The sequence below is a fragment of the Amblyomma mixtum genome, chromosome 3, assembly GCF_055824585.1.
Source record: "Amblyomma mixtum isolate Tamu chromosome 3, ASM5582458v1, whole genome shotgun sequence".
NCBI classification, from domain to species: Eukaryota; Metazoa; Arthropoda; class Arachnida; order Ixodida; family Ixodidae; genus Amblyomma; species Amblyomma mixtum.
In genome coordinates, this window is record NC_143014.1 from 377,819,679 (window position 1) to 377,891,767 (window position 72,089).

The 72,089-nt window shown below is 47.0% G+C and overlaps 2 long non-coding RNA genes across 2 annotated transcripts; one reads left to right on the forward strand and one right to left on the reverse strand.

The window, feature by feature from the left end:
* Positions 1-19,340: 19,340 nt before the first annotated feature.
* Positions 19,341-21,279, reverse strand: LOC149356902 (uncharacterized). The gene is made up of 2 exons (XR_016289846.1): positions 20,737-21,279; positions 19,341-19,641 (listed from the first exon to the last, which is right to left on the reverse strand). It is a non-coding gene; the product is annotated as an uncharacterized LOC149356902 (long non-coding RNA).
* Positions 21,280-49,476: 28,197 nt separating this feature from the next.
* Positions 49,477-51,660, forward strand: LOC149356903 (uncharacterized). The gene is made up of 2 exons (XR_016291711.1): positions 49,477-49,650; positions 50,429-51,660. It is a non-coding gene; the product is annotated as an uncharacterized LOC149356903 (long non-coding RNA).
* The last annotated feature ends 20,429 nt before the right edge of the window (positions 51,661-72,089 follow it).

Genomic DNA, 72,089 nt, shown 5'->3' on the forward strand with positions numbered 1-72,089 from the left:
ACGCGGGCGGCGTGTCCTTGGAACGCAGCTGAGAATGGGGGCTGTCGTTCCCTCAGTCAGCGGAAAAAAGAGAGAGAGGGGAAGCGTAGCGCGCGACCGAAAAAAAAAAGCAACGCGCGAAGCATTTTTTTAATACATTTTGTAGTTTTCCCTTCGTCCTTTAGGTCACGTGCCTATCTATTTGGATTGGCTGCTCACCGAGAGTCGAAGACGAAGCCGCTGTTTACCACGCCTGTCGTAGTTGTAGCGCGGGTGTGGTGCGTGCGTGTCACGGCGTGCGTTTTTGTGTTGTACGGACCAGTGTGCTCTTCAAGTTCGGTTGTGCTTCATCGTGCACGCTTCATCGATGTGCGACGCTGCAGTGAGCGACATCTTCGCGAAAGAGTCAGCGTCTGAAAGAGTGCACGCCAGATCGTCGCGGCGCAGCTCATCGAACGGATTCTTCGCGCCAAATTTCAACCGTACATGTAAGTGAACTTTTCGTTTTGTCATACGTGCTTTTTGCCTGTCATCAAATTATAGTGTATTCAGTAACGATGCTTTATCATGGATTGTATGCGCGAGCCGCCACTTGTTGCTATTTCTTCTTTCGAGCCGGTCGCGTAGGGGCCGGAGGGAGCCTATTCGTGTACAACGCACGACCGCAGCCGCGCAATGTGCAAGCATCTTTCGCGCGCTTTCTTCACCTGCCGGCTCTGATCCTTCGTCTCCTGTGCGAAAGAACATTGCCTGTAGTCATTTCAACGCAACTTATTTGTCCCTGCTCACGACCATTTAGTAAGGTTTCTCCAAAGCACAGCTTCCGTTCAGAAAGGGGCGAATAAATTAGTGTGCGCGCTTCTGTGGCACGTACTGCGCGGAGTGCTCACATCTACCTCAGCAGTGTGTCTGAATCTCATTGGACTGTAATCCTGTTATACAGGCTCTAATTTTGGCTCTAAAAGACGACTCCTCCTGCCAGGTCGCTTTTTTTTCCTTCTCTCTTGTGGTTGACTGGACAGCGTTAATTTTTTTTACCACGAAGTGGAAAGAAAATGATAAAGCCGTAAACGCGAAACGTGGATAGGCAATAAATTCCCAGCTCATCTATGCTCTTCGTCGGCCAAAATGCTCCGCGCATGTCTACATCGACGAGAAGCAAACGATTCCGCTGCAGCAGCCGCAGCACTTGCAAACGCCAGTAGGCGATTTGAGAATCGCTACGCGACTGTTTGGGCCGCAGAATGGTTGCGTTGTCTAGACACTGATATCTGTAACCGCTCGCCATTCCTGGCTATTCTTAAGGCAGCAGACGTAATGATGTTCTATTGGTAACAAAGCCTGCGCGAACTTAAACACGCCTAACAACACTCTTTCCTTGTAGTTACAACGACCCGCAGATAGCCAGACCAAATGATTATGCTCAGGTAGCTACAGACCACCTGCGAAAAATTAATTCTACAACACCAGGCGCTCCTCCTTTCACAGTGCAGGCAGAAGAGAGAACACAAACGTTCAAGGCGTTGTAAATATTATGAAAAAATACAGTAAGTGCAACGTATCCGGCGAAACGTGAAGAAAGCGAAAGACAGCAGCAGAAACTAGCGCAGAAGCGGTTCAACGTGGAAATCTAGCGATTTGGCTTCCAACGCGCGGCGAAAGGCAGCGCGGCGTCCATAAATGTCGCCAGAAAAAAGTGTTCTTGATGTGAGCCCGTTGAAGTGGGCTTCCTGTGCAGCCGTAACTGCCGGGCATGCGAGGGAGCAGATATCAGAGCATGTGCTCACGAAACCTTGCCGCTGGCAGCGGCAGTCTCAAGTGTCCGGCTTCAGCTGTGGGACGTTTCTCGGCGGCCAGTCAACCATAGGTCGGCACACTCACTCATGAGTGTACTCATATCGCCTCGCTCATACTCACGTCTGTGAGTGTGATGGTTTGGTTTATTGGTTGGTTTAACGTCCCAAAGCGACTCAGGCTATGAGAGACGCCGTAGTGAAGGGCTCCGGAAATATCGACCACCTGGGGTTCTTTAACGTGCACTGACATTGCACAGTACCCGGCCCTCTATAATTTCGCCTCCATTGAAATTCGGCCGCCGTGGCCGAGATCGAACCCGCGTCTTTCGGGTCAACAGCCGAGCGCCGTAACCACTGAGCCACCGCAGCGGGGCTCTGTGAGTGTGAGTGGTTGTGAGTGTGACTGGACATGCGTGTGAGTGGTTGTGAGTGGACGTGAGTGTGAGAGCAAGTTAGTGGACGTGAGTGAGTGCAAGTTAGTGGATATGAGTGTCGGTGGTCATGAGCGTGAGTGCGAGTGAATGGACGTGAGTGTGAGTGCGAGTCAGTGGATGTGTCAGCATGGGTGGCCATGAGTGTGAGGGAGTGGATGTGAGTGTAAGTGGAGATGAGTGTGAGTGCGATTGAGTGAATGTGAGCGTGAGTGGACATGATTGATGAGTGGATGTGAGTGGACATGAGTGGCAATGAGTGGATGTGAGTAGACATGAGCGGCAATCAGTGGATGTTAGTGGTGGGCGGACGCGACAGCGAAGTCGGTCGCGTATGTTTCGCGATGACGATACCCGCTTAGCTATTTTCATGTTGTTGACAGCTGAGGGAAGCAAATATTCACTACCGAGGGCACTCGAGGCAGCATAAGGCGCCATGCCGGTGTCTTTCGACAACCGAAGGAAACGATTCCGCTGGCACAGGAGCGGCAATCTTTCGTTGCATTTCTATAGTTCACCGTTGGCACGGGCGCAGGCCCTTCGCGGATGCAATGAGCCGCTATCAGTTTTGTGAGATCCTTTATCGAATTTCGCATTGCTAGTCCTGAAAATATAGAAAAGTGTATCTTGCCACGCCCCCCGCACCTGCTGCAAGAACGACTGTCTGCTTCTCGGCAACAACTACCGTAAGATGGGATCTCGAGTGCTGCAATGGAGTTAGGCTTTTTCTGTGCCCGGGTGTGCGCATTTCAGAGCACCGCTCTGGCCGTAATTTATTGATTGGGCCAGACCCACTCGCAAACCTGACCTACTTGGCCCAGCTCTTTAACTGCACCCCCACTCAAGCCCGGAAACGACGCGAAAACCAAGTGCGCTTTTCGGTAACGCCAGATTATTCTTATTTCTATCATGTACTTGAAGGAGCCCAGCGTCGCAAATCAAGCGTGCTGTTTTTATTTTTTGTACGCATACATCACACATGGTGATGCCTTTGACGTCCAAAGAGATATCCAAGCTAACAGTGCGACAACTGGGGCTAGTTGCTATTTCATTTTTTGAGGTGCAGTAAAAATTCGTTGAGTATAAAAAAAACAAGACGAGACAAGACTGGATGATATGCTTCGTCCAGTTCTGTCTCGTCTTGTTATTTTCATAATCTGTGCGTTTATACTACAGCTCAAAAAGAGATATCTAAAATGGCAATATTTTATGTTTTAATTTGCGCCAGAAATGATTTTTATTCGTGCCTATGGTGATAGTGAAGTTCGCGATCCTGTACATTGTTTGCGGCGTCCGGGTTCGTGATAAAGGAATGTCCATTGAGTTTTCTTTTTTTTGCCCTCCCCACAACTGCAGAGAAGGGGATGAGTCACACCCAGCGGGATAAGGGGAGCTGGATAGCAGAGGATTCCGAGAATAAGGGAAAGGTCAAAGCCCCTCCGGGAACATATACGTCAGGTCGCATCCCACTGTGCATGTTCTTGCGGAAAGGCGGATCCTCGACTCGTGGCTTTTGTCCCATGTCTATGGCAGCGCGCGTTCACAGCTTGAGGCTCGGTCAACAGGACACTGCCACGCTAGCTGCAGGCATGAAGACAGTTTGTAAGTGAGGGTACTGAACAGATGGGCCGTGAGGTGACTTTCCTTGAACCTGGGTCTACCAGGGGAGCGCACCTAAAGTTTGCCCCCGCTGCACCAGCGCCGCCCTCTCCCCTGGCGGTCATTTTCGAACTGCTGTCCGGGCACGTCGCCGGCGGAGCTGCTGCTGCTCGCACTGCTGGCACTCTCTCTTTCATTGTGAGCACGCGCCGTCCTGCTCGCGGGCGCACAAAAGGGATGTTGCCGCTTGCTGTGAGTCATGGCTGGAATTCCGCGACGTTCTAAGAATGGAGAAACTGGTTGTGTCGGGGCTGTCAGAATAGTTTTCTGAACATCAACGGCCAAGAGCTGCCCGTGGAATTCTACAGATTTCCTGGACATGTCCTACATTCTTGGAGAAAAAAAAATATTGGAAAATTGTAACGTCCAGTAACGGGAATATTGAAGGTAATGGTCCCATAATCTTAAAAATTTTTCATCGCTCGTATCGAGCAGTTGACGAAAGGAAAAACGTTAATACTGAAAAAAAAAACGCAAGCCTATCGATGGGAGATTGCTATTGTGAAATCTTCCAGCATATGAAAAAAAATGCGTTCATGCACTCTTTCCCATTCAAAAATTCTTTTGTCCGGAATTGTTGGGTATGAAATGGATGAGAGCTAGAAACGGCAGGCCTCCATTACTGCTGTGAGCAGGGTGAAGTAAGCTTTTTTCTGGTGCTAAACGCGTTTGGTATGTTGCACGCGTAATATAATTTCTGACCAGTATTTGCTGTAATTCACTAAGCATGCAGTGTTTAGTAAAGCTCGAGCTAACGAAACACATTTTTTTTTGCCAGTAAAGCCTTGCGCCGGTCAGATAAAGCAAAACATTATTTTGGAGGCTGACAACAACAGATAGCGGCGTTTTGCAGACGCATGTGGGGCGAGGTCAGTGATCGCCTCAGTGTTCCGACTTGTGACGCCTGGCTCAATTTTCGATGTTGCTTTACATGTAAAAAATTTCTAAAAAAATAATCAAAATGTTTGCTTGCACCTGAATGAGCGTTTGCTTATGAGCGATGGCTCTGCAAATAAATTGTTTTGGGGATGCGCGTGGGCTGTAATCGGCACCAAACTAAATATACCAACCGCTTATCTCCGTTTTAGCGATTGACCAAACTAGAGCATTTTTTCTCTTAGCCGTATATAGCAAGCAAATGGTAGGCGCATTGCGTGAGTGTTTTCGTTTTTCTCTTCAGCCTAGCGTGTCGACTTAAGGCCACTTTATTGTAAGTTAAAATAATTTTTTTTCCATTATTATTCAGCGAAACACGTAATGAAATCCTTATTATTTGGCCAACAAACCTGCATGCACCCCACTGCTCAGCCGCCCAACGAAATTAAGTATTTTACGAAGATGGCCGCGCCAAAGAAAATGGTATTGATCTCGAATTCCACGTCTTAAATGATCTCGTCATGTACTTGCGATACACATTTCGTCTTTGCGGTAACGGCTTTTTCGTCAACAATCTGCTTCACGGAGTGGACCTGATCCTAGCAGTTCTTTTTTCAAGTTTTCGCAGCGAAAAAAAAAATTCGCTGTCCACTGTTTCTTTGAACCTACATATCAGAGCGTACTGCCGCGACAGAAAGAAATGCGAACAGAGCGGTGCCTACGCGCTCCGCTGTTGGAATTTATTTTCGTCACGCTTATCCTTGGCTCGCAGCACAAATACTCTAGAGACATCCGTAATACAATAATGTGCCACTCTAGCATCTTTTTGTTACTACCGAGGTAAAAGCGCATTGAAGATAAATTCCGACTACGCAGCGCGTGGGCGCCGTGCTGTTCGCATTTCTTTCTAACGCCTTTGTACATTTTGCTAATCCTCTGAAGCTCGTCAGTGTCCAAGCACCAAGAAGAAAGCTCGCGACAGCACAAAGAGATTTTCAGGCCGGCCAACACGTGCAAAGTACGCGCAGAACTGTTTTTTTTTATTCAGGAGAAAGCGCGCTGCTCGCGCAGCTACTCAATGGGAGGGGTGACCGGTTTGCCCGGTCAAAAGTGTGGAGTCGGCCGGAGAGGGCGCTTTTCACTTGCGTACGCAGCGCCCCCCTGCGAAGCTGCGGTCCCGTTTGCGAAGCTCGCGGGAGGAAGGAAGAAACCTCCGAAATCTTGATGGTGGAAAATGTGCATATTTGTACAGTGTTTATGGAGGTGAGTTTTGGTGACTGGTGACGTTTTCCTTTCCCCAATGATTTATTGGGTGGATGTTTGTGGATTTACCTGATTGGTTACTGTCTCCACCGAGGGTGGGGTCATAGGGTTTAAAACCAGCTGTTTCGGCGGGACCGAGGGCTGGTTTCGTCACGTAAAACTACTAGTCAGTCAAATATAAATGTTTTTTCCTTGCTTGTATCTTGATTTGCTTTATTAATTGTTAATAAACAGTTAACCTATCCATAAGTGTCCTCTAGCAACGTGATTGAGCAATATCGAATCTGCAAGATTTCAAGCATCCTTCAATAATCATCATCAACGCAATTTCCCTCTACAAGATTGAGAGGGAAACTCAGCCGTGATGAAACGTTGCGGCGATTGTCGGCAGTGGATATGAGGTGGCAACCAAATTGGCCGCACCCTTTTTGACTGGTTGGCCCTACAGCTGGAACTTAATTTTTATGTGCTCGGGAAAGGGATATAAAATAGAATGTCTCTGAGTATTGTCACCATTTCGCTCGAGCAAAAAACTACAAAAGAAAAGCAGTAAAAGCGAATGAAAGCTAATAATAATCAAGTTAGGGCGATAGTTTTCGTTTCGCCTAAAATTATCGTGCAAGCGAGTGCTGCTGTTCAGAAGGCACAAAAAAAAACGTCCGCCCCCACAGCCAAAAATGTGACTAGAAGAGAACAGAAAACTGAGGGCGGCGGGTGGAAGGGGGGCCAGGAGCTTTTCATAAACAGGTCTTAAGGGTGCCGGCAAGTTCGACACTCGACTGTGCTCGTAGAACAGTAAAGAGTTTAAACGCTCTCTCTGGAGTCCCAAATTTTTTTTTTGTAATCATGAAAAGGCTCCCGTCAGCGTCATGTAAACAGAACTACGCCGTTGGCAATTTGAGCGGCGGGGGGCTGCCCTGGCAGGTCAACAGCTGCATACAAGCTTCCGCTGTTTGTATGCGAGGCTTGGTTCTGATTTGTGCTCCCTAATCTTTGGCATTTGGCGAGTGAAATCGAAATGAGCTTGTGAAATGTGATTTTGTTTATTGTTCGTGTTTTCAGTGCAGTAAGGTGATTAACTTCTGTTTGCTCTCAGCGATTTCACTAATCCTACCCTCACTGATATCTGGACAGCATGAGGTATCCTCTCAACCGGATACTAGGATTTCCTCCAAGAACTTCTGGATAGCGCTTTTCCCCAGTAAAGTCATATCGTTTCAGATTGGCTCAAATTGGCTCACAAGTTAGCTGCATACGCATTCTTCCGCGAACGACGTTCGAGAATGATGTTGTGCAATGTAAGCACCCCTTATTACCACGCGGATGCGCACGGGGTGTCCGCATGCACTGTCCTCAAAAACACCGCGTTGGTTTGTAAAACCTCCTTCAGACAGGGATTATGTGCAATGCAGAAAACGTACTGCCCTGCAGACATGTCCCCAGATCGGTCACTCATAGTGGCTTAGGAGGTTTTGTAAATGGACTGGTAATGGCAACTTCCCCTAGCATCGTTATTACGCGGGGAAATCCCCTACTTGCGGCCCATTCCAGCCATTTCTCTTTCCGTCAGGAAATAACTCTATTGTTTAAAAAACAGGCTCAATTTTCCATGCCACGAAAAGTATTCACAGTCGCCACTTGACTCCAATATGTTCATGCAGTCACAGAACGTCGTTGTCAAAGAAGTCCAAATATTGGCAATTCAGACCCTATCCTAGACTATTGTCCAGGCAAACTCGTTATTTTTACTTGCACACCGTCGTAGGCGCTCGCACACGGGAGGGGGTGCACCCCCCCCCCCCCCCCCCAATCGCCTATTCTGCCCCATACACTTAATCTGTAGGACCTGTTCCGTCATTGTTTACAGTGCAGTGCTATGGCCAAGCAGGTTTTTTTAACGGCCAAAGACCCATGATGCTGCGTTTCAAGATCTGTTTATTGTGGGGTCATTGGAGGCAATCTTTTCAGGTTCTTTTTTGCAGTTACAGTAACCAAAAAACAAATTAGTCCCATTTTCTGGGGACTAGAGAGAATGGAAATTACTCCGGAAGCGCGATGCTACATTGATGCTTCAGCGACGCAGTGACTGCCTTCCTCTGCCGGTACTCACGTGGTGAACAAGGGAGGGGAAAGCCTCAGGGTGTTTGCGAACGTTTCACCAAGAGGACAGTCTTCGTCTGGGTGGAGACAAGACCTCTTGTGGAAACGCTGGCAATACTCTGAATCTTTCCCCTCACTTGTTCACATTTTGAGCGTAAAAAAACCAGCAAGCAGGTTCCGCCTGCCCGTGCCTATCGCAGCTAGAGGCGGCTGCATCATGCCTGCGCACTGCAGAAGCAGCATGTACTGACCAGCTGCGTCCCTGTTGGATCCACGCAGTATCATAAAACGGAAAATTAGATTAGCCTTAATAGGTTTCTCGCAAATAAATACCTCTTTAGGAGATGGGCCGCGCTAGTAAAAGCACGAAGTCTGGGTGTCGACCGGCGCTGCCAGTCGACGTACTTCATAGCAGGGAAGTCGCTGCGCTCATTCACCTGAACAACAGCATGGTACACCTAAAATTGCGCAAGGAAAAAAAAAAGCATGTATGCAGCTGCGCACGCATTTATCACCCTGAGCTGGTGTGCACGGGCGCTGGCAGGGTCACTCACTACCAAGTTGTGCGTTATTTTGATGATAGCACAGCATGTTTTAACGTGTGTAGAAGTTATGCGAACGTATAATGGCGCGTTTTAGAGCATTTAATATATACTTGAAACTATTTCTTAACGTGACCGACATAATTATTTGATTCTAGTAGAAAGAAGTCTGGTAAGTTGACAATCTTGCGCGGTCACGTTGGCATGCTTCGAACAGCGTACTTTAAGTGTGCTAAAAGCCACATGCTTTTCATTGCATCACGCATGTGTCATAAGCTGCTTCATGAAGTAGTACATGATCGCGAAGCCTGTTTGGAAAGAAGCAACCGCAGGCAGGCTACCAACAGAGGTACGTAGCGACATTGACGGGAAATGAGGCAATGAAAAGTGTTTTTTTTTATTGATGCATGAGATATGGAACCAAAATTGGTGCAAATATGAAATTCCTCTGCTAATTTCAGTAATGCGTTTTATTTTCAGCTATACCTGGGACAGTTCTTGGGTAATTATAATTAACACCCTCGTCAAGTCTCCCCGGGTCTTGAATAATTAAGTAGAAAGTGCGGAATTTTTCATGCCCTCATGTTCCCAAAGCCCTGTTCTCTATGATGGCGGTATTACTTCTTTTTTTTTAGATTCTCAGTACTTATGCATGCAGTCACTTGAAAACTTTTCTTATAAAAATAACTAACATGCTAATACTGCTCCTTTAGGAAAAAAGTCGAGAGATTTATTGCACTCCTCAACGTCGCTGAAATCGTTCGCGACAAATAGAATAATTTTATTTCCATTCGTTCCAAATTTACGAAGGGGTGAGTGATGCCAATCGCAGAAAATGTGGTAGGCCACAAAACTAACCTTCAAGTTTATTCCCTTGTTTATGGCCTCTTCGCTTTCGCTTTGGTCAAAGAAATGCGGCACTGAAATCAATGGGCCGACGTGCGCTCACCATCTGGTGACACTTATCGCGCAGTGCGAAAAGTGGGGGCAGCGTCGGTCGTGTCCGGTTGTCATCTGTCTCGCGTAACCGCTGGTTTTAGCCGTCACATCAGGCACCAGCCAGGCCGTCTTCTCCGCTTCTTAAACTGGTCGATTTGGTGAAAAGTTTGGATTCCTAAAATTATATTCTTTCCTAGCCCTGGGTCTTCTGTTTGGTGACGAAAAATTACAGCAAAATATTCAGTAGAAATTCATAAAATTACTGTTTTTAGATCTGTGGTCGTCAAAAATTGTGAGGTAATGGGGTTTCTGATGGTCCTGGCACGTCGCGAACTCTGCGGGTTTCCGACGACGGAGCTCTGCCGAAAAAACGCCAGTGCGTCCCCTAGGTAAAATCATTCTGGCTAGTGCTGAGTGTCAAAAACTTATTATTTTATTCAATGCCTAGTGTAGAAACCAACGGCAGAAACTCTCTCTAATCATAATGCAATAAACTGTGGCGAAATACGCCGTACATGGCCAACGCAAGACCGTGTACTTTGAGGAATACTACGTTGAAAGCATCAACCATTGCTGAGATTCTCAGAAACTCAAAACGCGCCCACAAGCCTTGGAAACCGGCGCTGCACCACCCCTACTCGACGCCACTCCCTGGCCTCTTGCCTACCGCGAGCCCGCTAGCGACTGCAGCGCCACCTCGCTTGTTTGCAAACATGGATGTTACAGATTAAAATACAAACTACACCTCTATAATATTTTGTATATTTTGCAATTTAACCTTATGAAAATAAATGTTTTATAATCATTCATCTTTGCGCTCCGTTTTGACGGTAGGGGCCTAGGTGAGAGGTGGTTGGGGTAGGGGGGGGGGGGCACAGCGCTGAAACTTGGTTCATTTTCATGGAGAATCCTGCGCACACCTATGAACACCGTTCAAAAATTTGTCTTAGCATCTTAGCTGCGGACGCTATGCAGGCACTCATCGTCTCAGCAGCAAGCCCAGGAGCACACGTGCGTAGCATTCGGTGCATGGATTATGCGTGATGAGATACCACTTCCATTGAACAGTGAAACTGTGAAATTTGGCCAAATAGCCCGACAAAGCCTGGGCGGCTCACCACCGGGAGCCGGAAAAAATGTCCTCGCAACATACATCCCCGGAAAAAAACGTTTCCATTTGCGAAGTAGGAAAAAATGTCCCCAAGCGGATGACATCAAACGCATCGTAAGCCGCCGTAATTTGAGCATCCGGCCGCCTCGCGTCTGTCGAGGCGGCCGGAGGTGCATGCATGCAACTCGCATGCTTGCGACTCGCATGCATGTACGGCTCGCATGACGCGGATACAAGTTGTTCGCCGTTGGAACGAGTGACTGCCCCGTAAACGCAACGGCATGGTCAGAGCAACGCAAGTGTGGCAGTGGTTTATCCCTCAACGCTTGGAAGGTTTGCTACAAAACGCATGACGAGAAGGACATCTCGGTAGACAAACTAAATACAAGCTAAACTGTATTGGTTTTCACCCAGCAACTCATTTCCTTTTACTGTCGTCGCATTTCACTGATTTTATGTTACATCATCATTTGTAGATTTAGCTTTCATGTATTTTTGTCTTTGGTGTATTTCTTTGCTTCCAGCTGCATTTCTTCACCGCGATATCAAGGTTTGGACTGCGTTTCTTCATAGCAAGCTACACCGGTTACAGATGTCGGCACAGAAGCGACTAAACAACGAGCAAATACGGGGCGTCCATGAAGAACAATTATGGCGGCAAAACGGAAGTGGTCCAGAGGAAGTGCGTCTCTGGGTCGTTCGGCGCTTTTGCGAAGTCACCTGCAGAAGTACTTTTCCTTTGGACTTACCTGGACTGCATCACCATGGCGCGGTCTGGTACTACAAAATACTTCACGCTTGCATCTGTTCTCAAATCCAAAGAGGAGTCCAATAAATAGGGCAATTTTCTGTCAAGTGGGTTCCGGAAGGAATTTTTTTATTGACTTGGGGACATTTTTTCTTAGACGGTGCTTCCTCAAGGGACCTTTTTTCTGGGGGGTTACGTTCCGGGGACGCTTCTTCCTACGCCCCTCACCACCCCATCTTTGCGACTCCGGCTATGCTAGGGGAGCCACGAGGGCAGTCGGCCGCGGCAGTAAACCCCTCATCCCCTCCGTTGTCAGCAAACAAGGAGACAGTGAGTGAACGCGAATGAGAGTGAGTGAACGTGAGGGGGAGTGAATGGTTGTGAGCGCGAGTGAGCCGTTATGAGAGCGAGTGGTCATGAGTGCGAGTGAGTGGTTGTGAGTGCGAGTGGTCATGTGTGTGAGTGGTTGTGAGTGGTTGTGGGTGCGAGTGACCATGAGTGTGAGTGCTGGAGAGTGGTTGGGAGTGGGAGTAGCGATGAGTGTGAGTGCGAGTGAGTGGTTGTGTGAGTGTGATTGGACATGCGTGCAAGTGGTTGGGAGTGTGAGTGAGCCACCTCTCATGGTGCCGAGGTGTGCTGTCAACAACCGCTGTCCAATGTGGGAAGAAGCCTGCCTGGGAAGAGGCTGACAGATACTGCACACAAACTCGGTGTTTTTGCTTGCGCTGTTCAGACAAAGACTTCTTCAACCGAGTTTTATCTTTGAAGCAATACTCTCTTCCCATTCGCACGCTTACCAGAACCCCTAGCTCTGAGCATTTCCTGAACACAATTTTGCTTGAGCGTTCCATCGAAAAACTTGCGTGGAGGTGCTTGCATTCTGTTGCAGCTGAACTTCTTAAAGGTGCACTGAAGAGGAATCTGAACTCGTTTTTTTTCCGTGGGAACTCGATCTACACGTTCCCAGCATTCTTATAAACGTGGAATGATTGCCTTGTGCGGCCGATTTCCCTCATTTAAATAGGATTAATGTCCTGCTTCCGCCTTTAAAAAAAAATCCCTGCAGACGGTGGGAGGAGTCGCGGAAATCTACCGATTTCGCTGCTAACTCGTGGCGAAAGGCAGCACAGCGTCCGTAAAGTCGTCGGCTCCCTCCTTTTTTTTTAACTCAGCGCTGAATGTAGGAGGAGTCGACCAACCTTTCAGCCAGTCCCGTGGAGGCTTGCTGCTCTGCCATTAGCCTTGTTTACATGAACCCGAAAGCAGCGGGTCGAGTCAGGGGATCGAGTTGAGCAAGGTGAACCCAACTCGATAACGGCGTGTTTACATGAACTCGGTTTTACTGAGCCGAGACCGGTTCGACTGCAGCGACACCAAGCGTTGAGCAGCGCAATGGGAGAGGGCAGTGCTAGCCTCCGAGATTGCGGCATGTCTCCGCTGTCTCGGAGCCGCGATGGCGCAAGCGAAAAACAGGTTTGCCTTTCTCACTTCCCCTCCCACTAACCCGACTCGCCAACTCGACAGCGTTTACAAGCGCATCGAGTCTGGGTCACGGTGTGGTCTGGGTCGTGCTGAGGCAACCCACCCCCTGCAGCGAAGTTGTCTGGACTCGCTCCCTCGACTGCCGGACCCGACTCTGCGGGTCCGGGAACCCAGTAACCGGTTTTCAACTAAACTCCTCAACTTAACCAAACCCCGTCACGTAAACGTCGCTGGCGGAGGGATACGTAGCGTTTGGCGAAAGCAAAGAGTAGACGCATATTTTTATTCCCATGGGCCTAATTTGCGGCTACCGTAGCCTCTGACTGGATCTATTTATTCACAGAAAGTAAAAACAAAAAATAAAAGCGAAATCGAAGCCGTCACGCGACTGCCTGGAAGGCACTCCACGCGTTAGTTGACTACTCCTACCTTCAGTAGTGAGTTCAAAAAAAGGCGGGAGCTGGGACGTTTAATCAGAGTTAAGTTAGGGAAATCGGCCGCATAGGACAATAATTCGAAGTTTCTGAGAATTCTCGGAACGAGGATGTTGAGTTCCCGCGGTAAGAAGACTACTCCTCTTTGCTGCACCTTTAAAGTAAATTAGTGGCGGCTTCATGCGGCGGCCAACGGAAAAATCCTCGTGATCGGTTCTATGCCACGGCCCCAGCAGACGGCGCGAGTATGAGCAGTATAAATTTTTCTCAGTGCGGACCTGCGTCCGAGTGGAACGCTTTTTTTCTTGCTATGTTATTGTGCGCGTATTGCAATGACTATTAAACAATGTGAGTGTATACCAAGTGTCCCAGCTAAATAATAATAATAAATAATAATAAATACTTTATTCACACCAAAGAAACAATACAAGACGCGGACGCGCCAAAGCCTCAATTGGGCTTGTAGGGCGCCGTCCGGCAGCAGCAACAACCTGTGTTACCAAATCAATTCATTGTTTTGTGTACTACATTAAAACATATGCACTAGAGCTGTTCAAGCTCGGCAATAGCATCACGTAACTGTCTGCGAGTGTTCAAGTTGAAAACATTATCAGGCATCTCATTGAATATACATGGGATATAATATGACCTCATAGACATACCAAAATGAGTTCGCACTGCAGGGACAATATATCGAGAAACTTTTCTTAATGGGATTGGTTTAACGTTGTGGAACCGAAATTCAGAGTTCCAGAAATATCTGAGTACAGTGACTTGTTTGAACACAATGTCAAAGGAAGGCAGACCTGAAGAAAGGAATACACTTTGCTGTTTATGGGGTATTGAATAGATGACACTCTTAGCCATATTCTTGAGAATACGGTTTATCCTATTTTTCCATGTTGCAGAACAGTTGAAGAAACAGCACATGCCATATCTCAGCAGAGAATACCCCAAAGACTGTGCAATTAAACGTCTTATGGCAAATGGCAGGTAGGCCCTTAGAGCATAGAGCAAGCATGCGACGCCTCTAAGCTTCTTACTGAGGTGTGCCATGTGCGTGTTCCAGGATAAATCACTGTCAAAGTAAATGCCAAGGTATTTCACGGACGGAACACATGTAATGGGGTAGCAAGAACATGCAGTGCAACTGGAGCTGTGCAAAAAAACCGCAGCGTTTTTCGGGATTGGCTTGTGTGCATTTTTAAAGCACACTAGATGAGTTTTTTGGGGGTTTATATCAATCAGGTTACATTGAAACCAATCATATAGATTAGTAGCGTCCTGTTGAAGTTGACGGAGTGCGCAAGAAAAATCTGTATTAGATGAGATGAGGAGGGTGTCATCTGCATATTGATAAATCTGTGATGAAGTTATAATGCTGGGGAGGTCATTAACATAGAGATTAAATAAGAGGGGTGATAAGATGGATCCCTGGGGAACACCACTATATAAGTCTATAGTTCTGCTTTGCACAGGTCCAAGTTCCACCATTTGAGATCGCTGAGACACATAATTTCTTAGTAACATTTGAAAAGGACCACGAAAACCATAGCAAAACAACTTTTCACAGAGAATATCATGGTGAACAGTATTAAATGCCTTCCTGACATCAAGAAAGAGACCAAATGCCACTTCATTTTGATCAAAACTAGAATGAACGGAATCCGACATCTTTTCTAATAACGTTTGGGTACCAGAACCAGCAACAAATCCGTATTGATGGGGGCTAAGCACGTTATGCCTCAGCAAAAATGCTGACATTGTACATAAGACGTGTTTTTCTAAAATTTGTGATATACACGACACGATAGATATTGGGCGATAATTCGTGATATCATTTCTTTTGCCACCCTTGTAAAGTGGTATAACACGCGCTTGTTTAAGAGAGCATGGTAAGAAGCCACTTTCAATCATATCATTTAGCATAAAAAGAAGGACACACTTCAAGCTTTGGAAGTTTCTGGAAAGGTCGCTGATAAATATTCCATCAATTCCAGCCGATTTGTTATGCCGTAGACTGGAGATTATGCTGAAAAGATCTGGCTCTGTTATGTGTGGAAGAAATGCTGAGTAACCAAGCGTTCAATGTAACCAAGCGTTCAAAAAACACGGGGTGTCCTAGCCGTCTGAAACCAAATGAGGGTTGTTTAGAGTCGCGTGACCTAGTCTGCAGTGTTTTTTCGTTCCTCAAGGTTGACTAATTAGTTAAGCTTAATTAGCGAACTTTTTAATTATTGACTTGAGGAACAAAGTGTCAATGGAAAAGTTCTAGATCGCTTTGAGAAACAGTTTACTGAGACGTTTGCAGCGAAGTAATATTTACGTAAAGTAGTTTTATTACCGGCCTTTAACCATAACCCGCACAATAAGAAAAAGCTTCCGCATGACAACTGTGCCACTTCAACGTCCCAAGACGCGCCTTAAAGAATAAAATCCGTTTTTTTCTGAAGTCCTCTCCTCGATGGTACTTTGGGTGCCCATTGGGGCAGAGAAGCGAGCGAGCAGCTGGTCACGTGACAACTTTCTTTTAAGGCCAATAAATGAAGCTACGTAAATCGTACCTTGACGGAAACAGCACTACTGGCGGTTTTTCGAGGCGATCTAAAACTTTTTCGTTGACACTTTCTTCCTGAAGTCAATAATTAAAAAGTTAGATAATTAAACTTAGCTAATTAATTAACTTTGAAGAGCGGGAAAAATACTCAAGACTAGGACACTGCGCCTTTTTAAAAAGTTTGGTTACATTTATCTGGGACACCCGGTATAGAAGCAAAGTTATTACGTAAACTGCAGCGTGGAAGAGTTAAAAGACCAAAAAGTGGACAGTGTGTTGTGATAAATGCCTGAATGTCAACAAACAACAGAGTCTACGTATGAAGAGATACCGCTGAAGGCAGCCAATAACGCTGTGGTTTCATACCCTTGTTGTGATCGGGGGCCCAGCCAGCGGAGAACGGCGAGCCGGGCTGGCGCCATCGGGCTACGCTGATCAAAGGCGCTGTTTTTAAGAGAAGACGCAAGGAAACGCTGGCCTGGGGGCGGCTTCTGGCGACGGCGTAGGCGTGGACAAAGGCTCTAACCCCCTTCGCCGGCGATGCTGAATGCGGCTCTAGTGCCGAACTGCGCTCCTGGGGACTAGCAGAGGACAGCGAGAGGCGGCGGCGGCGGCGCCAACTCATTGGCCGCGTGCGCCCTGAGCAGCCGACAAAGGGGGGGTGGTCACGGCTGATTTGTCCCTTCCACCGACCTGAAGAGGTCACCAGGGTAAACCGTCAGCACTCGCGCCTCCCACGATCAGGATCGCCGCACAGCAGCGAACGACCTTTTGGGCGTGGTCGGCCCGCGGCAGACCAAACAGTTCGCGACAGCCAGGCGCCAAGTTCCTCCTTGCCAGTGTGTGTGTGTCTGTGCGGTGTGCGCGGTCACGTGGCGAGGGCGGAGCCTAAGAGGAGGCTCAGGGCCCATTGGACACTCACCCAGAGTTCGGATTCCCTAGCTGGGGGCCTGCGGAATGCGAACTGTACTAAACCGCAATCTGTGCTGTGTCACAGAGCTTCTTCCCTGACCTCTTGTCGAGCTTCATCCCTTCTCTGACTTTTGGTCTCCTCGCTATTCTGTAAATAATGTAGATAAAACCTCCAAGTTTACTTCTCCTGAAGGCTTCCTTCCCTCCGTAGTCTGCTCGCTTCGTCCTCATGCGGTGAGACCCTGGTCCCGATCCACCGAGCACATCAGTTGGTGGCAACGGTGGGATGCTGCTGCACCGGCCACATCACCCTTAGAGGCGGAGCTTGAATGCCCCCCAATTCTTTATCCGTGTTTGAGCAGATGGAAGTCAGCGTTGTGCTGCTCGCCACTTCCACAGTCGCTATCCTCTACGGTTGCTGCGGCGCTTCTTTACCTAGCCCAGTATTCGTGGGTAACGAAGGATCCGCTGTGTAAAAATGACAGACACAGCGTGACATTTCAGGTGTCTGTACGAATATTTCAGGGCGTCTTCAACTCCTTGAAGGCATCTTTGGAAAACGCACAGACACAATCATCGTGCAGGCAATGCCAATGGCGCCTGAATCGAGCTACTAAAGCACAGAGCTGAAAAGACTGTACGCTTTATCATTTGTAATGGAGGAATTTGTCGCAGCACGAACGAAACGGGGACAGCGAGAGTGAAAGAACACGACAGGACGAGCGATGCACTTCCAAATGATAGTTTATTGAAAAAAAAAACCGAAGCTTAAAGGGGTTGTGAAAAGAAAATGAAGCTGCCCGGTTTTAATTTTTACTGCTTTCATAAACATTAGACATGCTATTTCCGAAATATTTCGGCTCAACATTGAGTCTGCATTTAATAAAGCCCGTTCGAAATCGCTGCCTTTTTGCCATGGAGAAGAAAAGACTAGGAGAGAGTGCGCTCAGCCTCTGCAAGCCATCCTCCTCTGACGCCGCTGCCGAGGGCCCTTTTGCGCACTGACTCTTGGGAAATAGGCCCTCCACAGTTACCAGACTGCCAACCAGCGGGGCTTTTAGTGAACGTCCGTGCTCCGATGTAGCGCAGAAGCGCAGCGCCTGTGTTGCAGCTTTGGCGGAATGCGTATCGAGCTCGTGGTTGTCTAAAGGCTCCGCGTCTCAACACTTCTGTTGATTACACTCTTGAGTTTTTGGGTGCACTGTAGAAAACTGCAGGTAAACTTTTCATCAAAGGGTGCGGCCGCGACCTCGTCACTGTTCAACTGTGGCAAGAGAATGGAGAGGAATTCCTTTCGTTGTTATACACACATACGGAGCGTTTATTTCAGCTCATGCTATAAGCGGAGAACTCGAGAGTAGGCGAAGAAAACGAGCCTCTAAAAAAGGGCGCAGGTGGACTTCGGCCCGCCCATGGGCCCGCCGTTCTCCGCTATTCTCGAGGCACAAGTCGCGCCGAATACGCTCGCGCACATACGCGTTTCCGACGTGAAATGCAGCAGTGAAGTATTTCTCTCTCTCGCTTTCGAGAGAGAGTGCTGGCGGCTTTACGTCTGCCCCTGCGCGGGGTCTCCCGGCCACTGCGCACAATCACTTACAAAAAGTAGTAAACTGTATGTACTACATAGCCGCGCGCACGTAGCGTCCTGTCTCGGGCTAATCGCGCACGCGGCACACTGCACTAGCGGCCGGGGTGGGGCTCCCGGCCGCGTATACCGTCCGAGGTAGCACCCACGGAGCGTTCGTGTCACGCGTGCACTGCATGGCGAAGAGCAAGCGGGAAGTCAAGTCCGCCTGCTCGATGAACGCACAGAGGCTCACCATTGTTCTGTCACGGATGCGCGCACTGCCGCGCGGCCACAGGAGCGCTTCGAGACTGGCCGGGTGATTCCCAGCGCCCCGTAGGCCGCGAGCATCTCGCGACGCGGCACTGCAGAAGCGGCACAGCGAAGGAACATGTGCTCCAATGTCTCCACTGCGCCGCAGTCAGCGCACGCGTCGCTCGGGGATGGTGGTCGCTGCGGCGAGCGAGCAGTTTGTGCTCACCTGGGAGCCGTCAGTGAACACAAGCAGATGGTCGCGAAGTTGCTCGTAGAGCGAAGCCGAAACCGAAATCCGGCGCTGCTTTGTCACGTGAGGGCCTTTTTCCCCATGATGCTTTCCACTATATTTTTTATGACTAGGCTTCAAGATTGTGACGTCATACTCCCTCCTAGTTTTTCTTCCTCCATGCTTTTTGCGTTCATGAAACGACCATGCGCCGTAGACGGCCAGCACACGCATTACTCGTCTACGTCATCTTAAAATACTTAGAAACGCAGAGACATGTCTTTAGCCTTCGTTTGCCCTAAAATAATAGCTTTATAAAAAATTCAAAAAGTGAAACAAAGGTTTCCAATTATTTGCACACGTAATTGTACTTCGTTAAGCTGCAGTGCGTGGTCACACATCAATCACTGGCCTGGGACCAGTTTCGGTTTCGGTTCTGCTCTCCATCCTCCGTAGCTTTCAGTTCAGTTCAGTTCAGTTTATTACCTTAAAAGTCCCCCGTAGGGGCATTACATAAGGGGTGGGTTTTTATACAAACAATAAGGATCATGGTAAACAGTTATTGAAAAAATGGTCAGATACAAGTTGCAAAAACGAAGATGGGCAGGTAGTAGAAGCGATTTCGTGGGGAAGGCCGTTCCAGTCTGTGGCGGTTCGGAAAAAAAATGAAGCAGTGAAGGTGGTGGTCCGGGCACGTGGGCGTGCAACTTGAAGTGGATGGCTGGTTCGATATGATATGCGTGCTGCTGCTGTGATGTATGGTGCTTGATTAAGGGACGAAAAAAAGAACTTGTGGTACAGTGAAAGGCTAGCAATGCGACGTCGACAGAAAAGCGATGATAAACCAGATTCTGCTTTGAGAGATGAAACGCTGATATTATATGAGTACGATGAATGAATAAATCTAACAGCGCGATTTTGGACTGATTCTAATGCGTCGGCGAGATATGCTTGGTGCGGATTCCAAATGGGCGACGCGTATTCCAGTTTTGGCCTGACAAGTGATTTATAAGCTAGTAATTTGACATGTTCCGGGGCGTTTCGCAGATTACGTTTCAGAAAGCCTAAGGTTTTGTTAGCTGCGGCGATAATGTTAGTGACATGTGTGCTCCAAGACAAATCGTGAGAGAGCGTTACACCTAGGTATTTGTAAGACTGCACTAGTTCCAGGGGTGTGTTAAGAATTGTGTAAGGGAAACAAAAGGGACTGCGCCGGCGGGAGAAGTGCATGCATTTACATTTGTTGGCATTTAGCGTCATTAGTGAATTGTTGCACCAGTCTGAAACGCTGATTAGATCGTTCTGAAGAGCAGTTTGGTCAGATTTGTTTTTGATTGTGCGGTAAATGACGCAGTCGTCTGCGAACATGCGTATATTAGAAGAAATACACTGAGGTAAATCGTTAATGTATATTAAAAACAACAGAGGACCAAGGACAGATCCTTGGGGCACGCCGGAAGTTACTGGGAGGGGTCTAGATAAGTTACTGTTGATTAAAACCATTTGCGTACGATTGGACAAGAATTCCTGTATCCACATTATAACGTTAGGATCTAGGTTTAGCAGTTGAAGTTTTAGTAACAAGCGCTGGTGATACACCTTATCAAAGGCTTTCGCAAAATCCAGATAGATTGCGTCAGTTTGCACATTAGTGTCCATGTTAGTGTGTAAGTCATGAACAAAAAGAGCTAATTGGGTTTCACAGGAGAAACATTTGCGGAACCCATGCTGCGAGGGATGAAAGAAATGGTTACAGTCTAAGAAAGAAATAATTTGAGAGTAGATGACATGTTCCATGATTTTGCATGGCACGCTTGTTAGGGAGATAGGTCGGTAATTTAATGGAGAGTTTCTGTTACCTGTTTTGTAGACTGGAACGACCTTTCCCACTTTCCAATCATCTGGCATGGTTCCTGAAGAAAGTGACTGGGAGAACAGCAATGACAAGTATGAAGTAACCGTGTGTCTCGTGTTCCTTAGAATTTTAGAGTTAATACCATCAATGCCAAATGATGACGACAGTTTAGTCTTCTGGATTATGGATGAAATTCCGTCTTCACAAAATGTGATGTTTGGCATGGTACCTTCCATATTGAAATAAGGAAAAGAAGAGGGCGTTTCGATTTCTTTCGTGAAAACAGTGGCAAATGCGGAATTGAAAGCGTCGGCACATTCAGCATCGGTAATGGTTTCTTGTAAATCATTGGTGAGAGTGATAGCGCGTTGTGGGTGAGGGTTTATTACTTGCCAAAACTGTCTTGGGTTACTGCGCAACAAATTTGGAAGTGTAGTAGCATAAAATAAACGCTTTGCGCTGCGGATCGCAGTCAAATATTCATCTTCGGCTTCGTAGTAGGTTTGCAATCGGGATGGGTTGTTTTTAGCCGCCCGATAGAGACGCTTTTTTTTATTTTCTAGTCTTTTTAAGGATTTAGTAAACCAGGGTTTTTGGTGGCTGGTGCGAATGTTAACAGTTGGTATATATTTATTTGCCAAATCATTTAACTTATTCTTAAACATCGCCCAGTTATCTTGGATCGTTTGAGTGTGACATGCAGCTTCGAAGCTGGGAAAAAAGGTATCAAGTTCATGATTTATCGCATGTTACAACGTTCCTTGCGTTCCCACTCCTTGCGTTGGAGATGAGGACTCGAGTTCACGACCGGGTTCGGGAGGTTCACGGTCAGGGCTCCTGCAGGCAGAGGTATCGCGGGCTCTCGGCATGACTGCTACTTGCCGGGCGCGCGACGCGCCGTTGCGAACGTTGTAACAACGACTGACAGCAGCTCGCCGCCTGCGCCCAACCGATGTCAATGACAGGCCGCACGCGGAGCGTCGCACTGACGTCGTATCATCGGCTCGATATAGCCTTGCTTACGTGAACCTATCTAAGTTTTGTTTCTTGACAGCGGTGGTTTGAGCCAGAGAATCGAGCTGAGCAAGGTCAGCCCATCTCGACGACTTTCTGTTTACATGAACTCGATACGAACGTACGAGTCAGCTATCGCGGCGCGCATCGGCTCCGCGCTTCTGTTCTTCGCTGCAGAAAAATGCTTTCCAGAAGCGTGAAGAGGGTTAGGCATAATCTGCGGATAGGGCTGCGAGTCAACCCACTCCTTGCGTTGGAGATGAGGACTCGAGTTCACGACCGGGTTCGGGAGGTTCACGGTCAGGGCTCCTGCAGGCAGAGGTATCGCGGGCTCTCGGCATGACTGCTACTTGCCGGGCGCGCGACGCGCCGTTGCGAACGTTGTAACAACGACTGACAGCAGCTCGCCGCCTGCGCCCAACCGATGTCAATGACAGGCCGCACGCGGAGCGTCGCACTGACAAGCGGCAGAATGCGAGCGCGCAGAGCGCCAGCGTCATAATGCCGTTGGGGCGCGTTTCTCGGGGCCGGCCTGTCAGCCGCCTGCGTCAGAAAAACACCCTAGTATTATTTGTTTATGTTCACAACAAGCCCTGGGATAGATTAACGCCAAAAATGAATAATTTTTGAAGATCGTTGGCCAATGCCGAGTTGCTCGCAGTATTTAATACTGCAATACAAGCAAATTTCATCCTATGGCCGCTTTATTTGCTGCCTGGTTGCCGCTCGCATATAGCTGGTATTTGCTAGCTACGCTGTTGAAGGGGTCGCGGAAATCGAACCTATCTTTATTTTACTATGGGACAGATTCAGAGTTAAAGGGGTGACTAGAGTAGTACCTTTTACAGCGCTGACTAGTTGAGATGCTCCCTCAGCTGCGGTATCGATGCGAAACCAGGTAGGCTTAGCGACGACCAGGGCCGCCGGGGAGCCTCGTAGTTCATCGCCCGGCGCGCCCGCAGGCGGCGTCGTTGCCGAATGCTCGGCATGCTGTCATTGCTCGAATATAGCAGGCAGCGTTTCTGATAGCATGGCTGTTTTGTCTTTTCTGGTGCGAATGCGAAATACATCGAGCCTGCAGGCTGGCCGGCAAGCCTCGAGCCCGTTCGCTGGCTTCATAAAAATGAGCTAAAGATTGTTCTTAACGTAAATAATAAACCCTAGGACCAAGGAGTGTGGAAAATAGATCATTTTTGAGGATCGTTGAACAATGTCAAGTTGCTGGTGGAAGCAGCAACTGTAATACGAGCAAATTTCTTGCCACAACCGCCGCTCAGCTGCCGCTGCCCAGCAGTTGCGGTCCGGCTCGCGCGCCTGGCGTCCGCTAGCTCCGCTGCCGAGCACACCGCAAAAATGACCATATTTTTTGTTGTGAGACGATGCTGTTGGCAGTAAAGGGATGCCAAGAGCAGACATTTTATTATAACCCAGGCTACTTCCGAGCGCTCTCCACCGCGGCTTCGATGCGAAACAGGCCTAGCGGCGACCAGGGCAGCCAGAGAGCAGTGCAGTTCGTCGCCCGGCGCGCGCGCGTCGCCGCTGTTTTGTCTTTTCTGGTGGGAACTTCAGTAGCCAAGCAGCGCGCAGGCGCTGGTGTGCGGTGGCGAAGTGTTACACCGGCTGTGGGCCGGGCTTGAGTCTAGCGGCGCAAAGATGCTTGCCGCTCCGTGTGTCCCTGCTTGCAGTAGGCGGCAGTTCGCATGCGGCGACTGGTGCGGCGCGCCGTCCAATTTTTCGCACATGGGTCAGCTTAACAGCTAGCAGAGTCCGTTCCGAGCAGGCGACGGTGCAGCCTGGCGTGACGTCATTGTGACGAATTACCTGGCTTGACGTCATTGTGACGTCACATTCGAATCAATATGGCGCTGCGACCTCGGTCAACTATGGCTCAACAGGCCTCGCTAAGCCGCCATGTTGTGTTGACGACGGAAGCCTCGATTGGCTTCTTAAGATGACATTTGCTGTGAGTTGAGGGGGACGGGCGCTTGGAAACCGAAATTTAGTTTTTTTCGCTTTTCAGTCAACCCGGACGATGAAACGAACCAAGGTATACTATAGAATGAAGGGTAAGAATTCCAAATGCACACGTAGTTCAAAAGTTTCGGAAAACATTTCACGACCCCTTTAAGTACAGTCCTACTGGTCATCTTGTGGAAATCAGTTTTCCAAAAATACTATTTCATTAGGATGCAAAACTAAAGCTGGTGCGCTGGTACATTGACTGCCTGCTTATCTGGTATGGTATGCCTCCACAATTTCTCTTTCGACTGGGTCTTTCCCGCGCCCGAGAAATTTGGTTTTTCGAAATATGGGTTTGAATTTGCAGTCTCCACAACGCACGGCAAGATGCCCACTCTCCCCTCCTTGACCAAATTGTAGTGCTCCCTAGCTCTTTCATTGAAACGACGTCCTGTTTGCCCGTTGTATACTCTATTGCTTGTAAGGGGGATGCTGTAAACAACATTAGTTGTACACTGCAAACAGAGCGAGTTCGCGTTAGGCTTGCCGCCAGATACGCGCAGTAAAATTAGGTGTTTATAGGCATTTAAGCTTAGCTCCATCCTGTCGTCCTCCGCGTTCTTGTGTTCCGTTCTTGCGCCAGGTCCTGCAAGTATGAGAGGTGCGCGGTGCACCGTGTTATGTTATCAGAAAATCAGAGGCATGTTTTAAAGCCGCCGTGTAGCAGTCATTTCGCTGCCTCGAAGGTGGTCAGGGAGCAGCAAACGATTGCGCACCGCAATGAATATGTTAAGCGAATGAATGGGCAATGCGAGGTAGTCATAAACTACTCTGCCGCTTATACCGACCACCTGTTGTTCGATTTAAATGACACAGCATTATCAGTCATAAGAGTTGCCTCTGTGAGGGCTTTCGTTAATTTGAAGCCAGCGTCTCTCGCTCACGGAGCGCACGCTAAATTCTGGTTTCTGCAGAAACCAGCCACTCGTGAATTCCGCTCGAGGCTAAACAGCTCGTAGGCTCCCGCATTGCGCGTGGTCGTTGTCGGTGTGGCCGGTTGTCCAAGTAGCTGAGCTAAACGTCACCTGGTCGGCGGCTGCCACGCGGCGATCCCGGAGGATGGCTGCCACAGCGTAACAGGTGGCGCTCAAATCTGGCATTAGTAACTACTGTAATCGTCTGTAAATATCTGTCTGCTGAAATAGTACTCGGTTTAAACGTTTCAGAAGATTTTGCATAAGTTCGGCTTCAGTTTTATTCCAAGTTCTAGGTCTGGTTGCCTGCGGTCCGGCGAACGAAACGGATTCGACCGCTTTTGACGCCGACAAGGGTGGAAGGCGGCGCGGCGAGGTCGATTGTTCAGGATCGAACTCCGCCGCCGGAAAAATTTCGCGGATACAAACATGGCCGCGTCCATCGAAGCCGGAACCCTCGCACCCTCGCCTCGATCTGAATTCGCCATTGTTTCTGCCTTTTTGAATGCGTGAACTGGCAATAAATGGGACCGGTCTTTCGCTTCGTGTCACCGCGCCTATAAGACACGCATAGGTGACCAATTCGCTTGCTTTTTTTTATTTTGACTGACGATTCTGCCGCTACGGGGCTTAAAGGTGCACTGAAGAGGAATCTGAACTCGTCTTTTTGCGCGGGAACTCGATCTACACGTTCCCAGCATTCTTAGAAACGTCGATTTATTGCCCTGTGTGGCTGATTTTCCTAATTAAATCGAATTAACGTCCGGCTCCCGCCTTTTTTTTTAATTCTCCCTCGTACGGTGGGCGGAGTCGACCAACGCGTGGAGTGCCTTGCAGCCAGCTCCGTGGAGGCTTTGCTTTCGCCTTATTTTGTTTTTAGGTTTCCGTGAATAAATAGTTTCATTCGCAGATAATATAGCCGCGAAATAAGCCCGCAGAAATAAAAATACGCGCGGACTATTTGCTTCTACGGACTACTACGTATTACTCCGCCGATGGCAGAGCGGCAAGCCGCCGCGGGACTGGCTGAAAGGCACTCCACGCGTGGGTCGACTCCGCCCACCGTACGAGGGAGAGAGGGAGAGAGAGAGAGGGAAAGGCAGGGATGTTAACCAGAAAGGATTCCGGTTGGCTACCCTGCACAGGGGAAGGGAATGAGGGGAATTAAAGAGGAGAGAGAGAATTAAAAAAAAAGGCGGGAGCCGGACGTTAATTCGATTTAATTAGGAAAATCAGACACACAGGGCAATAAATCGAAGTTTCTAAGAATGCTCGGAACGTGCAGATTGAGTTCCCGCAGCAAAAAGACGAGTTCATATTCCTCTTCAGTGCGCCTTTAAGAAAAGCGTCGGTTTGTTGATAGTAATACTTCCGGTCCGGACGAGTAGATGGTGCCACTAGGCTGGACTTATCGGTGCGTGTATGTTTGCATACGCTGAACTAAAAGAGGCAGTGTGCCTGCGCTTAGCGTACGCAAGCGTGAATACCCCAACAAACACAAAACCTTCTCACGAACTCCAAAAAAGGATGGAATGTCCCAGTCCCAGTACAGCATTTATCAAACGTTTCCAGACCATAGGCAAGACATAGAAACACAAGAAAAACGGCAGTGCTCCCACTAAAGGTCTAGAGACGTTTTTTCGAGTGTTTTAAGCAGCAACAAAAACGAATTAATGCATTTTGGTCACAGAAAGGCAACTGGGTATAACGTTTTCGGGACCAAAGGTTTTCAACAAGAAACAAACAAAAAAAATCGTCTCCTCGCTCTCTTTTCTCTCTCCCTCTCGCCATAGGCTGCGGGGAGAGAGGGTTTTGCTCTTGCACTCGTCGCTTTGAGAGATGAAACAGCAGTTTCATTCGAACAGCCGAAGGAAAAGGTAAACCCCGCATCCCTCGGCGCATGCGTTTCTCGCACGTGGCCGTCGGCTCCTTGCTGCAGGCAGGCGACGGCGGTCTGCATTTTCATCGCGCCGCCGGCAGTGGCGGTCACCAGCTTTCCCGTCTTCTAGCGTTTTCCAAGCTTCCGCCCAACTTCAACATTGTGTGGTGGTCCCTCCAGGCGTCTCCGACTATTGGCGCTCCTCGCTGCGCCGCTGTCTACCAGAAGTGCAGTAATGGCCTCCCGGCCGCCGCGGTGGCTCAGTGGCTATGGTGCTCGGCTGCTGACCCGAAAGACGCGGGTTCGATCCCGGCCGCGGCGGCTGGAATTTCTTTGGAGGATAAATTCTAGAGGCCCGTGTACTGTGCGATGTCAGTGCACGTTAACGAACCCCAGGTGGTCGAAATTTCCGGAGCCCTTCACTACGGCGTCTCTCATAGCCTCAGTCACTTTGGGACGTTAAACCCCATAAACCAAACCAAACCAGTAATGGCCTCCCGTCGCTCGCCCGGCTTCCTCGCTGGACGGAAGCCATTTTGCGCGCGTTTATTCGCGCTGCCCCCGACGTTCGAGCACAAGCCCCAGAGCGCGGCAGTTCTTGCTCTCGTCACTACGCCAACTGGGCTGTCGTGGACATCGTAGCTACAGATTCACGGCAGTTTTCCCGCGCACCTCAGCGTGCCCATACCATTCCTTTGGAACTTATGCCGCGGCGGCGCATCGCAAGTCCTTTGCGCAGCTTCACGGCCCTACTGATGCCGCTGTTCGAGGCGACGTTCGTGGCAGCGGAGCTCGTGGCAATAGGCGACTCCTCGCTCGCACCCTGCATTCCTCAGCGCCTCCGACGACTGCAGCGCGTTGGTGGTGGCAGCGTGGCCGTCTACTGCGGCCATTGGCGGGAAGGACCTTCGGAGACCCACCACTCCCTTTCTGCGAGTGTCCATGGATTAACCTGCTCTACCTACTTCGCTACCTACTTCGCCATCGCCCAGCCATCCTGTCGCAGCGGTGTAGTTTGTGCAGTGTTCGAGTGGTTGTATTGACTCTCCCCCGCCGGATTAAACGTGCCTTGATCTGGACTCACACGCTGGTCTGTGCCGCATGCGCGGTCTGCCGCACCATGGATGCAGCGCGCCACCGCACGTACCTGAGCACGTTCACCTTCCCGCCTGGCTCTAAGCAGTCTTATCCCCTCTTAGTCACAAGAAAATAAAGCTCCCAGGATCGTTACGGGGGTGAAACGCCTATGTTTGAGCGTTTGCTGTGCTGTGAGAAGGCGCAGGACAGAAGGCTGCGTTTAATTCATGGTTAAAGCTGTTTGCAGCCTTCTGTTTCATCCCTGCGTTTCCGTAGGCAACGTCGTCAAGGTATGTTGGTTTTATTTTATTTATTTTATTTATTAGGCCCTTTCGCACTTTTTTTATTTTCGCCTAGTAGAACTAATATTTTTTTTTTGTTTTGATAATACGGCGCTGAAGTTTGCTCCGAGTCTCTAAGCGTGAGGGGGGTTTCAACTTGAAGTAAATCTGTGACCTGAAATTGCGTGTCTGCAGCGTACGCCCATCTCGTCTTTTCTTTTGTCCCGCAAGTTGCTCTCTACATACGTTTGCTTTTGCGTGTGCATATCTGGTTTTGTAGCCCATACATTGCTCGTTTAAGGTGCATCAACTTTCAGCCTGTATTCTGTTTTACTTGCTTAATTTCGCAGATTTCTCAGTGCTGGAGAAAAAAGCGGCCATCATTATATGCATGGTGCCTTAGTGCTATGTGCACTGTGCATTAAATGGTGCATACGTTTGCGTCTGCTGTTTGTATTCATTGAGATTTGCGCCGTTACGCGCACGTTTTGTTCGACACGGACTTTCAGTTCGGTCTGTATTGTTTTTCTTTGACTGAAACATGACTGCAATTTGATTGTGGTGGCGTATGGTACGGTAGCCGTTATGGATGACAGGATGCAATTCGTGCGAAGAGCACAGCTAGTAAACTGATATGACTTCTGTATGACGCTGCTATTTGCTCTTATATGGGCCAAATCGGGTGACTTTTTGAATTCATATTTCCTTTGTGTGTAAAATGCTAGGACATTTCACGTAAACGGATAAGTGCAGAACGGCCGAGCCAGCACGCATTCACACGAGTGGAAAGGTATATTACACCACCTGTAACGTAAGTATGCGCCTGAAATTTGGCACACATGTGCGCATGGATGCCTGCAGGCTGTATGAAAAAGGAGGAATAATTTTATTGAACCAGAGCTGGGAAATCGACCATTAACCTTTTGGGGTTGTCCATGGGATGGACAACTTTTTGGACATTGCTAGTTGTGGGGACGTTTTTTAGATGTGTTCGGGAAAAGTGAGCACCTCCTGGGGAGATTCCAGATGTCCCGATGGGTCATTTTTGGGAGATTTTGAGGAGGTTTTGTGTTTGTTGGGACGGTTAGGCACATAGACAGCGTCGATTTATGCTCTTTTCTAAACATGTATGTGTACGCCCCGAGCGGTGACGTGGTAGCCGGGAAGTGTGTGGAAAAGCGAGGAAAGCAGCGGCGCAGCGGTTCCGCTTCGACCGGGCATCAACAGATGAGAACAGGTCCTAGTTTTTTCGGCGAGCGAATCCGCTTTTTGGACAAGTGTGAACGCTTCCTTAATCTGCGTGAATCCCACCTCGCCCTCCACTCTCGGGTCGAAAAAAATGACAGCAGCTACACTCACGCAGTATTTTAAGAAAGAACCGATTCGTAACTGACATAAACCCCTGTATGTATTAAAATGATACACGCAGCAGACGCAGAATTTTCTCCACGCTGAAGAACCATGCTTAGTTACATCACCTTTAAAGAAGCTGAAACAAACAAGCCAAATAAAAACTCAGGAGATTTCTTGACCACATTACTATTTAAGAAAGTGGGATTCCATTTAGTATAATTGACCAACACAGTTCCCACTTCGAGTTATTGATCAATTCGCTCTCGCCCTACCATAAGCTTGCCGTCCCGGTTAGCTCAGTTGGTAGAGCGACTGCTCCGGTGTAGCGGTGGTCCCGGGTTCGAACCCCGGACCAGGGCGAATTTTTCTTTAACTATGAAGTTTCTGAGAAAGCTGTATAGCTTTCCTTTGTAGCCGTATGGCTGCGCTCGGGTGGATGTCAATGAGTAATTACTCCCTTATTACATTTAGTATAACGTTCTTGAAAGTGGTTGAGACATCAAATTCTGAGGCTATAAAACGCTTTTGGGCTTCCACAGTATGTAAGGTCACCCACGGCGAAGTATTAGATGCATGAAACGCTTAAAATGTATTTTAAAGGGCCCCCGACAGCGTCGTTCTCCATATTGCAATTTTGTACTTCAGCAATTAATACAAAAGCCTCTTGATTCAGTTTCCAAAATTTGGGTGACCAGGGCGCACTGTATATTAAAAAAATACGATGGAAATTGAGCGTGCGAAGCTCCTCCCACTGGCAGCTACCGCCATACTGAATGCTCTCGTGACGTCACTAGGGCATACACGGAGCAACGTCGTCTGCAATCGTTGATGCAATGCGGGCAGCGAGGTCTCTTTTCCTCTGTACTTTCGCGGGCGACCGCAGTAGCAGCCGTCTCTCATATATGAGTGACTAGTGCCGCAAAAGCGAACGTAGTTTTCCGGTGGAGTCCGGTCACACTAGGCCGATGCGACGTCGATGAACGGTCGGTGGGCTGATTGGTATGCAGACGCCGTCGCTGACGCACCGGTATGCCACGCTGGGACCGAAAAAAAGACGCCAGCACGGCTAACGACTGCGTATCGTAGTAGAGCAAAGAGTGAGCTTCGGTGAACTTTTGCCAGATTCTTAAAAGTTCGGGGGACGGCAGACCCTTTTGTAACGAGGCATAGCGAGTCCGCAGGACTCGTGTGTGCGATTTCGGCGAATGCGGAGAGTGAATTCACAAGTTTTAGCGCATGGAAATAGCCGTCGAGCGTAGTTTTGGCCAAATTGACTTCAAAGCGACGACTGCCTAGGACGCCCTGAGGGAGAAGTGCCGATATGACCCTGTCTGCGGAGCATGCGTGTTGAAGGTCGGCGGCCGGCAGCAGTTGTCGGCGTCGACTGTGGACAAAAAATTTGGCTGTTTTCATTCATGCCAGTGGTGTCCAAACGTATTTTCAGGTAAAACGATTTAAAATAAAGTATTGGCGACATCGGAGGAAGCAGATACCATTAGCAAGAAACGCCGTACGTACGCGAAGCGTTTCCCAAGCAGGCTATAGCAGCATCGGCTCTTATTGGAGTGTTATCGTAGTGCGTAAACGAGTCAAAATACATTTTCAAATCGCATGCCTGGCGGACTGAGCGTACGCAGAGTAAATGCTAAGTGATGCACTATTATCTTGAAGCACTAATTTAGGCGGCGGCTACTATTCGTCGGTGCGGGCAGTGAAGCATTCGAGTCGGGTTGGCTTTTGCTTGCTGCTTGGTTCTGCAAAAGAGTTCTACGAGCCGAAAGAAATTATGTTCGACACACGCACACGCACGCACGCACGCAGGCAGGCAGGCAGGCAGGCACAGGCAGGCACAGGCAGGCACAGACACAGGCAGGCACAGACACAGGCAGGCACAGGCAGGCACAGGCAGGCACAGGCACAGGCAGGCACAGGCAGGCACAGGCACAGGCAGGCACAGGCAGGCGCAGGCACAGGCAGGCACAGGCAGGCACAGGCAGGCACAGGCAGGCACAGGCAGGCAGACACAGACACAGCCGCCGCCGCCGCGGTGGCTCAGTGGCTATGGTGCTCGGCTGCTGGCCCGAAAGACGCGGGTTCGATCCTGGCCGCGGCGGCTGAATTTCTTTGGAGGAGAAATTCGAGGCCCGTGTACTGTGTGATGTCAGTGCACGTTAAAGAACCCCAGGTGGTCGAAATTTCCGGAGCCCTCCACTACGGCGTATCTCATAACCTTAGTCGCTTTGGGACGTTAAACCCCATAAACAAACCAACCAACCAACCAACCAACACACATGCACATCCCCACACACACACATATCCCCCCACACACACACATCCATCCATCCACACACACATCCATCCATCCACACACATCCATCCAGATCAATGGCTCTGCGCAGATACGCAGGCCACACCTATGCAAGGAGCACCTTGCATAAATAAACAGATAAAATAAACAGATAATGCGACTACCAGAATGCGCATCAGTTTTTACTGCTGAGTGTTATGCCATCTTTGTAGCTATAGAAAAAATAGTAAGAGAGAACATCAAAAATAGCATCATTTGCACAGATTCCCTGAGTATGCTCAAAGCACTGCACTCCAGAAATGCTGCGGAACCCATAATAGGAAACATCATACATAACATAGTTAAAATCACAAAACAAACGCATAGCATTAAATTCTGCTGGGTTCCTAGCCATGTTGGAATTGTAGGTAATGAGAAAGCAGATGTATGCGCTGCACAAGCCCGGAATGGCCAAATAAAGCAAGTGAACATACCGCACAGGGATTGTTTGAAGTTAATCTACAGTAAACTCAAAAATAAGTGGCAGGCTGCATGGCAAGAGCACGTAAACAACAAATTACATTCTATGAAGCCCATTTTAGGGGAATGAGAATCATATAGGCATCAAGAATGTTTTACCGAAGTTATTTTATGTTGGCTCCGCATTGGACACACCCACCTCACGGACAACTTTCTGCTAACCAAACAAAACAAACCTCTCTGTGAAATGTGTGGTGCTGAACTCACACTGAACCACATTTTAATTTCATGTATCAAACTAGAAGAACTAAAAAATATTTTACAACATTTTACAGGCAAAGCATTCTAATACACCCCATGTTACTTTTAGGTGATCGAGCACTGGTTGACATCTCTTGTATTTTTAGGTTTCTAAAGGAAGCCAGCGTTTTAAACAAACTGTAAGTATAAAAAGCTTCACTTTTAACAAAAACTCCAACCTTGTGTTTGGCGCATCATAGCCTCAGTTGCTTTTGCGCCATTAAAATCAATATAATTAACTAACTATCCGTTCTCCAAACCACATTTTACATGCTCTGGATTGGCCTGTTTGCTAATGTTACTAAGAATGCACTAATACTTTTTTTTTGTCGGCATTACATTTTGCGAACATATAAGGCCTTCCGATAAAGGTATATTCACTGTATACTGGTTCTAATACTCACCTAATAATCCTCATACACCCACCCACAACCTATGATATTTGCACCACAACCTGTCCTTAGCATCACCGTCTTCCAAGTTGCTCATGTTCACATCCCCTGTGTGGCATCAGCTTGGGTATTCTAATGGCACATGCCGCAAATCTCACTTCACTAAAATCCTGGAATGAGTTCAGACCTGAGCTGCTTGTTTTATTCTCTCAGGCTATTTTTGAAGCTCCACTGTAACAGCACTAAATGTGAATGTTCAAATTTCATTTCATTTCATTTATTTTCTCCTTAAGGGCCCGAGGGCATTACATAAGGGGAGGCGAATTAACATGATGTAAAAAAATCTTGAACGTGGAAAAATGTGAAGAGCAAAATACAAAATACAATGAAGGCAAGCAAAAACAAAAGCTAGAAAAAAATACAGTAAAAAATGCAGACATACATCTAAGTCAAATAACAGCAACCAAGCAAGCGGAAGAGAAACAAAATTACGCTAAGGCGCAGAAATACAACTAAACTAAGTAACAAAAGAGTACAAAGGGGACAGTCTATTCAGGATGGCTGAAGTTTTAGCTTATTACGGAATTGTTTTCTGTCTGTGCATTCGGCTATGTTTTCGGGTAAGGAATTCCATAAGACTATTGCATGAGGGAAAAATGAGCTACTCATTGCAAGGGTGCGGGTGGAAATTCGTGCTAGAGACTGGCTGTGGCTTAAACGGGAAGATCTTCGTAGTGGTGTTGTTAGTAGCTCATGTCTGGACCGTGGGTGATAATAGAATGCGTGAAGAAGGCAGAAACGAGATATGATGCGGCGTGATGCGAGGGACGGCAAGTCGAGGTCTCTCTTCATTGAGGTGACGCTGGAATTTCTTGAGTAGTTCGAGGTGATAAATCGTGCTGCACGGTTTTGAATGGCTTCGAGGTTAGTGGCGAGGTATGATTGCGACGGGTTCCAGATGGCTGATGCGTATTCAAGCTTTGGTCTGACGAATGTGAGATATGCTAGCTTTTTAATGTCTGAGGATGAGTCGGAGAGACTACGCCGCATGTAGCCGAGAACGCGTGAGGCTTCGGAGCAAATGGTTTCAATATGTGTTATCCATGATAGCGATGGTGTCATGTGCAGGCCAAGATATTTGTATGATGATGTGTAGGCAACGGGTGTAGAGTTGAGGTAGTAGGTAGTCTTAATCTGGTTGCGAAGGCGGGAAAATGTCATGATTTTACATTTAGTCGTGTTTAAAGGCATGAGCCATGTTTCACACCAAAGTGAGATAGCGTTTAGGTCTTGTTGGAGGGTGCACGTGTCGTCTTGGTTAGTTATGACGCGGTATACGATGCAATCATCGGCGAACAATCTCAGTTTAGATTTAATGTTGGAGGGCAGATCATTGATGTAAATTAGGAACAGTAATGGGGACAACACGGCGCCCTGAGGAACACCGGATGTTACGCTCGAGAGAGGAGATGTGTAATTGTTAGCACATGTGCACTGAACACGTCCTTTCAAGTAGTGTTCTATCCATGATAACAGTTTTTGTGTTAAACCAAGGCCGGACAATTTTAGCAACAAGTGATTATGAGGGACACGATCAAACGCCTTCGAAAAATCTAAAAAGATGGAATCGATCTGGTAATGGTCATCCATGTACTGCAATAGATCATGAGTAAATTCGGCTAGTTGCGTTTCACATGAATATAGTTTCCTGAAACCATGCTGTTGTGGATAGAAAAGTTAATTGATTCAAGGTGTGCCATAAGGTTAGATGCTATAATATGTTCAAAGAGTTTTGAAGGAATACTAGTCAGGGATATTGGGCGATAGTTAAATGGGCTTGAACGGTCACCTGATTTAAAAACCGGTATTATTCGGGCTTTTTTCCAGTCGTCAGGTATGTCCCCAGTGTCCAGTGATTGAGAAAAGATTAGGCAGAGTATGCGGCTCGACAATGATGCAGTGTTTTTTAACAATTTGCTGTTGATTTCGTCGCAGCCACCTGATACTGACAGCGGAAGTAAGCTAATGAGGTTTGATATGCCCTCTGCATTAATTTCTATATCTGTCATGGGGTGTGAACGAATGATAGGAGTGTGATTGACAGGGGTGATGTTAGCGGGCGTGAAAACAGAAACGAAGTAGTCGTTTAGTGCGGTTGCGCATTTCTCAGGGTCAATAGTGTCGCCACCGGGATCTGCGAGTTCGATTTGGCTAGGACGGGATTTATTCGATAGAAGACGCCAGAATTTGTTCGGGTTGGATCTCAGAATTAAAAGCAAGTCAGATGTTTGGAATTTCTTCTTAGCCTCAGCTAGCTCCTTTAGGTACTGTTTTACGCATAAGTGGTACCGGTTCCATTTTTCAGGATTGTTGCTCTCCTTTGCAGTCCTGTAAAGTCGTTTTTTTTCGATTTAGTAGTGATTTGAGGCGTTTATTAAACCAGGGGTTGTTATTGTCAGATTTTACGAGAATTGTAGGAATATATTGGTTTTTTTAAGTTGACTAATGTGTTCTTAAACAATTCCCAATTAGCATTTACCGTGCGAGTTAGATAAGAACTGTGGAAAGTTTCCAAAAACTCATCAAGTCTGTGATTAATGCTTTCAAAGTTTGCTCTTTTGTAATCCGTGATTAGTTTTCTTGTGGGTGATCGCTTTTTGATAGCTAATGAAATGGTAATGTGAAGCAGGTTGTGATCGCTGATACCGGGCAGGAGGTTTATACATGTTACACTATCGGGGGATGACGTGAGCAGGAGGTCTAGAGTGTTATCGCCTCTAGTAGGCCATGATACCATTTGCTGGAGGTAATGATCTAGCACTAGGTCGATAAATTGTCTGGAGTCGGCTGACGAACCATTTGAGGTAGACATGAGAGACCAATTGATGTTAGGGTAATTGAAGTCGCCAAACAAAAAGATAGGTATGCCAGGGAATGTATTTTCAATATCGGTTAGGGCCTGATCTAAGAGATCACAGAAGGATGGGATGAAATCAGGTGGCCGATAACATATGCCAAAGATCGCCTTGGGAGGCGCATTGCCGATACGTATCCATGTAAGTTCTAAGTTTTCGTCATGACCTATGAGTGAAGATGATAAGCAATTTTTCACTGCCACGAGAACTCCCCCTCCCCTCCGATAGTTCCTATCTCGTCGGTATAATGTGTAATTTGTGTTATAAGAAAAAACTTCATTGTCACTAATGTTGTCGTTCAACCAGGTTTCTGTTAAGAGTAGGATGTCAGCGTCAATATCTTCAACGAAGCTGAGCAGCTGATTTCGCTTGGGTATGATGCTGCGTATGTTGGTGAATCCGATGTTAAGACTTGTGCATGACGGTGGTTGGTGTCGGGATGGTAATACGGGAAGCCGAACTGATCGTCAATTACTGATATGCGAAGCAGTATCGCTAGTAGAACTGCTTGCGGGAGTGATTGCAGTGATCTGGGTGATTTCTATCACGCTGTTAGAAATGGAGTCGAAAGCGTAACATTTGTCGCCAACGTGAAGCTTGTCGAATCGAAGTTTGAAGGGGCATTTCTGTGGTCGGATAAACTGCAATAATTTTGATCGTGCCATCCGTGTGGGAGCCGCAAAGTCTTCCCTGATAGCAATTTTGGTGCCTTTTAGTTTAGTGCCACATGCCAGGATGTTTTCCTTAGTTTTGAAATGAGTGAATTTAACTATTATTGGGCGATGCTTCGATTCCGAGAATTTACCTATGCGATGCGCACGTTCAATGGTGCTGGAATCAAGATGAAGATTCAGTTTGTCCGCACACAGTGTTAGTATTTCTTGTTCTGAATCTTGCCATGTCTCGTCTTTGGTGTCATTTAAGCCAAGGAAAATAAGATAGCCTGTAGCCTGTTACTAGTATCAGTGCTTGCCGCTTTAAGAACGGCAATATCTTTCTTGATCTGAGCGGTAGCGCTATGTTCAGAGGTAGGTGTTGGGGAATGTGTTGCTTCTAGTGCCGCAACGCGGTTTGTTACGGACACTAGTAATTCGTTGTGGGAGGATTGCGCGGTTTTAAGCTGTTGGATTTCATGCAGTATAGTTGACTGATTTTCTTGTAATTGTTTTATTGTTTCCATCAAAGACTCGAATTCGGCTGATCCGGGAGGGCCCGGATTAAGCTCAACATCACCAGAAATCAACAGCACCAGTTAACGAGTGCGGCGAGCATTTCTGCGCCGCAACAAGCACGAGTAAACAACCTTCGCCACATCAAGCTGTCGGGGCACGACACCGCAATCAAGCAACGATTACTGCTGCGATATTCTTTAGAGAGGCTTAAGTAACTAACCTGAAACGTGAGAAGGGCGTTCAACATTGTTCTTTGAGCGGTGTCGCGCCCCGTCTGGTCCATGTCGGCGAGTGGCTTAAGTAGGGAGCGCCTGCCGAGTCCCGTGACCGATGACGTGAATGAAGATTGTTGCCAGGAGAAGTGGGATCCGAGCGCCCAATCGGGAATGCAGTGCCACGGCAAGAAGTCGGATGCCGTCTGGGGAATATGGTGTGCCGGTTCGGAAGCGGGAAAGAAGCAGGCGGGCGTTGATAGGTTCCGGGAAGGGCATGTGCAGACAGGTAGCCAGCATGACAGCGCCTGAAACGTGAGAAGGGCGTTCAACATTGTTCTTTGAGCGGTGTCGCGCTCTTTGAGCGGTGTCTGCATGTCGTGCAGAAACTGCACATTTTTTTAACCGTTTGTCGTCACATAACCAAAAATCTGTTCTAACTCATGGTTCCTTCTGCACTAGTTGCACAAGCAGTGTTGTGCCTCAGTTAGCTCAGGTCACTGCATTTCAAGTTTTTGTTTTTGCCACAAAAGGCTTGGAATGGCCTTCCAACTCACAGGGCTTACTAACCTCTTGTCCTTTGAGCTAGTCACTGCAGAAATCCATGCAGTAAGCGATGATGTTCATCCGCTGAATTAGGGAAATCCCCCAAGGTAAAGATTTGTGATAAGGGAGTAATTACTCAATAGCATCAACTCGAGCGAAGACATAAGGCTACAAAGAAAACCGACAAAGCTTTCTTTTGTAATGGTATGGCTTTACTTGGATGTCAGTGGTCAATTACTTCTTAATAGTAAATTACAAACTCATCAAGTTCCTACTTGGCGTATTGTGTTAGCTCACAACTCAAGCGTTGTCCTTTAGTACTGTTTAGGTATAATAAATGTTAAAATAAATTGTTCTAATGAAGTGCTCAGCCACTTGCTCAGCTCAGCAAACCAATACAATGCTATCTTATGCGTAAGAACTTTCCTCACAATCTTTTTCAAGTAATATAGGGGCAGATTTACTCAATAGTTTTGTCGGATGGTATAGGGGTCAGGAGGGGTCACGGCAGTGTCTTCGTGGCACAACGCTCAACCGTCATGTACTTCCAGGTTTTGCTGTTCACCGTCCTGGGTGGCCTGTCGCCTGCTGACCCTTTCTGTTTCGCCAAGCCACCTCCCGATGAACCGGCTGCCTTTCTGCACCAACTATCAGCGAACTACAGCCTCCCATCAAGCCCACCGCCACAGCTCCCGCCAAGTCTGGCCAAACCACTCGCTTTCGGCTGGCCACTGGGGACAGCATCGGCTCGCCCTTTCCAGCCCCCCTATAAGCGCGCTCACTTCAACGCCCCTTCGGGTCACGGCACTATCTTCGTGGCACAACGCTCAACCGTCATGTACTTCCAGGTTAGTTACAATGGTGCTCAGTGTTATCGGGACGGCGACGTTTGTCTTGTAGCGGTGTCGAGGCCCCCCCATTCTTTCAAGCGCTTCCGTGCTGTACTTCGGTTCCTTCGGCGTCTCTTGCTACTTGGCGGCAATATCGAAGCTAACCCCGGACCTATGACCAAAGCTCAGGAAGACAAGCTTGACTATCTGGCGGAGGTAGTTACGCGTATAGACGCTGGTCATGCAAACATCCTCGAATCTGTTAACAAAGTTCTGAGTATTCATATTGCGCTTAAAACCGAGATGGAAGCCCTAAGCAAGCGTTTCCAGGAGCTTGAGTCAAAGGTCGAATCGTCGTCAAATGTCCCTGCCACCAGGAATGTTGACCAAGGAATTTGTAAAATGCAGGACAAAATTGACGACCTTGAAAACCGCTCTCATAGGTCAAACGTACTTTTCTCTGGAATCGAGGATTCTGATGAGTGAAAGCTGGGAAGCCTCGGAACGTCTCGTTAGCGACTTTTGTGCCGAGACGCTTGGTGTCACTGCCTCTTCCATCGCTAGAGCTCATCGGCGTGGTCGCTTTTCAACTGACAAATGTCATCCTATAATTGCTAAATTTTATAACGACAAGGATGTAGAGGCAGTCATAAGTATGGGCTTCAAGCTAAAAGGGAAAAAGTTCAGCATTTCGCGGGACTATTCCGAGGCCGTCCGTGTCAAACGTCGCAAGCTACTGCAGTTTTGTAAAACGGTTAAAAAAGAAGGCCCCCGTATGCGTCTGGTTTTCAACAAGCTTTTTATCAGTGATGACATGTATGAATGGGACACTGATGCTAATGATGCTGTGTGCGTCTCACGATGCAGTGCGGAATGACATTGCTCACGTAGTCAATCGCTCGGCAGTTCACTACATTCTTCAAGCCAACGTCCACCTGCACGTGTGACCACTGTGTGCTTTCTGTACACTAACATCCGAAGTGTTTTGCCGAAGAGCGTTGCGCTGTCATCACTCATTGATTCATGCTCTGCATCACTGGTAGCCCTTACCAAAACATGGCTTAATGATACCGTTCATGATGACTGCATTTTAGTACAGGGGTCATTCTTTAATATTTTTAGGTGCGATAGGAACTCTCGTAGGGGAGGCGGCGTCCTTCTCGCTATCAGAAAAGAATTTATTGTTGTTCCAGTCACTGTTACTTCATTTCTCGAGTACGTTTTAGTCTCCGTGCGGTGCGGGACAACTAACATTATAATTGGTGTTTTTTATCATCCCCCTGACCTAGTGGCTGGTTTTTCGCAAGAATTTTCTCGAATTCTGAGTGAGGAGTGTACGTGTTTTCCCAAAGTAAGTTGATCATCTTCGGCGACTTTAACTTTCCAACCATTAACTGGAACTTATTAGCCGTCCCTCCCAGTAACACTGAAGCTCATGTTTTTCTCCACTCCTGTCTTAATTTTTCCTTAACGCAGCTCGTTCATCTGCCTACGTGATCCCCTACTAGTAATGCTGACATTTTGGATCTTGTGTTGTCATCCGATCCCGACATCTGCTCCGACTTCAATCACCTGAATGGGCTTTCTGACCATGCCATTATAACTGGCAATCTATCTTGCTCTTTCAACAAAAAGAACCTAAGAACAAAACAAATCCGATGCTACAATAAAGGCGACTATGTGACTATTAATAACAAACTGCATCTTTTTTCTCTGGAGTTTCTGGATGATTTCTTATCTCGCTCTGTTGAAGAAAATTGGACACTTTTCAAAGATACCCTCACTGACTTTATCAATAACTTCATCCCTGTAGTTACAATCAAAGATAATAAATGTGCACCTTGGTTCAACCAACAGCTTCGTCGTCTAAATAATAAAAAGAAGCGCCTTGGCAGGCAAGCAGATAAGAACCATCTTTTGAGGGCGTGGAAAAAATATAAGGAATGCGACAAGCTTTACCAAATATCTCTCAAGTCAACCAGGCGGCACTTTTTCTTTAAGGACTTATCATCAATGTTAGCAAATAACCCTAGCCGATTCTGCAAAGTGATAAACCCAATTAACAATCCCGATATAATTCTTACCGATAATGATGGGATTCCAGTTCCTGAAGCCCATTGTGTTCAGCTATTTAACGACGCGTTCTCTTCCGTATTCGCTAATGAAGATGCCTCGTAGCACCCTGCTTAATTAATTTTCCTAACATATCAATGTCTGAAATATTAGTTAGTCAAACTAGTATATTATGCCTACTAAACAATCTTAAGATTTCTACCAGTTCTGACCAACATGGCTTCAATCATAAAATACTTAAAAGCATATCGCACTCCATTTGTTCAATAATAACTGCCCTGTTCTCTCAATCATTGTCTTCTGGTCTCATACCTCATGACTGGCGTGTTGCCAAAGTAATACCGATCTTCAAAACCGGTGATCTTTCTTCTCTGCTTAATAATAGCCCTATCTCACTAACGAATACTTTCTGCAAACTTCTCAAACACGTCATTCATAGTCAAATGTTTAAGTACCTGGAAAACAACAACATAAGTTTAAAATACCAGCACGGTTTTCGCAAGGGCTTCTCTTGTGATACACAACTCGCCAGATTCGTTCATGATTTGCATTCATCCATTGATGCTGGCGGACAAATTGATGCCGTTTTTCTCGATTTTTCAAAAGCTTTCAACCGTGTTCCTCATCATAGGCTTATACTCAAACTAACTCAGTTGAATATTCACCCTACTGTTGTTACTTGCATTGCGGACTTCCTCAGTGCTGGACTTCAGTTCAGCTCCATTAATAACTACAACTCCAGTCACTTCTGGGGTACCACAGGGGAGCGTCCTTGGCCCACTCCTTTTTTTAACATATATTAATGATCTACCCAACTCTGTGTCTTCTCAAATTAGGCTCTTTGCCGATGACTGCGTAATATACCGAAGTATTTCATCTATCACTGACCAACAATGTTTGCAAACTGACCTTGATGCAGTAACCGCATGGTGCACGGCTTGGCTTATGGCACTTAATACTTCCGAAACTAAGTTTTTGTCTTTCACTCACAGCGCTCGCATTCCCACAACTTATTTTCTAAATAACAACTCTGTCGAACTTGCTACTACCTACAAGTACCTCGGAGTTCATCTGCAATCTGACTTAACATGGCATAACCACATTAATATAACTCCGCCAACCGCTCAATCGGCCTACTAAAGCACAATTTCAGACAGGCTCCCCCCCACCTGAAGAAACTTGCGTACCTCACACTCATTCGTCCGAAGATTGAATATGCATCAGCCATCTGGGATCCTGAACAAGCCTATCTCATAGCAAACATTGAGTCCTTGCAGAACCATGCTGCACGTTTTATTTTTTCAGACTACTTACCCACATACTACCAGTGTCACTGCCCCAAAAAATCGTGCCGAATTAGAAGACTTGTCTTAACGCCGCAAATTATCACGACTAGCTCTTTTCCATAAACTGTATCACCATCGATCGCTCCACCACGATTTTTTTCCTATCATCAGCCTTCTTTCCACGGCTCGACCATCCGCACAAAATTAAGCGCATCGCGTGTCGTTCATCTGCATTTGCGAAGTCATTCATACCACGCACTATCATAGAGTGGAACGATCTACCAGCACACATAGCCACTGAATCTAACGCCTCCACATTTCTCGATCTCATCCGCAGCGACGTTGGCATCTGAAATATACTGCTGATTGAAATGTATGTGATTTATGGGCAATACGTACACGCTGTGTACGTTCATTTCTGTTATGCCTTATTGTTTCTTAAACCTATTATTATATTGCTTTCTATTAGCCTGTTTCTTTATCCTCTGGTGCTTAATTATTTTCCTATGTTATATTTAGCCTATTTATTGTTCATTTGCTTGTTCATAATGTTCTTGTTACATGTGACCCCCCCCCCCCCCCTATATAATACTCTCGAATGAGGGCCTTTAGGGGTATGTTGAATAAATAAATAAACAGTTGCATTTAGGCTAACTTCAACACTGCACAAGCTAGGTCTAGCCAGCTAAACTCGTGCACTGAAAACCTAAGCATGCATTACTGTGCCTATTTGTCTCTTATTGTCTCTTCAGCTAAGCAAGACATCGATTTCATAACATGGCTTAGTGAGAATGCTGCTAATGCATACTTATGCATGTGACTTTTATATATTCAGGATAGTGTTAACAGGACTGCTGGTTCATCTTAAACACAAAACCCGTCAACTTCAAGTTGCACTATAGAGATGCCAGAAACGACAAAAGCCATCACTGCTTTTCTGTTTTTCCTTGGAATTCTCTGGCCTAACTTCATATTGGTCTTCTCCAAATTTCTGTTGCCTGTCCATGCCTCAGTTAATTTTTCTTTGAAAGCACACCGGCAGTTATATAGGTATATTTAGCTGAATTTGTTGATAGTCAGCAACTAATAGCACTCTAAAATTCAGCATACATAAAGTGGTATTAACATCATTTAACAGTTAGCAATGCTCACTTTTGCTTGCTACCTTGGGAACTGGTCATCGTTACATTCAGCCATCCTACATTTTACTGATCAGTGAAAATAACTTTAGACATTGCTTTAAGGCTGTATCAGAGAGCATATGCATATATACCTGTCACATAATTAAAGAGCTTATTTGTAATTTCATTTTATTGCACGACATCATAGCTTCCTTACTGGAAATCCAATTTTATAAATTCTGCTTGATATGTTAGTGTTTGCTCGAGATAACCAGATAATATGGCCATCGTACCTTGTTCCCCTGACTATACAAGTATTCTTTCTCAGCCGAAGCCGGGAGCCGTGGCAATGTAAACCCTCCAAATTGGTTCTTACATTTACTCTACCTGTAATCCAGTTTACTGGCTCCGACATCTGATTATATTTATAATAATGAGAATGCATGTACAGACTTTTATGAAATACAAAGGCACCCACTTTGTTCTGCATTCACAGTGTTATTTCAGAATGCTTTGGAGTTGTACAGAGTGTATGCCAGCTTGTTTTGTACATAGCAACAATGATATGGCCTTGAGCAGAACTTTCCATAGTTGTTTTCAGCACTGCATTCTGGCTTGTGCAACTGCAATATGAGCTCAGGAAGGAATGCTAAACCACAACTTGATGGCCCGCTGTCACTGTGCAGAACAAAGCCATACACTTTTAATAATGGCCTGAAAAACATGACAAAAATCAATCACTATTGTTGCAGTGTCACTGTTCTGTGAAATGCGGAACTGCTTTAATTACAACTGATTTTACCTGTTCCAATTAGGTGGAAACATAATTTCTCATGTTCATTAGCATTTGTGTTTGACAGCAGTGTTGGACTAAATTGTGAATGTTAAAGGCATGCACAATTCAGACACACACACACACAACTTAAATATTGAATAGGTAAGAATGTCTTGCTGTAACAGTATAGGGAGCCAAGGAGAAGGCCGTTTACATATTACAGTGACTGTGAAAAATGCTTGGGAAAGGCTGCAAGTGCAATTATTTTTTTTTCTCTGTCAGCAATGCAAAAAACACTGCAGTGTGCTATTTTGAATAACTGACTAAAAATTTTAAGTATGTAATCTTAACTATTAAAAAAAATGTGATTATACCGATTGTAATTACGGACGGTTGTTAGCAGCCTGCACTGCAGCTTGGCCCGATCGAGAATTCGCAGTAAGAATCACGTCATCGCTGTGAAATCGTCGGGGCAGCGTAACTTTCAGAGCAGGTCGCATTCTGTTATTTTGGGGCAGGAATCACGGGCCGTTGTGAGAACGCAGCGTCGAACGAGGAGGAGTGCTCGATTGCAATGTGACGCGTTTTTTAGTCTCTTGGGTAGAAATGGTCCAAACATGTATTCTATTCGACGACATTGCTTCAGATGAGCAGACTCGCCTTCGATCTTGCAAAGTTTTGTCACGAATTGGTTCACGGCCATCAGGGTCGTCAGAACTGAGATCCGTGCCGTCCCAGCCCGAATCACAGCTGACCACCATTCTACCTTCGACGAAAATCAAAGGCAGCAAAAGAAATGTTGACGCAAGGGATATTGTCTTGAATACGCCGCAATCAATACGGACAATTTCTACCGCAAGATATCTCCGTGTTTCGCTACAAACACATGCCTGTACCGCTGCAGGCGATTAGGCGGGCGGCACTGCCGGGACCGCCAATCAGAACGTTCGAACCATCCGTCTTGTCCGCCAGCAGCAAAGGGATTGTACAACACTATACCGCCTCACGCCTGGGCGGAGGCTGAAAGCAAGCGGTCCACTCGCTGGCGTACAATGGCCTTAAGCTTGAATCCGGTGCTGGCACCAGACGTCTTCCTAACCTATAGTTCTCGACGATTTTCGCGTATATTTGCAAAAGTTTTCCTTCGTCCTTGCATTCGTCGATCCCCTGGCAGTCGGTCGGCCGGTTACCCGGAAGTAGAGATCTCGGGCTTACGCTTGGGCCGCCTCCTTACCGGGAACAAATGTGTGTGCTTGGACCCAAATCATGGTGATCTGACGATCGATTTTGGCTGCGGACAGGATGCGAGCTGTTTCCGGTGAAGCCCTGCCCTTTCTGATCTTCTAGATTGCAGTTTTGCTGCCGCTAAGAACCAAACTAGACTTGGTTCTGGAGCAAGCGAGCTCTATTGCAACCTCCTCAGCCGTATCTACCTTTCTACTCTTAATGCAGGCGGCAGCTATTGGTGCACCTTGGACGTCGACAACCGGGGCGACTGCTGCCCCCGATCTGGCACTTGCTGCGTCTACGTAAGCTGCCTCTCCTACCCTAAATTTCCCGGCCTTTTTAGCCACCGCGTCTGGCCTCTTGTCCCGCTTTTGCTCCTGGTGTTCTGGGTGTATGTTACAGGGGAGGGGGGAACTATGATATTCTCGCGACACTGTGGCGGTTGGGCGACCTTGTCGCATATACCCCTATCGATTTTTTGGCTGACCCACTCCAGAATGGTCCAGCCCGTACTCATTGTACTCAGTCTTTCGATCCATCTAAAAATGACGCACAGAAAAAACACTCAGAACACAGGGAGAACGGAGAGGACAAGAGCGCACTAGCAACTGAAGCTTCGTCGAAAAACACTTCTCACTCGGTAAGCATGCGCCAGGGAATTCAGCACGTGTGAACAAGATAAAAACCCAAATAAAACATGACGTTGCTGTACATACGGACTAAACAAAGATAAAAAAAAATTTTTAAAAATACATAAGACAAGAATAAAGACAAGAACCTAAACCCCCCGGGATGACCGAAGCACCTGACCAGCACATGCTAAAGGCGAAACCTGCATGAAAACGCTGCCACTCCTGCTAACAGATACCGAGAAACTTGCGCTCTTTTTCCAGCAAAAATACCGACGTAGAACTAACACAGAAGTCGTCACCTGCGGCGATTATGTTCGAGGCCTCCAATATCTCTCTATCCAATCTTTTTCTACCGCGCCCAATGATACTTGTCGCACCCAAGTTGGGCACACAGCCGCCCTCGCAATCCTTACATTTTTTGCAGTGCAGGGGAAGGTTCGAGCCATGACCCGTCCTTAGCGACGCTGCGTGTTCGCGCAACCTTTCATTCACACATTTCCCCGTTTGGCCCACGTAAATTAGGCCGCAGCTAAGGGGAATGCGATACACGACACCTGTCGCACAAGGAACAATTGCTGAATTCCCTGGCGCATGCTTACCGAGTGAGAAGTGTTTTTCGACGAAGCTTCAGTTGCTAGTGCGCTCTTGTCCTGTCCGTTCTCCCTGTGTTCTGCGTGTTTTTTCTGTGTGCCGTTTTTAGATGGATCGATACCAACTAGCCCAACTTTCTTCTTTACTGAAATCAGTCTTTCGAGCTGGGCGATTTGCACCGCCTCGGCGAGTTCAGTCCAACTATTATGCACCCCCCTTTTCCAACAGGCGGTCTGTAGAGGTGGAGATAGGTAAGCCCAGCGCCCTCTTGATGTAACAACTAATAAGTGCATCGATGCTATCTTTCTCGTTCACCCTAATATCGAGGAACGACGTGGCGTAGCACATTGTGCTGGTGATATATGCCTGCATCAATTTCAGGAGGCTACATCCTTTGAGGCATCTGCCCTTGAGCGTGACCCTCCTGAAGATCCCTGTTACTTGCACAGCGTAGTTGCTGACCTTCTTGATAGTTCCTTCGTTATACCCATCTTCTTAGATAAAGAGTCCAAGGATCCTGATTTGATTGACTTTCGGCACGGTTTTGCCCTCGAACTTAATTTCGAAATTTTAGTCGCACATGCACCGGAGTGCTTTCGGATTGTATATGAAGAGTGGATCTTTGCGGGGAACACGCAAGGCCCCTTTTGGCCATGTGGGACACTGCAGTGTCTGCTGCTGCTTGAAGGCGCTCTTGTATCCTGCCGTCACTGCCACTGTTCATCCAAATGTGAATGTCATCCACGTACATGGTAAACTTTAGGCCTTCTATGTCCCTGAGGGCAGCGGGAAGGCCCCTCATCAAGATGTTAAATAGGAAGAGAGTACCGAGCCCTGCGGCATGCCCTTACTTCCTGCAGGTGGACAGTGTTGGATTCTAGGTCCTCAAATTTTAGTTTTGACGTGCTGTTTGGTAGGAAATACTTGAGGTAATTATATGTCGTCTCGCCGATCCCTATATCTCCTGAAGCCCCACAAGGATCGCCGCATGCTTAAAATTGTTGAAGGCTTTGGTTAGATCTAAATCTAGAAATGCCTTCGCGTGTTTGGATCTTGAATTTATAGTGTTGTGTTGTAAAGGAAGCATCAGGCCGTGCATGCACAAGCCCGGCCGGAACCCGACCATCTCGTGCAGCCAGAGGTCTTTCTGCTGCACGTAGCGCGTTAGTCTGGCCTGAATCACGCGTTCCATACGCTTTCCTATGCACGAAGTTAGGGAAATGGGTCTGAGATGGCCCAATTTGGGAGGTTTGGCCGGTATAGGGATTAGCACCACGTTAGTAGTTTTCGATTGCTGAGGGAGACGGTGGCTAATCCACACCTCCTGCATGTATTTGGTGAACGCCGTTATATACGTGTAGTCCAGATTACTGAATGTTTTGTTCAAAACCCCGTCAGCGCCGCAGGCCGATTACGTCCTTAAACTCAGATTAAACTCAGAATTTCAGCCCTGACCTCAGCCTCTGTAATGGGCACATCGAGAGTCTCGTTCAGAAGGCCCTCCTACTGCAGGAGGGGGAGCGTTGTCGTGTAGCCAGTGTAGGTGTCCACTAATTTTGCCACGAGCTCCACATCCGTCCCTCGAACGCGTGCCTGGCTTTTGCCAGTCTATTGCCTGATTGTGTTTTTGAATTGTCAAGGTCCAAGGGGTGTCATAGCATGCCCGTCTTCGAAAGGCTCATGTTCTCTTCCATTTCATCACACCTACTGCACCAGTTTTACTCGGAAAGTTTAATTGCACAATCCTCAATTTCCTTATCATGCCTCGCTATTCTTCACCTCAAATTTTGGCTCCATCTCTGCGTGCGTAGAACCTTTTGCATGCCCCGTTTAGCTTCTCACATGAGTGTATTAGGAGTTAGTCCATTTAAATGCCGTGTTACTCACAGGTCACCGTTGGTAGAATGCGCATGCTCTGTAGTCTACGAGCTTCCACTATCGTGCAAAAAAGTATACATTGGTCAGACAGGCCGATGTATTAATGTTCGCCTGAGGGAACATCTTAATTCACTATCAGACACCAGATACTCTCATCTGAAAGATCATTGCCGCGAGTGTGGGAAGGAAAATGATAAAAAACAGAAAAAGTGCCGCCCTTTGGTCACAAAAACTAAAATTTTGTTTAGACACCGGGATAAATTGACAAGGGAGATTATGGAAGCTTATTTCATACGAAAGAAGGAATCACAGTGTATCAGCCAGGCATCTTTAGCATTAGTTAACAAAGAAGTGTCATTTTTAGATAATTCGTGACTTGCTTCATTTCGGGATTCAGGGGTGCTTTTGTTCAGAGTTCACCATGTGGCATATTGTGCGTTTGATGGTCTTGATTCCACTAGACCAATGGTAGTTGCTCTGTTTGTTCACGTGAGTGTGATGTATATATGTTTTCGTTTTTCAATAAAAAATTCAGTTTCGAGTCAGCGCTCGTCTTTGTGTCCTCTTACTTTGTCCGTCGTTTTGTTTCGCGCTGTTCCCTCCCACGATTCTCACATGTGCAGGAGTTTGCTATCGGCGGTCGCTGGCGCGTCATCCTCCAGTACCTAGGTTGTGGTAGTGGGTCTAACGTGGTGCATGATGGCCCCTGCCCATTGGTCAATATTCTGAACGTTTCCCCCTACAGCAGAGGTTTCCCTGATTTGCCTGAATTTATCCCATTCAGTTACACCGGGTTTCTTTTCATGTCTTAGTTTGATTGGTTTGGTTTATGGGGTTTAACTTCCCAAGGCGACTCAGGCTATGAGAGACGTAGTGAAGGGCTCCGGAAATTTCGACTACCTGGGGTTCTTTAACGTGTCTTAGTTTGACTCCCCTTATAAGGGTTAATGTGAAGACCTACTGATCACTCTCAAAGTTGTGCTCGGCGTTTCTCCAGCTAATCTCTTCCACACAAACTGGTTTGATCTACAGCCCAGCAAGCCACAAACCTCCAAGAGATGTCGGGATTAAGTCTAAACGTCAATGTACCGAGGCATAATCTCTGTGATGTCTTATTCACCAATCTTTTTTCGTGGAAAATCTGGAGACGTACCCACGACATTATATATGCCTTAACCTAGACTCCTCGTAGATATTACATGCGACATCCTGGAAATGAAAGTGAGATATGATTTAAGAATTCCATATTTTTCAATCATTCGATATTTCGCGTTGCCTTACTGCATTTAAAGTTGGAAATTGCTATTGACTGCAAATAGGTGGCATGACCAGTGCTGCCTGTATTTTTGCATGTGTGTTCGTGCTTGCTTCATGGAAACATTACCATGCCTAAATAGAAGAAAAAATATTGGACGTAGTAAAGGCAAATGCACACCCATCAGAATTCTGACTCAACTGGGCGCAGGTGGTTTAAAATGCTAGTCACCATCTGCAGCGCCATGGACGCGTCGTCTTCGACTGAGACGCAACCTCGATTCGCGGGTTTGTCTGGCCTAGCGCCGCCACCAGCGTTCGACTTCGATGACCCGGCCTCCTGGTCATCGTGGGTGGAGCAATTTGAAGATTTTGCTGTCGCCACGGGTGCGTCTTCAGCAACGGACGAAGTAAGGATTCGCACACTTCTTTATTGCATGGGTGTTCAAGCGCGCCGCATCCTCTCTTCTCTTGGGCTCACCGAGCTGGAAAGCGCGTCGTATGCAGAAGTTAAACGACGCTTCACGGCTCACTTCATACATCCTGTGAACGAAGTTCATGAAAGCTTTCGCTTCCATAAGCGTGTACAACAACCATCCGAGAGCGTGGACGCGTTCTATTCCACCCTGCGTTCGATGGTAAAGAAATGCAACTACGGCTCTTCCAGCGTGGAAGACAGGCTGGTTCGTGACCGCTTCGTTGTTGGCCTGTTCGACACTAAGCTTTCGGAACAGCTTTGCCGAACGCCGGATTTGACTCTCGAGAAGGCGCTTTTACATGCACGCTTGTATGAGGACGCGCAGAAGGAAAGCCAGGAACGAGCTCACAACGGTACTTTGCCTGTGCATGTGGACGCCACCGCGCGTCGCAAATCCATTCAGAGAAACGCTCGTCGAAACGCTTCGGAAAAACCCTGCAACTTCTGCGGACGCGAAGCTCACACACGTGATAATTGCCCTGCGCGGAACGCTGCATGCAGATTCTGCAAAAAGAAGGGTCATTTTGAGAACGTCTGCGTCTCCAAGCAACGCTCATCCGCAAGACACTCGCACTCCATTTCTGTGCATCCTATCGAGAAGGAGAAGACGGAGAACGCCAAGTTCGTGTGTGTCAAGGTCAACGGACTTCCTCTTGAATTTAAAGTGGACTCTGGTGCAGAAGTGACTGTGGTTCCCGCCACCTTTCCAGGTATTCCGTCGCGGCTGGACGCGCCGGAGGGTCGCCTCACCGGTCCAGACAACCGGCAGTTGAGGGTTGCTGGTCAATTTTTAGCTACCCTCGAATGGAAAGGTCGCACTTCGCAGCAGAGAGTCTACGTCCTGCCATCGCAGTCGACGCCACTTCTGGGTTATCCAGCCATCACAGCTCTTGGAGTTGTTCATTTCGTTGATGCGCTGGCACGTTCGCAAGTAAGTCAGGCTCCTCCTTCTCATTCTCCTGGTCAGTTGCCGACGCAGGATATTTTTGATGGCATAGGGACTTTTGGTGCGGAGTACACTATCCGACTAAAACCGAACGCTGTACCTTTTGCTCTGAGCGTCCCACGTAGGATTCCCCTGCCCCTCCATAACGTGGTTAAAGATGAACTTGACTCACTTGAAAGACAGGGAGTTATTAGGCGTATTGACAAGCCAACGGCATGGTGTGCAGGCTTGGTGGTAGTTCCAAAAGTTTCAGGTGGATACCACCTCTGTGTGGATCTGACCAAACTTAATAAGGAGGTTCTCAGGGAAAGGCACGTTTTACCTACGGTTGAATGGGTCCTAGGACAACTAGGTAATGCCAAAGTTTTCTCAAAGCTGGACGCCACTGCTGGATTTCATCAAATCCGTCTTTCGGAAGATTGTCAGGAATTCACTACATTCATCACGCCTTTTGGTCGTTACTGCTACTGTCGTTTACCGTTTGGAATAACATCTGCTCCGGAATTCTTTCAAAGGGAAATGGCTAGAATCTTGGAAGGCCAATCTAATGTTGTTAATATGATTGATGATATTCTTGTTTTTGGGAAAGATAAAGAGGAACACGACCAGAAGTTATCTGAAGTTCTGGATCGTCTAAGCAAAGCAGGTGTAAAGCTTAACAAAAACAAATGTAGTTTTGGCCAACGGCAAATAGAATTTCTAGGCGTAGTTGTGAGTAAAAATGGTATTTCTCCGAGTCCTGACAAGCTTGAAGCTATCCGTTCTTTACCAACTCCGACAGATGTCCATAGTGTTCGCCGGTTTCTTGGTATGGTGAATCACATTGGTAGCTTCCTTCCAAATCTGTCACAGGCTACAGCACCGATTAGAGAACTTCTAAATAAGCATAGCGACTGGTACTGGGGTCCTATGCAAGAGTTAGCATTCAACAAGGTCAAGTCAATGCTCACGTCTTCACTGTGTGTAGCTAAGTATCATACAAGCTACAACACCACTCTGTCATGTGATGCCAGCTCTTTTTGCATTAGCACAATTCTTTTGCAAGAACAGCCCACTTGTGAGCTACGTCCTGTACCATTTGCGTCTCGTGCTCTGTCAGAGGCAGAAAAACGCTACAGCCAGACCGAAAAAGAGGCTCTAGCAGTGACATGGGCAATTTACCGGTTTGACCAGTTCATTCGTGGTATCTCATTTATTGTGGAAACGGATCATCAACCTCTAGTAACTCTTCTAGGGAAATCAGATCTTGACATGATGCCACCTAGGATTCAGAGGTTCCGTATCAAACTGATGCGATATCAGTTCCGAGTTGTTTATGTGCCTGGCAAGCAGCTTGCTACTGCAGACACGCTGTCTCGCACTCCAGTAGCTTCACCTCCCCAACAAGTGGATATGGTCGAAAAATTCTTACAGCTGCATATTTCAGCAATCACTGAGACTCGTCTAATCAGTCCTGATGATGTTCGCAGCCATCAACAGCAGGATGGAGAATGTACCCTTTTAACTCAATACTGTACTCAGGGTTGGCCGCGTAAGGAAAGGCTTCCACAATATATGAAAAAGTATTGGGAGTATAGAGGTGATTTGTCCCTCATAGATAATATTCTCTTTAAGGACCATAGACTTGTCATCCCTGCTTCTCTCCAAAAGGTGACATTAGAACTTCTCCACGAAGGTCACCAGGGTATCAATAGAACACGTCAACGGGCGCAAGAAGCTGTTTGGTGGTTTGGCATGTCTCAACAGATCCGTGACAAGGTACTCATGTGCCGACAATGTGCTTCAACACGAATCCCTCGTCAGGAGCCACTTATGGTTACGAAAACTCCTTTGATGCCATGGGAGGAGGTTGGCATAGATTTGTTCAAGCACAGAGGTCATGATTATCTGTTGGTAGTCGACTATTACTCGAGATATCCAGATGTCATTCACCTGAAGAATACAACTTCTGTTGATGTTATAAATGCCATCAAAAGCATCTTTGCTCGATTCGGCATACCCAAGCTAGTAAGAAGCGACAATGGACCTCAGTTCTCTTCAAAGCTCTTTTCCTCCTTTGCGGGTCAGTATGGTTTCGAACATAGAACGTCAAGCCCTAATTACCCGCAATCGAACGGTGAAGTTGAGCGAATGGTTCGCACCATCAAAGACATCTTCACCAAGTCTTCAGATCCATTTCTGGGATTGTTGGCCTATCGTAATACTCCGGGTGTCACTGGTTACAGCCCAGCGCAGCTATTGTTAGGTAGAAGATTGAGAACAAGGTTGCCAATGGCTAAGTGCCAGTTGAGACTCAAATGGCCGTCATCTACGACTTTCCACTCCAGGGATCGGCAGGCTCGCCAGCTTCAGAAGAAGCATTACGACAAAAGGCATGCAGCCAGTCGTCAGAGAGATCTAGAAGCTGGGGATCGTGTTTGGGTCCGAAACGTAAAAACTCCTGCGGTGGTACTTAGTCCAGGAGCCCGACCGCGCTGCTATGTGGTGGAGACGCCGACTAAGGTTCTAGTCCGCAACAGGATTCATTTGATGCCTTTTGTCAATGACATTTCTGTTCCGCAGTCGACAGAGCTTGTGTGGAATGAGAACGGGCACTCGACCTTGCCTACTCAGACTCAAGCAGCATCAGAGGAGTCATCGGGTGCAAGCACTGAACCTCAGGGTTCAAGCACGCTGTCGTCACCGACAAATGCACTTGACAGCAGCCCTGTTTCTACACCAGCTCGAGGGTTGCACGGTCCCTCACCTCATCGTGAGATGCTTCAGTCTTCGCCAGAAGAAGTCCTGGACGCTCTCCCCTCTTCGTCACCACCTGGGCGCACTACAAGATCCGGCCGACGTGTGAGGACACCGAGCAGACTGAACCTGTGAACCTGTGTGACTGAACCTCGCAGACTGTGTGACAGTGAGCTGTGTCGTGTGCGTGATGGGGGTCAATGTGTCGGGAAGGGGAGATGTAGAGGGCGCTGGTTCAGCTCTATAAATAGAGACGCTGGCGTCAATAAAGGGTCTTTGGCTTCCGGTCTTGAGAGCGTTCACTGCTGCGGCTCCGTCCGCTAGCATGGGTCCAGGCTAGGCCTAGTAGCCGGCCCAACTCTGCAACCCTGCCATCTCGGCAATCTCTACAACTTTGGTCAGGATTCGCAATGTTATTTCGTTACTATTCTTACTTTTATACCTTGCGCTGCAGCCAAAGCAAGCTATCTCAGCTTAAGGTGGAAGGCCACACTAAAAATTTTTTTTATAAATCAGCAGCCAGTATTATGATAACTATTTTTTTTCGATTAAGCGTGTTTTATTCAACATATCCAACTATTTAAAGTACACAAATTGGTTCAATTCAATATTTTGGATTAAATTTTTTTCAAAAATATGCTAAAACTGGTAGTCGTGCTAGCAATGATAACTAACTACTGGTATGTTGAACTGAGGAAAGCTTTGGCATTTGTGCAGATGAATGTGTGACCTCATCTTTCTTGAGAGTAAACCACCAGCCAATGTCCAAAAATCACCAGCCAATGTCCATTGCTGGCCAAAAATTTCCCCACTTAAACCTGTCCTGTGCCAGCGGCAGCCACCCTATCCCAGCAAACCTCGAAACCTCACCTGCCCACCTGACCTGATCCTTTCGGCTGTGCTTGCTTTCTCTCTAAATCCAGCCCGTTACCCTTAATGACAATCGGTTAGCTGCCTTCACGTTACTTGCACTGCCCATGCCTGTTTGTTATTTCGACTAGGATGTTTTTAACTTAAGTTAATAACATCGTAGTTGAAATAAAGCCGGCATGGGTCAAGGAAAAAATGCAATTGTGTTTTGAAGCCAAAGCAAGCGCTTTGCCAAAGCAAAGCGCCAGCCACTTTGCCTCGTCGAGCGTGGTTGCACCTCGTCTGTATGCCCGTGGCTGCAGTGGACACCCGCCATCTGTTTGTAGAGGAAGGGAGGAAGTGGGAGTGAAAGAAGAAAGAGGGGCCCTAATGAAGAAAATGAATTTGAGGAAAGGAAATTGCGCAGTAACTGTGAATCCACGTCCAGGGATGAAGATGAAGTAGGAATGCCCAGCCAAACAAGGAATGCCCAGCGAAATGCAGCGGCGAAAGACTGACTTTGCAGTTCGACTCAGCGACTTGGCCAGGTGTAGCTCTCGTGTCACTCCAGGTTTAACCAGAGGTAAACCACAGTTAATTTTTTTTTCGTAAAGCGTGCGTAATTGTGTAAAGCATGGGTTGCAAGCACCCATGATTTATGTGCTGCATTACAAAAATATAAGGTCTTCATTCCTCTGTCCCTCGAGCATTTTTTCCCGTGACAGTCCGCTGGCATTGCGAACAGAAGAGCATTATGTTAGCATTATCGTAGCATGCTATAGTGGAAGCCTCTAGGCAAGAGATGACCCAAAGAATAGTAGGATGAGGACATCAACAATTTTTGTAATGCAGAATTTTTCAGTTATTACAGCTGCAGTATTTAAGAGAAATTATTGGTCTATATGTAGTCATATACTATTTATATAGATGTCTAGACTACGTAGACTGGGCATGCTTACACCATGCACAAATATCTGGTAAATATCGAGCTGGATGTCTGTACAAGGTACTATACCTTGGACTGGACACGAATTTTGGTGTTGTAGGTACGTGGATTTTTGGTAAACGGTACTAAACTGGAGGTCTGGTGGAGGTGTCTAATGTCCAGCGTAAATATCCTGCTGATGTCGATGTGAGGTTATATCGGTTACTGGGCATTTAACCTGCCAGCCTTTCTGCCTCCTCCTCTACGCTTTTCGTGAAGGTTAGGTCTGGGGTAGTGCCGATGCTCACGCTGTTGCTCACCCTGGTCGGACAGCCCAGGTCTGTTTGCAGGGTGAGGCCCAGTTCGTGAAAGTCTTCCCACAGCTGCCTTCCCTTTGGGTCATGCGTATTGTATCCCCACAGTTGGTGGTCCGCATGAAAGTCCCCTACAGTTAGCAGGGGATTGGTTCTTGCCACCTTGATCGCTTTGCGAAAGAGGGCCCTGAACCTAATCTTGTGCTGATGGGGGTGCTGTGAATCTTTAGCAGGAAAATACAGGGCTCCTCTTTCCTACCCGTGCGAATTTCGATGAGAACCGTCTCAACGTCAGGAGAATTGATTTCGTGTGCAATTGCCGCTGCATTCCTTTTGAAGAATGTAGTAGCCCGGGATTTTTTCCCCGCAGTCACTAGTAAACGCTTGATATGAATATTTAACCACGCCCTTGCCTGCTTCTTGCAGGGCTATTGCCAAAGGATTCTGAATTTCTTGTTAGAGCTACTGTAGGACAAGCGCTCGCATTTGTGGGAACCCTCGGCAGTTCCACTGCCACAAGGTCGAGTTTTCGCTATTGAAGTTCTGGCCATATTGGGATTGGTCAAATCTTTTTTTCAACTATTGCCTGCCTCTCCGCAGCAGAGGCCGCGTTCATGTGTTTAAGGTGTTCCTGAGTCTGATTTAGGACAAGGTGAAAAGTTGGGCTGGTTGGTGCATGATCTTGTGGCAGGAGCAGCGCACCACGAGACAAAGAAGAGAGTGGCGGGACATGATGCTAACAACCAGATTTTTAATGCATGTTCATCGAATATATACATCTCGCTCATTCAAGAAGGAAAGGACAGAAGTATAAAAACACAAAAGATGTACACGGGGTAAAAGATTAAAACAAATCACGCAGATAACCAATTTTGCTGTCATGAAGCACTATCGAAGGTATGCTGACGCAAACATTGCTCTTTTGTCGGATGTTGAAGGATTCTTGAATCTCCCTGTTCCGTTGATAAAAATATGACGTGATGACCATTGTGTTGCTAAGCTGTGGAGCACATTCATGCTCGCTGCAATGTTTTGCTAATTCACTGCTGATGGCATCCTTTAGGGATCTTTTGTGTTCTTGAAGCGGTTCATTCAAACAGCGCTCTGTTTGGCCAATGTAGGTGCGTCCACATGACAAAGGTATTTCATAAACCACGCTTTTCACACAATTCACATGTTATGACCGGTGCTTTTCTTGCATTGATTTTTTCTTTGCTCGCTGTGAACTTTGGTGCACAGGCTTCTTAACTTGTTGGGTGCTGACATGAGCACTTTATGCCAGCTCTCAGCATCGTGTCTTGCCTCACTCTTCTTTGTCTAGTGCAGCACTGCTCCCGCCACAAGATCTGTTTTAGGACACCCATAATTTCGGTCATGCTGATCTCGATTCTTTCGAATCTGGCCTGAAACTTGGCGTCTAGTCCGTTCTAATGCCACCAGCTTATCCGTCTCCCCACCCCTCCATTTCTGCGGGGGGAAGGGCGGGGGGCTAATTGGTACAGTCCCAATGACCATCTTTTCCTTGACTGTTTTACTGTCTCCGGTGCCGGGGATGGTTTGACCACATTTTAAACCGGGGGGGGGGGGGGGGGTTGCAGGTTGAGCTGCCCGTTTTGAGAGGAATGCCTGCTGAGGTGGGGGGGATCCTGAATTTGCCTGTAGTCTAGGTTGGTGAAGCTCCTGAGTGATTTCCTTAATGACCTCCTTAAGTTCACCGACTTCCTTCTTTAAATTTTCTATTCCCTTAACCTTCTCATTTTTAGTCTGAGAGGATCGGCTACCGAAACAGTGCCCACGGGTTCAGTGGGTTCCTGAAGCTGGCCCTGGCTTCGGAACCGGATCGCCCGCTGCCACGGGAGCTTGGACGGCTCCAGCTGGTAGTCTGCATTGATCGCGGCAAGTCCCCGCTCCGTGTTCGAAAGTCTCCGCTCTCAGCATGGAAATCCCCACGCCGGCCTCAGGAGTCCCGTCATCTGGAATTGCCTTCCGGAGTTCCGTCAGATATTTGCTGCTGCTGTTGCTGGGCAATTTTTCGCTCCCACTTCTGTTTCTTGGTGAGATAGGAAGTCCTGTAGATTTCCCTGCATTTATTGTCGCCGAGGAGGTGATTTTTGCCACAGAGCTGACACTTCACTTCCCAAGTATGGCCCAATTCCAGACCCTCCACTCCGCATCTTCGACACTTGACGGTGTCAGGGTCCGAGCAAACATCTTTGTGGTGGCCCAACCGTCCGCATGCGTTGCACACCTCATACTTTTGAAGCGATAGCTTCACTACGCCAGCCACTCTGCCTTGTTGAGCGTGGTCACACCTCGGCCGTATCCCCATGACTGCAGTGGACACGCGTCTTCCGTTTGTTGAGGAAGGGAGGGAGTGAAAAAAGAAACAGGAAATGATGAAGGAAATGAATTTGAGGGAAGGAAATGACACAGTAAATGTCTCACATATCTCTGTAGACACCCGTAATCGATTTGACGACGTCAGAGATTACCCAAGGAAATCATCAGTAGCATTGCATTGCTTAACCACAGCAAAGCCTAAGCGTAGTCATGTCCTGTAGCTCACTAATTAATGATGCAGTAATTCTCTGTCATCTCAGTGGACGCCCTCACCGCACCTTACAGGAAGGGAGGAAGTGGGAGTGAAAGAAGAAAGAAGGGCCGTAATAAAGAAACTGAAAATTTTATTTGAGGAAAGGAAAATACGCAGTAACTGTCTTGCATACCTCGGTGGACACCCGTCATCCGTTTGTATAGGGAGGGAGGAAGTGGGAGTGAAAGAAGAAAGAGAAAGAGGGGCCGTAATGAAGAAAATTAATTTGAGGAAAGGAGTTATGCAGTAACTGTGAATCCACGTCCAGGGATGAAGATGAAGTAGAATGCCTAGCCAAACAACGAATGCCCAGCAAAACGCAGCGGCGAAAGACTGACTTTGCAGTTCGACTCAGCGAGTTCCACTCGGCCAGCTGTAGCTATCGTGTCACTCCAGGTTTGACCAGAGCTAAACTACAGCCAATTTTTTTTTTTCTGTATAGTACGCACCTTTGCCATGCAAGTGAGTTTCACCGACAGGAAGTTGTGGAGGTGGATCCTATGTATCGGCAAAGAATTGCATCGAGGAGTTCTTGTTTTGAACCCTCACATTTACGACCAAATTTCTGGAAATTTTGACGCTGTGTTAACTTTCTACCATCTGGATTCAGGAGATGATGAAGGAGGCTCCATGTTTTAGCGAGCGGGATGTTGCCCTCCATATGGTCGCATATTGTTCCCCAGTTGTGATTGCTGAGTTGAAATGGATATTCCTCGACCTCTTTGTTATGGCATTTTAGGCGTATTCTGAGATTGCAATTCCACTTTTGTTTCTTTAATCGCTTTTCCGTACTAGCTTTGGCCTCCCATATATGAACGCAGCTGTCTAGTACTTCGAGTTCTGCATTGTCATCGAGCTAAGATGAAGGACAGTGCACAACAAACGATACTCGTCACTCAGTGGATTGGTAACAGGAGGCATGGCATGAAGGAGCACAATCTCTTTCAGCTAGTACAGGCCATCGTAGTTAGCCATATCTCACGTGCTGCCCACTTCCTCGATCTTAAAGGGGCATAAAATGAAAAGACAGATGGAATTATCAGGCAGTGCATGAAGTAGAGCTCTACGGATGCCTTCCATACATCCACTCACCGCCTCCTAGAGCTAGGCATGCACAATACCCTGGAAAAAATTATGCAAGCCGTAAGAACGCCCCAAATTAAGCACAACCGGCAGGGCCATTCTAGACTCCATCTGAGTCATGACAACAGCACAACCGCCAAAGTCGACAGGCTCAAAGAAGTTCAGAGCAATATTGTACCACCACTACCCAGGAATATGGATTCTATTCATCGCTCTCTGTGCCAGCCGCCGCGGTGGCTCAGCGGTTATGGTGCTCGGCTGCTGACCCGGAAGACGCGGGTTCGATCCCGGCCGCGGCGGCTGGAATTTCTTTGGAGGAGAAATTCTAGAGGCCCGTGTACTGTGCGATGTCAGTGCACGTTAAAGAACCCCAGGTGGTCGAAATTTCCGGAGCCCTTCACTACGGCGTCTCTCATAGCCTCAGTCGCTTTGGGACGTTAAACCCCATAAACCATAAACCAAACTCTCTGTGCCAGGCCAAACGGACACAAGCGCTTGAGAAATACTTCCTCTCCTGTAAAGATGAGGACGTGGTCTACGTGGGTGCCACGGAGCATGGTAATAATACGATCACCCTCGCAGTCGTAAATAATAACCAACTCCTAAAAATAAGTGCCTCTATATGGGGCGGCGGTCAGACCTGTGACGCAGCGGAGGGTGTAAAGAATCATTGGCTCCGGACAGGTCACCATTGGAAACTGAACCTAGCAACGTTTAACGCAAGAACCTTATCCCGTGAGGCTAGTTAAGCACTGCTGCTTGAGGAATTAGCGGGCATTAATAGGGATGTCATAGGGCTTAGTGCACAGCTACCATAGTTCTCCATAAAGTCAGCAATAAAATTCCAATAAGGAAAGGTGTCTGGCAGGGAGACACAATCTTGCCTATGCTATTCACTGCCTCTTTACAGGAGGTATTCCGGGGCCTGAAATGGGAACAGTTGGGGATAAGAGTTAATGGAGAATACCTAAGTAATCTGCGATTTGCTGATGACAATGCCTTGCTAAGTCACTCAGGACGTGAACTGCAAAGCATGATCAATGAATTAGACAGGCAGAGCAGAACAGTGGGGCTAAAAATTAACATGCAGAAAACCAAAGTAATATTCAACAGTCTAGCAATAGAACAGCAGTTCACAATTAATGGCGTGGTGCTGGGAAGTAGTAAGAGAATATGTCTATTTAGGGCAGGTAGTGACAGCTGATCCGGATCACGAGAGGGAAATAACTAGACGAATAAGAATGGGGTGGAGTGCATATGGTAGGTTCTATCAGATCATGAATGGCAGTTTACCATTATCCCTCAAGAGAAAAATATACAACAGCTGTATCTTACCGGTACTCACCTGTGGGGCAGAAACGTGGAGGCTAACAAAGAGGGTTCAGTCTAAGTTAAGGACAAAGCAGCAAACCATGGAAAGAAAAATGATAGGTGTAACGTTAAAGGATCAGAAGCGGGCGGAATGGGTGAGAGAACAAATGTGGGTTAATGACATCCTAGTTGAAATCAAGAGGAAGAAGTGGGCTTGAGCAGGGCATGTAATGTGAAGGCAAGATAACCGCTGATCCTTAAAGGTAACGGAGTGGACTCCAGGAGAAGGCAAGCGTAACTGGGGACGGCAGAAAGTTAGGTGGGCGGCTGAGATTAAGAAGTTTGCCGGGGTAGAGTGGCGGCAACTGGCGAAGGACAGGGTTAATTGGAGAGACATGTGAGAGGCCTTTGCCCCGCAGTGGGCGTAGTCAGGTTGATGATGATGATGATACTGTCAACTAACTCAGAGACTGCAGAGGAAGTTGCCGTAGCACTGGCTTGTGTTGGCAGAAAAGCAATGTATATCATCAGTGACTCCATTGTTGCCGTACTAGATTTCAGCAGGGGTCGGATCCCCCCCCCCCTCCTGACGAGTACAGTTCTAAGACACCAAGTAATAGACCAAAAAATTACGCTAGTCTGGACGCCAGCACACGCATCCCTGCACGAGTTGGCCCGAGGCTTTTCCTTCCGGGCGGACCTGAGTGAGGTGGTCTTGACAGACAGGGATCGCATGGTGGGATACAGAGAAATTACGCAGCACTATCATTTTCAATGAGCTAGGCCTCCTCCTGCAGGCAGGTTCTTAACTAGATACGAAGCCATCAGCTCACGCTGGTTAAAACTTGCACATTTCCAAACCCAGCCCTCTGGAGTCTGATGTACCCAGGGCAGTTGACAGAAAAATGCCCACACTGTGAACTTAGGGCGACCTTGGAGCACATATTATTGGAGTGTCCTCATGCCCCTCGGGAGCGACGACACATAAAGTCGAAAGACTCATGGGAGGCCTCACTACTGAGCTCTGACCCGCAGACTACAACTCATCCAACTGGCTGAAGCCACCTCTGAGAACCAAGACCTTTTTGTCATTGTCTAGGCGGGTAGCCCTCTCGCTGCCCTCTTTCTGCTGAACATTGAAGGTTTTCATATCCTAATATTTGCGGCGAGCGCTTCCTGAATATAGTCAATTCACACCAAAATTCCAAGATCCGGTGGCCGAGGTAGAGTGGATGCGGTCGTAATCGACGTACCCCATCGACGGCAAGTCCGCTCTCGTCTAGCAGGCGGAATCACTCAGAGTATGGTTGCCAGTGCATGATGTGAACGTTCAGCGTAAGCTTGAGCAGGGAAGGTAGGAATTTCAGAAACAAGGGTTTTTGTGTTGATCCTTACTTGCGTCTGCCACCCCACTCCCGCATTCCTTCATTCATTCTTCAAAAGCGTGAATTAAAAGTAACACATTACGTATACAGAAAGAAGTTACTGGCTTGGAAAAAGCAAACTGTTTATGTAGGTTACTCAACCTCCACCGTAAACACGGTACTGGAGTTGAAATTATGCAATTAAGAGAACTCATTGCTCTTACTTGATCTGACGTGCTTTTCATTATGCTCATCGTCTTCCTGCACGTTGCTGTGAATGCTTTTACTATTTTTTCTTTCAAATACAGCTCCTTCATATGCTTGCTTATTAGTGTAGAATTGTTAGCGGCAGCAGCCCAGCGAAGTGTAAGAGAACGGGGGGGGGGGGGGCTAAAGCTAAGACACAGCAGCTTCTACGTTAGCATAGTCCAGTTATTTTCAATACTTACAAATAAACATTCAATGCCAGCCACGCTGTACACCATTGCATTTGTCCTTCTACCATATATCTGCCGAGCGATAGCCAACGCACTCTTTTCTGCGGAATTTGAAGAATAATTATGGGTACCACAATTCAGTCTACGAATATTACACTACAAACTCTGCTAAACTTTTTCACATTTATCATGTCCACTGTGACAGTGCGGATTCACAACCAATGCATTTAGTTACATGTTTTACTGTAATAGTGTTTGACAATCGATAGTCGGATTGCTGCCGCTGCCGCGCAAAATTAATGAGGTCACATGACCAGCACGAGCACCGCAACATCATCAGACTCATATCGCAGCATGTGATTGGCCATCGCCACCACTGGTACCAGTGGTGTGAGTCATGTTTAGGGAGTCTTCATACGATCATATGATCGTACGAGCCTGGAGAATGTTCCAGTGTATACTGGAAAATAAATTGAAATGAATCGAAATTATCTTAGTTTACAGCCGTGACAACTACTGTCCAGTATGGAGATGCATCATTTTTTTTACATGGATTACGTATAGTACCTTTATGGACTTGAAGCTTCTAAAAAAGGAAAGACAAATTGATTGCTTGGAAGGGCACAAAGATTGGCAGGAAAGATGAATATTCCACCTGCTCCTCTGCATTGGGAAAGTGGAAGAGGAGAAGAAAGAGAGCTGCCGCGGTGGCTCAGTGGCTATGGTGCTCGGCTGCTGTCCCGAAAGACGCGGGTTCGAACCCGGCCGCGGCGGCTGAATTTCTTTGGAGGAGAAATTCGAGGCCCGTGTACTGTGCGATGTCAGTGCACGTTAAAGAACCCCAGGTGGTCGAAATTTCCGGAGCCCTCCACTACGGCGTCTCTCATAGCCTTAGTCGCTTTGGGACGTTAAACCCCATAAACCAAACCAAACCAAACCGAAGAAAGAGGGCCAGTGACCATGTGGTGAGAACAGAATTGAGAATATGTGCACGCACATTCGTTGGCATCACAATCGCGAGTCAACGCCCGTGTCGCTCAAAATTCATGCATGCCCACATAGGCTGCGTAGCTTTCAAATTCTGCAGCCAAGCGCATAGCAATAGATCCTCTGAAGGTGGCCTGTCCTAGGAGAATAAGTGGAAAATGTGAGCTTCGCTACACCCTCCTCAGACAGTTTATCAGCAGCCGTCACCTGGCAAGAACTTTTATCAATAATTTCATCAGCGTGAGGCACCTGAATACAGCCAGCAAAGCATGCGCACAGCATGCATCTCCTCGTTATCGGCAGTTTCATTCCATCACAAGAACCTACGGAATATGTGAGAAAGGATGTGCTATTAAGGCCATCACAAGACGGGTATTCTGCACTATTCTGCAGCATTTCATGCAGAACACACCCGTCGCTATGATTAACACTACAGAAGTCATTTCACACAGTATTTCTGCATCCTCCCTCCATTCCTATACAGTCGTAGACTGCGTGTAGGCTCTATAAAACATGTGTGAAGAAATATCTGTAGCGGTTCCTTCTTCTGAGGCACATGCGGCACTCATCATATGGCCATGCATCAAGGCACTTGGTTTGAGTTTTCCAAACTCTGCACAGTAATTGCGTTTGCAGCTTCACAATTACAAAACACAAATGTATAGCAATTTTAGATATCATCCCGTGTTTGCCACCTGCAATTTGCATAACAGGTGGTCACCGCCTGGTTATGGCCAATCCCCCTTGTGGGTAAGGGCTATTTTATGAGGTGAACAACAGCAGCAAGAGACATTTCAGAACACAAGGAAGTCGGTGAGCACTAGTCACAGAAAGCTGGTGGATTTTGCAAAAGCTACTGTACGGGCTTAGTCACTGAAACACAACAAAGTATTTATCGACAATTAAGGTTACATTTACTGCCCCATCACCGACAGCGTATGTGAGCTCTGTATTGGTGGCGCACTTTCCACAGACAAGACTAGCTTAATAACTTCTAGTGCATCTGCCCCTCCGTCGTCATCGTAGCTAGATGTTAGCAGACATCGGTCGTTCAAATGTAGCTTCTCTTTTCTTTTTTCTAACATTAGGAGCGTTAGCAATAAACATGATTCCCTGTCAACGTTGATTTACACCTGTTCAGCTGATGTGGTAATTCTTACAGAAACTTGGCTTTCCGCAAAAAACAACGATAAAGAATTCTTGAATTGCACACGAAAATATAAATTCTACAAGCGTGATCGGGGAACGCGATTTGGCAGTGGCTTTTTGATAGCAGTCGATAATGACCTTGTTTCCTTCAATGTTTCTGTTCTTTCTCCGCTTGAAATGGCTTGTTTGAACATCCGCCTCAATTATAAAGATATTATTTTCGTCACATGTTATCATCCTCCCAATTCATCTAATGGTTTCTCGTCGGATGTTCACGATGTTCTAAGTAATTGCACACGAAGTTTCCATCATCACCCAGCTTCGTTCTGGGCGACTTTAACGTTCCCAACATTAATCGGGACATGCATCTTCCGCTTGCAAACTGCAGCTCCTTCAAATGCATTTCGTTTCTTCGCACATGCTCTGACTTTAATCTTTATCAATTAGTTAAAAGTCCAACGCGTGTTACTCAATCTAGCGCCAGTATCCTTGACCTAGTACTTGCCGTACATCCGGACCTCGCTCACTCACTTTCACTTCTGCCTGGTTTGAGTGATCATTCCATTATTCATTTTAATATTACGAACCTTTCACCTCGCCAAGAAGTAAGCAAAAAGTTTACTAGGGACTATGGGAAAGTCGACTATACTTCTATCAACACAGGACTAGCAGATTTTTCAAGCAAATTCTTCAGTTTTCAGAGCGTACAGTGCAAGAAAATTTGCTCACCTTCAAATCGAAAATCATCCAGCTTACTAACCAATTTATTCTTTTATGCAGGATAAAAAAATTCTCTAATGCCCCTTTGTTTACAACATCACTCTAGCGATTACTGAAGAAAAAAAACGAATTTTCCCATAAAGCCAAGTTATCTGTGTCTGAAGAAAGATGGGAGGCTTATCATCGAGCAGCAGCAGAGTACACTAAGGGGCTTAGGAATGCGAAGCGCACATTTTTTGAACGAACGCTGCCGTCGATGCTTGCCTCAAACCCGCGCAAATTTTGGAATGTTGCTCGCGGTGATAAGTCAGAAATCGAATTACTCGCTTCTGACAAAACTATTGTTCCCAAAGAAAGTTGTTGCCCTTCCTATTGTTTCCCATTTTGATTACCAGACCATGGATCTTATCATAGATTGGACTGGAATAAGCAGATTAATGCATGAAATTAAGCTCTTCTTCACCAGGCAAAGATGGTGTCAGCCCAAAATTTTTAAGAAACACTGAAGCTTATTCTTCGATACTGTTGTCAAAACTTTTTTCGCAGTCCTTGGAATGTGGTGAACCTCTGGACGACTGGAAAGTGGGGAAGGTGGTTCCTATTTTCAAGTCAGGTGATGTTAATTCCCCATCCAATTACAGACCCATCGCATTAACAAGCATTCCTTGCAAACTACTGGAGCATGTTATTTATAGCCATATTATAACTTTCCTTGAGACTAATATCCTTGTTACACGGGCAGAGTTAACCGTGGTTACCAAACTTGACTGTGGTTATCTCAAACCGCGGTTCGCCGTTGTCACACTGCTCGCTACCGTTCTCGGTATTGGCATCCACTGGCCGGGTGCAACGAACGAAGTGACACAATGATCAGCAGAGTGAAGCAGCATTTGCAAATACCTTACAACGCAGTGTCTAGAGTGCCATCCGACGGCGCCGTCCGGTGGCAGCACTGCCTCCACTGCCATAGTACAAACATCGGCGCGCCTCCTGAAAAGCCATCCACGCCAAGGCAATGCCTTTGCGACGGAGCCCTGGCACCAGCATCTGAAAACCATGCTATGCTTTCATGCTGTCGTAAATAATAAGCCCTGGGATAAGGGAATGTCAAAAATGATTCCTCTTCGAGGATCGCTGATCTGTACCAAGTTCACGGTAGGAGTAATAACTCCGATACAAGCTAGGGCGTACCAGCTGCCGCTGGTGCACCGCGGCACACCCGATCTCTTGCATGCTAGCTCCGCTGCTAAGCCGTCACTGAAATCGATCATATATTTTCTTTTAGCATGAGACAATGGGGTAGTCAGTAAGGCAGTGCAATGAGTAGACAATTTACTGTAGCGCTGGTAAATTCAAAAGCGCAGCCCACTGTGGCTTCGATGCGAAACAAGTTAGGCTTAGCAACGACTAGGGAGTAGCGCACTGTCAGAGCGCCATCGTCCGCCGCGCTCGCAGGCGGCACCACCGCAGTCAGCTCGCGAAATCTGGTGCAGCTAGTGTTGCGCTCTTGTCGCCTACTTTAAAGATCGGTGCAGGGAGCGGTCCTTTTTTGATATTACAGCGCTATGTGCAGCTCGAGCATTGCGGAACGGTGCTGCAGTACGCTGTTGCTGCGCCGTCGGACGGCACTCAGAGGCTGCACCAAAGCGCCGTCGGACGGCACTCAGAGGCTGCACCAAAGCGCCGTCGGACGGCACTCAGAGGCTGCACCAAAGCGCCATCGGACGGCGCTTTGGTGCAGCCTCATTTAATGTGTTGCTCTTGAAACGTCATTTCACGCGAAAAAAGTATGTTGCTGAAGTGCACCAGCTCATACGCTTTTCGAAACTCTGACGCCTACGGGCACTTTCTGTCCACAGACGCCACCATGTTCTCAGTTAACGACGCAAACCGAGGTCGCCAAGCTCGGTTCGCGAGAACCGCGGTTAGTCACGTAACTGCGGTTTGGTCCGCCATGTAACATACGCTAACCACGGTTATGATTGACCGTGGTTATGCTAATCGCAGTTAACTCTGCCCATGTAACAAGGGTATAACTCGATTTCAGTGTTCAAAAGCACGGTTTCCGAAAGCACTATTCTTGTGAAACTCAGCTCTTAGCCTGCACGAATGACTTGTTTTCCGCCCTTGACTCTTCACTCATTACTGACTGGATTTTCATTGATTTCGCCAATGCTTTTGGTACGGTTTGCCACAGACTACTACTTCTGAAACTAAGTAAGCTTAATCTTCAGCTTAACGTTTTAAGAAGGATCGAATGCTTCTTGTCTAACTGCACACACTTTGTAAATGCGAATGGCCGTAGCTCTGATTCTTGCAGTGTGGACTCTGGGATCCGCAGGAATCAGTGCTGGGAACTTTGATATTTCTTATCTATATAACCCGCCGCGGTAGCTTAGTTCCCAGGTAGCACACAGCAGCGGGCCAATATTGGAAATCCACTGGCAAAGCGTGGCCCTAACTAGGCCCAGAGTTGCCAGTGAGCATCCGATATTGGTTGTGCCACTCCTTAGCACATCCAACAATTGCCCTGGTTGTCCGTCGCTTTACCATTATTGGCTGAGCCGTAATTAGATCCTGGCTATCTTGGGCCAGGTTAGCCAGGATTGCCCCACTGTTTGCCATTGCTGGCTGTGCCATAATCGAATCCTGGCTATCATGGGCCATGTTAGCCAGTGTTGTTCCACTCTTTGCCAGAGTTGGCTATGCCATTTCCGGGAGCTGGCCATATTGGCCTAGGATTGCCACCGCTTATCCAGTGTTCAAAGTATACGGGCAAACGTTGGTAAACATTGTGTCATCCATTAAAATGGGTTCAAAAATATTTTTATTGTCGAGTACCATATCGGCAGTTCATAATTTTCGAACGCGCTAAAACATGCGAGTTCAAAGATTTGGTTTTATTTATTATTATATTTTAACCGAACACTTTTGCAGTTTGTGAGCAAAGCTACCCATGATTCCGTTGGAAAAGCTGCACTCTGGTTGCGCAGTGACCAGCAATTATACGTTTAGGAGAATTGCGATCGAAGTCCTGTTGATCAGAATTAACGTTCTGATTACACCCGAGACGCCTTCAACAAAACTTTTCAACAGGCGCCTTCAACAAAAATCAAATAAGTTTGATTTCATTATATTTTTGGAATAAAAAAATCACTTATTTTTATTCGCTCTACGAATTCACTGCCGCAGTGCGCAGCTGGTGCCTCCTTCATGGAGATCGCGATACAAACGTAATAGATTAGCGCAAGTGCATTCGCTAAACCGAAATTGTGCTCAGTTTTGGCAACGTCCAGAAACGAAGCAGTCGCCTCGTAATTTCGAATTATGCGTTGCGCTCGTGAAATATTAGGCGGGTGCTTCATAAACGCACGCGGACACGTGCTAAGCGATTCCTACGCTTCCCTACCTCGTGCCCTGTGATCGCGCCTTTCCCGTGTTTTCTGATTTGCTATTTCCTTCCTTTTCTGCAAATCGTAGTGTTGGAAATTGTTGTTCTTGACCATTTTATTCTTCTGTTGCGTAATTTGCACTGGGGGCAATATAGCTCTTGCTCACGTCCTTGCATATTTACTCGCAAGTTTTTTTTTCTTTCGAACATGACCTTTATTGATGAAAATCATCGAAAGTAGTTGCGAACCACAATTCAACATGCCTTTGTTTGTTTTTGCTTTTTTTCGCGCGAAACTTCCACACCAACAAACAATTTGAGGATTCTTCGACGACCACTGAATAAATGGACTGACAACTGGCGTTAGACGCATGTTAACCTAGCTTGTTTGGCGTATGTACGGTACATGAAACTATGAAAGAGCGCGCATTCTGCTTGGATATTTTTTTTTTGCTTTATATTTTTGTTATTATGCGGTAACATTTTAAGCTATCTTGAACTAACAGAAGCCACATCACGGCCCCACAAAATACGTGAGTGTGTGAAGTCATTTTGGCGAAATTCATCTTGAAGCTCCAAGTTTTTCACTTCAAAATTTTCGGGCTTTTGCTGCAGCTTTGTAGCAATACTTTGACGCTTCCGTGTTTCCCATCCACTTGTTCCTTGTAGGTATTGCTTTCCGTACTGCGTGTGGCCATGTGACTCGTTCTCCAAAAATTCCAAACCCTTTTCACGTGTTTTGGCCCCTTTCCCTCTCTCTTTCAAGTCTTCCCATATCTCCCCACCTGTTCTCCCGGCCGCGCCCTTTTTTTTAGGTAGCGGGCTAGCCCCCCACCCCGCGAAGCGCTTTTTTTTCTTTTTGGTGGTCACTTCCTCAAAGCTATTTTCCCTCGCGCGCAGCTACGCGCTTCGCTGTTCGTACACCCTTCCACGATCTCCCTGTCTCCACCTTTCAGCTCGAGGACTTTTCTCGGAACCACAAAACCTGTGTAAAGGAAAATGACTCTATCCCCTCCAGTCAACCCCTCCCCCCCCCCCCCCCCCCCCACCATCGTCTCCACTGCTCGTTTTGGAACCGCGCGACGCATCACAATAAGACATTCTTGACTCCACGGCGGAGCCCAACCACGTGCACAACCAACACGACGAAAATGCATGCACACTCGAGCTAGCACCGTTCATAGTCTGTGCACGCGAAAAGCCACGCTAATATATTAGGAGAGCTCCGACGCTGTTCGTACCGCCTGCAAGATCTTATTTGTAAGTACTAAAACTCTTTTATCTTGATATACGTCTGGAAGTTAAAGTGGTTTTTGTAGTAAACGTTGCTTTGACTACATGCGCCTTTATTTTTTCGGCAGGAAAACAGAGCGAGCCAAAAAGCACGAGGACGACTTCTGTGTACCCACTCTCATTGCGAAATGGCTTGCTTGACGTCGTGCGCAGTGGAATTGTGGCCGAATGGTGAGAATTTAATTTTTCGTCTTGGTGAGATGAACTCACTGAAGATTCACTACTTTGGCTAACAGCGGGTTTGAACTCATATGACCTGAGATGGGATGCATTCGGGAATATGTCCTTTACCGCTTATGGGCGACGGAAATCGGAACCGCTTAATTAATTTTCCACTGCGGACCAGTTGGTAAGAATATGTATACTTCCGTACTGTTTCTTTTTGCCTTCTACACTTGCAGACTCAATAGAAAATCCGCAATTTCTGGTTAAAGCTTTTGCCCAAGTTCTCTCGCAATGAAAAAGGGCATTACTCTGGACTATCAGACTAGTATTTTTGTGTGGTTTGCAAGTCGCAGTTTCGAATCCAATTATAGCATGCATGCGAAGCGATTAAGGTAAAACAAAGGTGCCCTCAGTTCCTTGCGTTCAGCGTATTTCGCAAAAAATCGCAAGCCGTATTTTTAACCCTATTAAAAAAAACTAATCAAAAATGTTGTTTTGACGTCCATGTGGAAGAGACGCAACAACCTGTGCATATTTACTTGAATAAAAAAATTAGCTCGCAATTTAGAAATACGAGTTATGATATTAAAACAAAATAATACATTAATCTGTTTTCAGTATCACATTAATTTGCTTATCTCGCATTGAATATATTTACTGGGAGTGCGACACGACGCATTGGACTAAATTAAACCATTTGGTATAAGAGAAGTTTAGTAAATTAAATTCCACTTTGTGCAACTAATGTAGTGCTGGTTCTCAAGAATAAATTTAAAATTATCCTGTAAAATATGTTGCTAGTGTCTTCACGATGACTGTGTTTCACAAAATTCGGTGTTACTTAATCATTTTTGTTTTTGTTCTGTGATGGCCATAATTCAACTTACCATGACATCATGCGTCTCGATCGTTGCAGGCTTGGCGCTTCGTGAGGCCATCGTGCAAGAGCTGGACGAGGAATTTTGTTTGAATGCAGTCCAGCAGCCCTCTTGCAAGTGGAGTGCAACGATTACTTCAGATATGACTGATCAGTTCACTGGAGGACAGCTCCGTTGAGCATTTTATGGATGCCTTAGCCGTGCCGCAGCAGCTTGCCCAGATGCTTTGCCCAACCTGATCGGCACGCACCAAACTTGAAAATAAATTGTTTTCCCACAGCCTCTGCCACCATGCTCTTGGGCCCCCTTTCTTTACTCCCCAGGGTGGCTGGTGGTAGCGCAAACCATCCTGTGCGGGCTAAAAGCGTGATTCTTGTAACTCAAAGCAATAAGCGGGTCTTTTTTCTGGAATTCTTTCGCACCCTCTATTATGAATATTTGCTAGGTAGATTGGTCTGTACATCCATCCACAGTGCCGGTCATTGGCGAGTGGGTTAATTGCATGTGCCAGCGTTCGAAAGCTGGATGCCATCATTCGAAAGCTGGACACCATTATTCGAAAGCTGGATGCCATTATTCGAAAGGTGGATGCCATTATTCGAAAGCTGGAAACCATTATTCGAAAGCTGGCTACCAATGTTTGAAAGTTGGCTACCAATGTTTGAAAGTTGGATACCGGTATGAGACCTTTCCTGGCCCATGCTGCAGAACGAACATCGGTACTGCGTTGGCCGCTTGATCGTCCGAAGATTGGCCCAAAACTGGCATGAAAGTAGGTCCAATGTGTAAAGTGGTAGCGCTCGGCCCAAATGCCAGTGTAGGACCGATATTCGTGCCAATTTTTGCCAACAGTTGACCGACCTTCGGCCAATGTTGTTGTGCTGCCTGGGTGGTTACAACACTCAGCTGCTGACCTGAAAGGTGCAGTCCGGCCGCAGCGGCCGAATTTCGATTGAGGCGAAATTCTAGAGGCCCATCTACTGTGCGATGTTAGTGCATGTTAAAGAACCTCAGGTGGTCGAAATTTCTGGAGCCCTCCACTACGGCGGCCTTCATAGCTCGAGTCGCTTTGGGATGTTAAACCCCAATAAACCAATCAGCCAAATCTTATCTATATTAACGACTTGCCACGAAACTTTTTGGCAGTGATTGTGCTATTTATTGTCAAATAAAAATCTCTGCTGACCACCTTACCCTCCAATCAGACTTTAATCAGATTTCTTCTTGGTG